Consider the following 65021-nt stretch of genomic DNA (forward strand, 5'->3'; position numbering starts at 1 on the left):
TTTTGGCTGAGATATAAAACCAAGGCCTCAGTAGCTGTGGGCATTAAAGAACCCCCCATTTATACAATCAATTCATGCTACTTTGGGGGTGGTATCATTTTCCAGCTGTGTTAGATGGCTTCTCTGAGCTGCTAATTTGGAAGCCTGGCAGAGAAAGAAGCATATGAATTCCCGCCCTCTTAAAGTACAACAAACAGAACTACAGGAACTGGGAAGAGGGATCCTATGCACTGGTCAGATTGGGCTGTTTTATAGTAGCTCATCAGGCTGGTATTTTTTCCAGGGTTTCCATCATGTGCTTTAGAATCTTCAGTTATCTGTAAAACAAAGTATCTAGCTCTTAAAATTATAAGATAACCTTCAAATTGTGAACCAGATTGCAGACAGCCTGAAAGAATAGCTGAGAGGTGTAACTGCCCCCCTGAACATCAATGGAGGCCCTAATAGTGGCAGCTCAATGATAGTAAGTCAACATTGCTGACTACGTCACTGCTAGTCAAAGCTTTCGGGGGGAAAAGAGGGACAGTTATAAAGAGCTACACAACTTAATCTGAGCAGTGTCTCATTTTGGTGTCGTAGGTGGAGCTTGGAAGAATAACACCACTATGAGTGTGAGTACACAGGGGTCATGGAAAATCATCTTTCTAGCCTTTCTCTGAGGAAATGTCCTGAAGCAGCTGGATAATTCAGGGGACTAGCTACAAGTAACAGCCTTTTGCCTCTGTGTGGCTGGTTCAAGCCCGGCCCAGGGGGGTAATGACTCAAAGTTATCACACTCGCTAATGATGGTGTGAAATCAGTCTGGGAGATTTCAGCCACTGAGTAAGAAATCTGCCAGGAGCATTGTTAATCAGCAGCCTTGACAGAGTAGCAAAAGGCATGATAAGGCAGGAAAACGGCATTCCCTTCTAAGTGCTACCTGAAGCTGATAGCTCCAGCATTGTGGAAGTGACTTCATGAGAGGATTTCCTTTACCAAAGCAAAATTCACATGAAAAGAAAATATGTTGTAAGTGTTATGGTGAAAGTTTATTTCATTTGCTGCTGTTCCAGAGCTATCAAAGGGCAATAGCATTTTAACAATGAAGCTCTGGTCCTGACATCACTCAGGCTGGACCTGCACAGGCCTAAAGAGAGAACCACACCCACACTGAGTGTAGTTGATTTAATACAGTAATATCCATTCAGTAAAGGAGAGTGTATTACAATCATCTGTATGCAGGGACATGCAGTTTTAACAAAACTCTAAACCTATGTAGATAAAAGGCTTGGATATCAGACCACAATGTTCTTTTTAAAACAGCAAGATGAGTTGGGTACTGAAAGATTAAAGAAGAAAATAATACAACAAAAGAATATAAACCTGCAAAGGAAAACACCCAGGAAACAAACTGCAAATCTGAATGTCCCGCTCACTGAAAAAGTGTATGTTGACATACAGAAAAAAAATACAGCTTTGAAGTAATTCTGCACGGATACAGGATACCAGAGGCTAAGTAGCAATAAAGTTATTTACACCAGAATTCTATAATAAAACTTCACAATATTAGCAAAATGCCAAACACTGGGGCTTATGTACAGACAAAGACATGAAATAGCACTTCCAAGCAACGATTGTCAGACACAGACATTTCACTTTAACAGCCCAACTGATATACAGAATATCGTACCTTACTTAATTTGGTTATTGTTAATATACTGACCAGGCTACCCTGTGCTACTATACATTTTAGTGTATTGTCACCCTCAGCCAATTTGCTGTGACAGGCAATGCATAAAGAGCTGGACCGATAGGTTTAAAGGATGGAAAACGCCTGCTTGTGGAGTTGAGACCGGCTCACCTGTCAATCAGCAAGAGCAATCTGATGTTATTTGGTATTTCCACTGTTTTGATTTCACCTGTTAGCCATTTCCATTGCTTTAGCAACCCTGCTACTGCCATATCCTTATTCCCCTCGCCGCCAGCACAGAGGGTCTCTCTGCAAAGTTCATCTTCACTAAGACTCACGTTGGTAGGGGGCTGAATTATTGTGATGTCTATTTCTGACGCATGAGGAGTGCCTAGCCTTTGCCTTGACTTCCCTACAAGTGTGGTTCAAATTCAGGCCAGCTTCTGGCTGAAGTCAAGGCTTGAAAGGAAACCACACGTGTACAATTTCAGGACTACAGTCCTAGATGAATGTTTCTCTGAAAGACAAGTTTCTTCCTCTCTCCCAATCTGTTTGGTGTGTGACAGCTGTCAGGCTAATGCCAAGACACTCAGTTCAGACCAACGCACGTGCGCCCGATGGAAATAATGGCTCAAGACACCAGCACATCTCAGTGGCCAAGCAGAGATGGGAGCAAAGCTCAACTTCCAGTTCAGTCAATGGGCCTTATGCTACTCTCATTGCCGGCCAAATCCAATATTTACTGAAGTCCATGGAGTCTTTCCATGGACTTCAGTGGGCATTGGACTGCGAGCTTCCTATGCTTTTACACCTCCACTGGCGTCCGCAGCATCACTCCTACTTTACACAAGTGTCAGTGAGAGGAGAATCAGGTTCAACGTTCCCAGATACCACAGTGGTGGGCACCATCTATGAACCTAAACAGAAGAGCGCCTGCTCGTTTCAGAACTGAATTTGGTCCAGGGCCTTTCTTTAAGAAAAGAAAAGAATCTAGCAAACAAATTTGAACTGGAAGCTCTAGGGCTACTTTCAAATACTTGCTTAAGGCAAAGACAGTGCCTTTTTGGTCTGGTCCACAGCGCAAGCCTCATGGCATGAGGCTGAAAGCAATAATAAAGCTCTTCTACTCTGAGTGAAGCAGTACAACCAAAAATATGCAGGATGGCCAGTCACAGCCTCCCTACAACTCGCACTGCAAGCAGCAGGTTTCTCTGGGTAGGTGCTCAAAACCCACGGTGTGTGTGATTGCAAGAAAAGAGCTTCAAGCTGAGTGTGTTATTTTAAAAGGTCTTCTCCCTCCTCTCCAAATTGTACAGCTATGACCTTGATCAAACACCTCTGTCTTAAGCTCGGGTTCAGTTATAAGCCCGGCTGCATGGAAGTGTAAGCCCCTGTATTGGATACTTGCAGCACCAGAGCCTGGACAAAGAGGTTTGCAGCTCACTTCCCCTCTGACGCAGGTGAACAGGGAGTGGGTGGGCATTGGCTCTGACCCTAACATGCCAGCCAACATAACTGAGCCAGCTATCGGGGACAGTGAGGTGTGTCAATAAAAGGGCTGGAGCAGATTATTTCCCCTGTGAAAAAAAGAGGAAGCAGGGGCCCAGTTGTGAGTCTCACTTGTCACAAATCGAGCCAGTGCACTTTCCCTGGTGCACAGCAGTTCCACGCTGCCTCTTAACGTGGCTGGACTGCCAGGTACCAGCCCAGCCCTCTGGGAATCCCAAAATACTTCCGCATGTAGCACCTTCTCCAAGCATCCGGCCAAGCACTGGGAGCATTCAGGGAGGATGGAGAAGACAGAATTAGATCCAGTACATTTTTGCCATTTCTTCATACTGAGATCTTCCTCTTCTGCCCCCCCCCCCCCTTTTGCAGGGAATAAATAACCATAAATCAGATCTGTAACTGTAGGGATTGCAGGGTTATTGAAGAATAATTACATGGTTGTTTTTGCCTGGCAGATTACACAGCACAAGTGTTACCACGAACAGATGTAAACTTATAAATGAATAACCAGTAAGTAAATATCATGTAATTACAGAGCTAGTCAATGGTCCTTGTTCCTTATTAACTCAAGTGCTTCTCTTCAGAATCGCTAAACAGCAACAAAAAGCAGCAGAAGCCCTAGAGATTCCTGAATTATGTGGATTTTGTATTTCGGAGGAAACTGTTGCTTTAGGGTTTTGCATTTCTGTGCCTTGTATGTGAAAGCGTCTCAGTCCCTCTTCATGCACCTGATCCTGATCACCCACAACTCCCACTGATTCTGCTCTCTTTTCCACTGATGAAAGGGCCTGATCCAAAGCCCTTCATAGAATCATAGAGTATTAGAGTTGGAAGGGACCTCAGGAGGTATCTAGTCCAACCCCCTGCTCAAAGCAGGACTAACCTCAGCTAAATCATCCCAGCCAGGGCTGTGTCAAGGCGCAGCTTCAAAACCTCTAAAGATGGAGATTCCACCATCTCCCTAGGTAACCCATTCCAGTGCTTCGCCACCCTCCTAGTGACAAACTTTTTCCTAATGTCCAACCTAGACCTGCCCCACTGCAGCTTGAGACCATTGCTTCTTGTTCTGTCACCTGCCACCCTGAGAACAGCCTAGCTCCATCCTCCCTGGAACCCCCTTTCCGGTAGTTAAAGGCTGCTATCAAATCCCCCCTCATTCTTCTCTTCTGCAGACTAAACAAGCCTAGTTCCCACAGCCTCTCCTCATAAGTCTTGTGCTCCAGCCCCCTAGTAATTTTTGACATGAATGGAAACACATCCAGAGATTTTAGTGGGCTTTAGATCAGGCCCCAAATAAAGGCCAATTCCACTAAAGTCAATGGTGTTATGGTCGTGTGAAACCACTGGAAATGAGGTTAGAATCAGGACTTCATTAGGTATTCATGGAAGCTCAGAGTTTGACCCTGAAAGGCTAATGAACCATTTGTTAGGAATGCGTGCACATATTCAATAACGTGAGTAATATTTACCAACATGGTTTCCGTTCCAAATTAGGGTCAAGTCCAAGGGCTATTATAGAGGAAATGATCTTAGGATGCAAAACTGGGTTCTGATCCAAGCTTCGCCAAGGTTCAATGTTTAGATGTGGGTTCAAGTCTCTTTCAGGCTATTTTATCTGAAGCTTCTAAAACACGTGTGGGCTGACTCCCAGTCACTTTGACCAGGCCTCTTTGAACAACACGTTTGCAGCTCAGGTTCTGGCATTCAGGGCTTTTTTGTTTTTACGTGCAAATGCATAAGTAACCATGGCTAGACATTCAGCCTTCAAAGGGAAATCACTGCATTTCAGAGGAATGTGGCCATAACAGCTCAGTGATCTATCTAGTCCAAGAGCCTGTTCCAATAATGCAATACTTCCCCATACAACTACAGTCAGTTTCTTTCTGATCCTAGTTGGTAAATCGCTTATTCCTTTCTACTTCCTCTACTTCAGCGATAATGCTTATAACAAATGCGGTTTTGAAAGTCTGTCTATCGGACCCCAGCCCTGCATTCTTCACACAGGCAAGAAAATAGGGAAAAAAATTCAATGGAAATGGTTGATTTTTTATCAGAATTTTTCCTTCCAACCAGTTTGCTTCTTACAGTCAGAGAGGGATCCGGATCACAAATTACGGATCTGCAATCACACCCAAATTTAAACTTCATTGGAGTTCAGCATCCCTGTTTCAAGTCCAGGCCATACAGAAAGAGGCCTGAGTTGCAGCTTCCTGACCTTATAGAATAGACATATAGGGCCTGGACAAGAACATCAGATCAGCATACAGACTACAATATCCTTCTAATTCCGTGGTTCGCAAGCCTTCCATTCTGTGGACCTGATGACAAAGATTTCTCTGTGGACCACCTCCTCTCCTAGCTTCTCAAACCCCTCTCTTGCCCCCATTGCATGGTTCTCCGAGTGCCATTCTGCTGACTAATAATAGCCCATAGTTTGAGAATGGCCACGCTAACCCTCCCAGGGTCTGATCCAGCTCCCATTTAAGCCAATGGGAAAACTCTATTTCAATGGGGCAAGATCAAGATCTCATTTGGTTAGCACCCTTCATTTCAGAGTCCTAAAACTTACAGAGGAACCTGGGATCTGTTTACGTCCTTTAGCAGTGGCATGCCAGGTTAGATATTAGCTCAGCCTTTCTATCTCTATGGATGGATAAGCACTGGAACAGATTACTGAGGGAGGTTGTGGAATCCCCATCACTGGAGGTTTTTTAAGAACAGGTTGGACAAACACCTGTCAGAGATGGTCTATGTTTATTTAACGCTATCTTAACATGATGACCTCTCGAGGTCCCTTCTAGCCCTACATTTCGATGATTCTCTGAACTGGAAATTGTAATAATCCTCTTTTGTTGGTAACTTTGTTTTATTGTAAAGAGGGATGGAGATGTGCTGGGGGGTGGGTGGGTTAAACCAGTTGGCAATAACATGTCACAGGTGTGAACTCGTGTTTCATTTGAACTCTGGAGTTGGAGGGGTGTCAGGGGGTGGGGGTGGAGAAGAGGGAATGCACTCACGCACCCCCTTCACTGCCAGTCCAGAATGGCAAATGCTGAGCCAGCGCAAGCCGAATGCCATGAAAAGAGCTAACAGGTCTCCCTCCGCCTGCTGAAAATCCACACCCGCGTCACAGCCTTGTCTATGGGTCTTTAATTAGTAGTGCAGCAAGTTGGGGGTGAAGTCACATTTTCTATAGGCTTTTCATTCTGCAGTGATTACTACAGGAGTGATATTGTCAGCGTGCGTTTATTCCGAACTAACAAAGTAGCACTTCGTGACTGAAATTTTCTTGCTCCTTAAACTGAACACAGTCAGTTCCCGGAGGCTTTTTTCCCTTCCCCACTCTTACCACTGTATTTATAGTGCGACACATCTTGTGTGTTATTGAGGGCGGAGGGATTCGTGTACCTCCCTTTCCCCTTCCCGACTGGAACCCAATAGTCATTTCCAAGAGGATTCGCTACTGCAGGAAGTGGCTCCTTAGATAACTTGGTGTCACCACAGCTGGCTAGAAAGGAAATTGAAACTAGCTTGTTGGGCCAGGTGTAAGATGGTCATCAAGGAAACAAAAGGTCACGGGTTCACAGCCTGACCCTTCCTTCAAGGAGAGCAAGCCTTCATCTTTTGGGCTTTGATAAAATTGGATCATTGCTATTTGAGGTTATACAGTGAATTGCAACAAAGTAACTAGCCAGAATTCCACTGCAGAATTGGAAAAAAGGAACCAAGCGCATGGTCAATGTTCCCTCCTGTTTCACGAGGGTCTGTTCTTGACTTAATGCACAACATTATTTCTAAAAGGTGGCCACGTGTGCTGTAAAGGAAGCAGCGTGTGGAAAAACCTCAGCCCACAGGACATAAATGGTTTGGAGCATTAGTGCCGTGATGAGGAGGAACTGATCCAGAGAACCAGTTTTACAGCTTGGGAAATTAGTAACTAGCTCCCTTGAGTGGAAAATAAGGACCACAATCATTCCTAAGCTCACCTACTTCCTGAAAAAGAGGTTTCACAGGGAATGATACATCTCGTGCCACAAGTACCCAAAAACCTCGCCTCATTTCTCCCACAGTCCAGGTGCCATCTCAGCCACACGTATTCTACAGGAGTCATTCCGGGTCCCTCGACCTCTGGTCTATCTCAGCACAAACCATTCTAGGAGAGGCAGCTATTGGCGATCAGCTCCCACTACTGCTCTGGTGACTTTGGTGGGTGGGGGAGAAAGAAGGAAGCAGCAGGAGGAGAAGGTCTTGGAGGCGAATCAAGATTCAGCCTTCTCCTTCTTTTTGCCCTTTTTCAGGAAGGATGGGGTCCGGAATTTCTTCTTCTTCTTGGAGGGAGATTTGGATGGTGAGCCCTCTGGGGATACAGGGCCACTGGTAATTGACTCGGTTTTGTCCTTAGGGGCGTCTGTGTCAGCATCTGTGGTTGTGGTCATCTGGCTCATTCCTTTGCTTAGCGCGTCTTCTGCGGTTTGGTCGTCATCTTTCCCATTCACTACCACTGCCGCCGGCAGCGCCGTCTCTCCAGCAGCAGTGGGATCGGCAAGTGCTTGGCTGGTGTCGGTCGTCTTAGCACCTTCACAAAAGAAAGACACAAGACATGAGGATTTATGGAGGGAGTGCTCCCACTTTCTCTAGGAGGGCTGTGCTTTGTGTCCCCTGGCTGTGTCACACAGGCAGAACAGGTGATTTCTTTAGGGTAGTGGAAGGTAAGGGCCAGGAGAATATTCAAGAAGTGGTTTAGATTGGGAGACTGCAGGCTAACGAGAGGCTGGCATTTTCCAGTTTGCCTAGCCCTGTGTCTTAACTATTCCACCAGTGACTTCAGTGAGGATATTCCAGATTAATACTAGTTTCATTAGAAGCAGAATCTGGCCCCCACTTTAAGGAAATCGTTGGGGCCTAATTCCCCTCTCTCTGACACCACTGTAAGTCCACTGGGCCTGGTTCTCCTACGCCATGCACCTTGTGTATTTATGCATCTCTGCAAAGTGGGCGTGATCTGAAGTTGGTAGTGTATTTCATCACAGGAGCAAACCACCACCGAAGGTGCAGGGCAGTGGGGAATCAGGTCTATGGTATTTACACAGACTAGACCTTATCATGCTCCCATTGAATGGGAATTTGGTCCTTGATTTCAACAGAAGCCGGAGCAGCCTCACAAAGTCTCGCTGTGATAGGGAGAAAATGGGACACTGATGGACTGAGACAGTACAGCCAGGAAAAATCCTCTGACCCTCCTTCATGCCCAGACTGAGTCCATGTCTCCTAGAGTGGGGGGAAAAGCTTGTACCTCACGTTTCCTCCTGGGTTTCATTTTTCCTCATTGAATCTAAGCAGAGCTAGAAGTCAGAACTAAGGATATGTCTGCACGACAGCCTCTGCATATATGTCGCTGCAGCTATGCCACCACAGCTGTGTAGCGTAGGTGCTTCCTACAGCAATGGAAGGCGTTAGCTCTCTGAGAGGCTGTAGCTAGGTCGACAGAAGAATCCTTCCACCTGCATAGCCACATCCACACCAGGGGTTATGTCGACCTGATTACAGTGTTCAGGGTGCAAAATTTTTCAGAGCCTTGGGCAAGACAGCGAGGTCCAGCTATGTTTTAAGTGTAACTTCCTCCCTGTTAAAAAGAGGTTGCAAATTCCAGCTACGGAAATCCAGAGCAGAAGGGATTATTGCTCACCTAAGACAATGTCCAGCAGGAGCAGACTGACCTACGATGGCCATGACAGCTGGAAGCCTGTCTTCGAAATGGCCTGTACATTTAAACAGCGCTAAGTGTACACAGGCACTTGAGTTTTCCATTTGCTCAGACTCGCTTTATGTCCTTCTGAGACCACAAATACAGAGAGGAGTGTGTGTTTGCATAGGGCTTCTATTGCAACTAGTGTTAACGAATGAGTCCTCTTTGGCGCTGAGTGCAGGAAGCTGTGTTCGGGGAAGAAGCAGTTAAACAATTTGCATGCATGCCTCTCTCCTCTTTTCCTCTTCCTCTCTTTTTTCCTTTTCCCCTTAGATTTCTTTACTAGATTTATCAAAGATCATTATAATTAATACACCAGACGACTTCCATAGCACCTTTCTACTGGGGATCCCAAAGGGCTTTACGAAGAGGTGTTGAGCCACACCTCACTCTTGTGGGGGATGAGGTGTGATCTTCATTTTGCAGATGGGGAAACTGAGGCACAGATCATTTAGGCAGTGACTAAGCGGCAGAGCAAGGAATCAAACCCAGGGATCCCCTGCTCCAATCACTAGACCACACTCTTGGTTGCCACTTGACACGGGTTGTGTTAAGCCTGTGCAATGTGCGTAGTGGAGCAGCTGGTCCCTTTGTCCATATTCGTCATGAATATAATGCTCCCTGCCAACAAGCTACCTTTCCCCCCTGCCCTGCAGGCAAATCTGAGAGACATTTAGAAAAGCGATACGACTGCTTTGCTATTTGCCGACCGGCTGGTTTTCCCTCTGGGACAGAGCTAGCATCAAAATATTGATCATATTTGGTACGGTGATAGCTGGATCTCCCCCGCCCCGGAGGCTGCAAAGACACATTCCAACCTCGTTAATTGACTGTGAATATGTTTGGTGCAGGCCACCCTGCCATGATTCCATGAGGGTTTAGGAGAGAGAGACACGGGCAGGGAGGAGGAAACTTTCTTTTCAGAGCCTGCCATTCAGAGAACATTTGGAATCGAGCAGTAAATCCCCAGATCTCGGCTGCCCTCATTTCTAAGGCATGGCTCTTAGCTTTCCTCTAAGCCGATGCTTCCCATAAATGGTTGATGTGAGTGAAGTTAAAGGCTAAATCCCACCAACGGGATTTGTGCAGATTTGATTTCACACAGCTTTGCCTTGCATCCCCACCCGATGCCGTTTGACTTAAAGCCTGAGCCTCATGCACACACAGAGCCGCACCTACTCAGTGCGTAGCACTGTCTTTGCTGGGATTGTTCCTATGACCGAGTGCAACTCAGTGAGAATGAAGGTTGCAGAATCGGCCCCTCAAGATGCAATACAGTTGACAAGATATTAGGGCTTGCCTGTGCAGAGACCAAGGGTACATCTGCCCTTCAAGCTGGGGGTGTGATTCCCAGCTCAGAGAGACGTACCCAGGTTAGCTCCAAGCAAGCTGGAGCGCTAAAAATAGAGTGCAGCTGCAGGAGCATGGGCCGGGTGCCCCAAGTATGTATCCATTTGTGGCGATCCAGGGATCTAAGCTACTGCCGCATACACACCGCCCGATGTCTCTAGTGGCGACTAAGGAATTTGGAGCCCCAATGTGTGACACTCCACTAAAGGCACTTCCCGTAGGGACCTGATTGGAGAAGCTCTGGAGTCCCTGATGGGGTCGGGCACGCTATTTAAGCCAGAAAGAGACTCAGGAAGCCGTGCAACAAGGTGGATCTCGGCTTGCTGCTTCTACAGACCCTGCTGTCCGCTACTTGACTCCCAGCCTCGGTTCCTGACTTTACCCTGCCCGGTTCCCAGCTCCTGCGCGCCATCTCATTCTAGTCCCTGAACCCCCCGGCTCTGGTCTCTGTCTGCTCCAGCTCCGACCCTAGGCCACGGCTCTTTGTTTCCAACCCGGTGTTTATCTTCAGCTTCAGCTCCCATTTCCTGTCTGACCCCGGCTCCAACTTTCGGCTCTGACACCGGGCTGCTGACTTTGGAGCTGCCCATTGACCTCTGGTTCCTGAACACCACGGCGATCACCAGGTAAAGTCGCAACATCTCAGTCATTGGTGCTGGTCTTCCACTGCCCCAACTCCATCCGAGACGCTATGATGCCTCTCTACTCATGCCTCTGCGGCTACACTCTATTTGTAGTGCGTTAGTTTGATGAGAGCTAGGATTAGCATGTTGTCTCGCACTGGGAATTACACTCCCAGCTTGCAGTGTAGACATACACTTACTGCATGGCAAGCCAGGCTCTGAATCTACAGTGCACTAGCCTGCCATGGACTAAATCACCACGTGGACCCTGCTATCGCACACGCCACGTTCCAGAGTGAACATTGCCGTCCTGCAAAGCCCAGCACACTCTACATTCATACCCTAGCTTGCCGTGCACCGAGCGTCTGTGTAGACAAGCCCTTCCTCCCATCTATCCCATCACAGGAGAGTGGGCAGAGCCATGAAAGATCCAAAATCTGAAGCACAGCAGAAGCCATCTGTAATTTTGACTGAGCCAAGCCCTAAGGTTGTTGCCTGTTTAAAACAATACCACCCATCACTACACAAAGGTGTGTCGGTCAGTGGCTGGAGTGAGAAGTACAGTGATGCAGCCTGAAAAATTACTAGTCAGCTCCACATTTCCATGGAAAGAAATAATGCAAAGGGACAGTAAGCTGGGTAGGACTGAAGAAAGAAAATATCTTCAGCTCTCAGACAGACTGTATATTCAGTAGAGCTGCGTGACATTTTTCAGCTGACACTTTTTTTCCCAGCAAAATGCAGATTGAGTGACCCCGAGATGTTTCACATGATAATGGCTGTTTTGCCAAATTGTTTTGGTGGGGGGGAAAAAAAAAAAAGAGTAAAAAATATTCTGAAAAAAAATCTTTGCCTCTGCAGGATGTTCTCACATTAGGCTGCATGAGGAGTGAAACACTGCATCACGCCAGAGCCTGCGTTCTGCAATATCCTTAAACAGACACGGCTTAGGAACTTGAAAGCTGCCCAGCCTCTGGTCTCCTGTGTGGCACAGAAAGAGCTGCTAGGTGAAATGATCCCTAGAAGTGTCTGTAAAATGGATTTTTTTTCCATTTACCATCCCCGACCCAAGTAATGACTTTTCACCGGAAACCTCATCAAACTTTAGCGCTTTCCTTCTGCCACGCTGTCCTGTAGGATGCTAAAGGCACAAATTGTGTATGCAACAGCAGAAAGTTATATGAACAATGGGAAGCAATGGGAAAAGACAGAAGAACTACAAGCGGAGCTGCTCTTGAGGGTGGGAGATTCCTTCTACAAAGGCCTGAGGCTACAGCTGGCTCTTTTTTACACCGTTCAGGACTGTCACTGGGTGGAAGAGACACAGGAGATAAAACCTTCGTAAAATCTGGAGCAAGGAAAAAAGTCAGAGCAACTCTTCTGAAGTAGCATATGAGAAAATAAGAAAGGACCTTTTAAAAAAAATCCCTCTGAAGTGAGAAACATCAGCACCCTAATAGAGGTCTAAGTTGCACATTTAGACGGTCAAATCAGCACACAGGCAGGTCAAGTGGGAACATTCAAGTATCAGCGCTTACAGACAAGGTGAGGGGTACTAGAGAAATGACAGATAGAATTTGATGATGATGATAATAACAATAATAATATCATCTTGCTCGCATATAATACTTTCCAACGGTAGAGCCCGAAGTGCTATAAAAGCAGGCCAGTATCATTATCCCCATTTTACAAATGGGAAAACTGATGCACAGAGGGGGGAAGTGACTTGACCGAGGTCAGCCAGCAGACAAGGGTGAGCCAGGAAGAGAACCCAGGGCATCTGGCTGGCAGGTGGTGCTCTGTCCAATAGGCCACCCTGCCTCTGAGCTAAGTGGTGATCTGAGCAGCTAAATGCAGAACTTGCCAGTTCTATGAAGGTGCCCGACGTTTGAAAACTGCTCCCTATTGGTCTCCCGTCCAACGAAGACTGATATTGGGCGAAGCGAAAGCAGGCACATCTGGATGCAATGTTGTTGCTCCATTGAGCTGCATCCCTGCTGTGAATACACTGGAAGATTTCCCCACCCACCCTCTATCTCCCCTGAGAGAAGCATCCCACCTCCCGCAAGGTGATGGTATGTGAGCTTAGAAAACAGCCTCTCTATACTTACTACAGTGACAAGTATTCAGAATCAGAGGTAAGTCCTTTGATGAAAGCAACACATGGAAAGAGAAAGGAAGAAATTGTGGAGACAGACATACACCAACACAATGAGACACAATGTGACACAATGAGAACAATCAGAGTAACACCATCGCATTGACCTTCATGGACCAGGTCATTTCTTTGCACCAGACACCTTCATTGCCTCCAGTGAGCTGTGCATATGATCCCCCCATTATGGCCAGTTACTGATTATCACAACGCTGATGTGTTTTGATTTTAGCTATCTAGTAGCCTCTGATAGTATTGTGTATTATATCGCTTCTGCTCTTACATTTGAATCCAAGGCAGAATATATATATGTTTAATGTAATTTCTGGAACCACTAGGACCAATTCACACACATTTGGCTGACCCAAAGCCCACTGGAGTCCGTAAAACGATTCCGATTGATTTTAATGGGTTTGGATCAGGTCCACAGCCAGTATTTTCTTATTACACCTACCCTCATCTTACTTTTCCTGGCTCCCCCCTATTGTTTGTTATGCTCACTTGTAGTTCCTGTTCCAAGTTAGACTGCCAGCTCTTTGGGGCAGGGGCTGTGTCTTTCTATCGATTTGTACAGCACCTAGCACAATGGAACACTTATTCTGGGTGAGGTCTTTGGGCACTACTGCAGTGCAGATAATAAATGACTAGATACAACTTCATTCCAAAGGCCTCCTGTGTGATTTGTCGGGACAAAGGTGGCTCAGAAGTTAGGGCCATAATAACCCACTCTCCTTCTAACAAAGAAAATGAGGCCTTGATTATCTTTCCACCAGTGGAAGATGCCCCTCCAAGCATACAGTGTGCCCATGCCTTGCTGCTCATGTGACAGGGGACAGGTTTATCTTAGGATGCGATTGCAGAAACACCCGCTCATTGCTGCATCTCCCCCTACGCAGTACACACAAATGCTCTGATTCCCTCCATGCAGCAGAACCTGCTAACTCCACCCAGCACAGGGGGTTCAGCTTACCATCTGAAGACTTTGCGGGGGAGACAGGTGGGCTCTTTGATGGAGACTTTGTGGGACTTTGCTCCACGGAAGCGGAGGGGGACTTCACAGGAGAAGCCTGAGATTCCTCCACGCTGGCGTCTCTCTCACCTAGGAGCACAGAAGACATCCACATGCAATGTGAAAACTGGGGAAATCCCAAAAGACATACTCCCTGCCTAACTTCTGAGTGCAGCTAGTTGGAACGTATTTTCTTGAAGGCTGAATGTTTTCAAGACATGTCGGTTTCAGCAGGAAGGGTTTTTTGAGAGAGCGCCATATGTACACACTCTGTATAAGCTGATGGGTTAGCGCACTGGCCAAGGATGTGGGAAAACCAGGTTCAAGTCCCTTTCCTGCTCAATTCAGAGTGATCTGGGATGAAAGACTCTGCTCTGAACCAGGCAGTGCACGGACACGACCCTGGCTTCGCCAGTGCCCTAGTCCCCTGCCCCCACATGCTTTTGGTCTAAAACCTGCCATTTCAACACAATTTCGTTTTCACGTGAATGTTTGGAAGGGTTTGGTTTCATTTCGATGTGGGACAAAACCAAATGTTGGAACCTCAGAAGTTGCCCTGAAACAGAACTGTGGCCCTCCAGTCAGCGCTGCTACTGAGTCCCGCACGTTACATGACCGAACAAAGCCTTCGCCGCCCCCACCCGTGACTTACCGTCTTGTCCCAGTTTCTTTCTTTCCACCTCTTTCTTGTACTCCTCCAGCTCTTGGTCGGTGAGCTGGCTGAACGGGTTGGGAGGCTCTGGCTCAGTCGGTATCTCCTCCTGGGGGACTTCTTTTGTCTCGATGTCTGCCTTGGAAGCCAGGTGACTCTCCGCAGACTGAAACCAAGCGCAGACACAACATTGCGCCATCAGCACTGGGGCTGAGGATAAGGCTTAGCGGATCCCAACCGAGAAGGACTGGGCTAAGTTTCTCTGGGCCATCTAACTTAAGTGAGAGATCCTTTTTTGTCACCAAAGAGGCTCAGTATTCCAGGAGCCCAGCCCATTGTTTAAGTGTTTGTTTTCATAGACGCCCTTCCTGACCTCTCCTCTGCAAGAAGCAGAGCCCCGTGTGGGGCAGATCCGGGTGCAATTCCACCATGCACAAGGAGAGTGGGTTGTGGGGAAAGTAGGGCGGTGCATGAACTCAGCTTCAGGATGACAGGATTACCTTATGGGGGCTGCTATGGGCAGGCGGGTCAGGCTGGTGGATCCATTACTCTGTGTTTCCACTTGATGTTGCCATCCATGGACACTCAGATAGCAGGGAGCCCCCCGCCATCACCAACACAGAGCCTCGACTCAGCCTACACACTGGTTCCCAGGATTGCTCCCTCCCTTTGCACCTGTTGTTGGTGTTGAGCGCCCGCCCTTACTACTAGAGAAAAGAGGCTGGCTCAGATCAGGATTCCCCTGAACTCTGGAGTACCCTGAACCCAGATCTGAGCTCCACACCACAGCTAGAGCCCTTAACGCACGCACGGCTGCAGCCTCGGTCTACAGAGCTGAAGGAGAGCAGGGAAGTTTGCTGCATTATAATATTCCCCGTGAATCTAGCCCCTTCGTTAATAAGAGTACCGGACTCCTGCTCTTCTCTGCTATCACACTGGCTAAGAGCTGGGACTGGGGTCCAGCCGACTTCACATCCTGGCGGTTTTGCTCCCGAATCTGTGGGTGAAAATCACCAAATAAATAAAAAGAGCTGAAATAAAAGTCTAGACGAGATGGCTTAGGGGCACAATAATAGAGAGGAAGGGCCTTGAATTGCCACTGCTTTGCCCCTTGGAGAGTCATGTTCACCTGGGCGAGGGGAGTGTAAAAAGCTCCTAGGGCAACACGGCAGCACTTTTCACCGGTATCAATGACAACACAAGGAGCAAGGAAGCAGAGAGTCAAGCCCAGAATCTCTCTCTCTCTTTTGCTGCCCGTCTGAATCCAGTTGAGCTCAGTAGCGATTGGCTGCTTTTGCCATCCGATGCCTGGTCCTTGGCCAACGTGAAATGAGCCAGCAGGTCTCAGCTCCGTTCCTAACTGGCATTATATAAAACTTCCGCTGGCAGTCTCAGCCAATAGGCCAGGGACCGAATGGGTCACAGAGTGAATTTTCCTCTGACCGAGGGTGAGATTCAGATCAGGCTGAGTTGTGTTGCCCAGGCAGCGCTGGGGAAGGGGTATATGGTGAACTATTCTTGTACCTGCTCTGACATTGAAGAGAGGACTTCAGAGCTGTGTGTCTGGGCCCTGCCACCTGCACTAAACTTGCTGACATAAAATGAAGAGAGAGTAAAATTGAAGTGGCTCATCTGCCCCCCACCAACTGCAGGAGAATCAGGCCCCTGCAGTCTCAAAGGAATTTATTGAATCTTGGCCACCTGGAAACTAAGACCCCATGTATAGGACACGAGAACGAGAGAGACATCGGAGAGCCGCCATACCTTGTTCCTCATTTCCAGCACTTCCTGCGGGTCTGTGTAGAGAGGCACAAATTGGTTGGGGTTTTCGATTCGGATCGGGGTCCCACTGCTGGCCTTTTCCACATCGTCGGCCTTCATCCACTGGCCCATACCAAGAATAGAAGCAGGGTAGGGAAAGAACAAAGAAAATGCATCAAGACCAGAATTGCAGCATCATTCAGACCCAGGAGAAACATGGGCCCAGCCTATGAGTTTCTGACCCATCACAGGATTTTGGATGCGCCAACCTTCGTCGACATTCAGAGCTGGGTAGAGTCCCTTAGAGAGAAAAGGGCCAGCTGCAAAATTCAGGAATCTGAATTTGGATTCAGATCTAAGCCACCCCCTTCCCTGATGGGCATGGTTTTGCTTCAGCCCATTCAGGTTCAATTCCATCTATCTGGATTCTGAATCCTCCCAAACATTTGATGTGCGCAGCATTAGGGTTTTGGCTTAACTTGTGTCTAGTAAGTAACTGTTAAATCTCTATACAAATGTCTATCTATTTAGGGACTTATAAGGCCCCTGCGTCCCATAACACCTCTCCACCTTTAATGTATTCATCCTCCACACCTCTGTGAGGTAGGGCAGTGCCATCATCCCATGTACAGATGGGGAACTGAGGCTAAGTGACTTGCCCAAGGTCACACAGGAGGTCAGTGGCAACGTAAGGAACTGAACACGTCTCCCTCCCCATGGGACCCCAGCTCCTGTCTATGCCCAGGTGACTCCACTCTGGCAGATGCCCCAGCTGTTTAGTACCTCTCCCAGTAGAACAGGCAGGTTAACATTTTTATACGGACCAGTCATCAATTTCACGAGCGCTCCTTGTGGTACCCGTTGCTGCTGGAAAGCAGCTTTTTGGCCTGGCACCAGAGGGGCTGTTTTCAGGGATGGGTAAACTGGTTTGAATACAACCTGCCCCTTCCCCTGGACTGAGCCACAGTTGCTCTGGGAGAGGCTGTGCTTGGAGTATACCACGTCCAACCAGGAATATCATGAGAATGTCCCATATCGGCTCCAAGCATCTCGTGGGCTTTGTGAGTCCTTACCTGCTGCACTCCACTGCCGTGGAGGAAGCTGGCCACGTTCCTCTGTGACGCTGCCTCATACCCAGCACACGGCGCTCACTCCCCCTTACCGTAGTCTTGGTCCTCTGGCTGCCGGCGCTTCTCTGATTCTCCTCAGCTACGTTAACACGTAGGTAGGTGTTGGGTGTATTTAGCCAGCGGGTCTTCTCCTTCTGCTGCTTCTGGGCGTGCTGTCGGAGGGTGAAGAGGGGAGCGACCTCCTCCTCAAAGACGAACGCCGTGACGGTGGCAGGGATCAACACATCACTTTTATGCTTGGTTTTCTCCTGGACAAAGGGGTGCCGATATGTGTACCCGGTTCGGTAACCCTGGAAGGACACAAGCAGAATGCGTCTTTACTTGGGAGACTCTAGCTATTAGGACCAGGCAAGAAACGGGGAGAAAGCAGAGAAAAACGTCACAGGGTTCAAAACAGATCTCCTCTTTGTTTTATTCACATTTTTTGCACTTTTTTTTCCCGTTGAAATTTTTATTAACATTTTTTCCTCTATCAAAATCCTGATTTTCAGGAGTGCTTTGCTAAAAAAAAAAGAAGTTTACAGTGAATCAATGTTTTCGTAGTGATTTCAACAACATTTCTGATTAAAAAAATATTTTAAAAGTGTTGCAAACAAACAAACAAACAAACAAACCCCAAAATAAAATGTAAGAACAACAGCCAAACCAATTCTGTTGTCCAGATTCTGATCTCAGCCATAGCAGTACCTGCACTGGAGTCACTGATGTGGCTGGGGATAGAACCTGGCCTGCTGGGTTCTTCTTGATAGTATTTGTCTCATTTCTCCCCTTCACCCTGCTTCTCGTTTGCGAGTGTGAAGAGACTGGCTCACAAACAGGCTGCATGATCTGGCCTGCATATATCGTGCTTAACTGGTCCACACTCAAGGAGTTTAATGCCCATGCTCTTGCCACTCCTGTTGTCGTCTCTCCACGGGAGCTTTGTCCAAATGATAGCACTTGGGCACACCAACCCACGAGATGCTGATGGGCGAATTAGTTCAGGTTTCTTGGAACCTGCAACCATCTTTCCTGGAGACAGCAAAGCTGCCCGCTGCGTACTTTGAGCAGAGATCATATCTGACACACAGAGCCTCGCATCTCCTTCCAAAGTGCTTTACACCTCTGAAGATCCAAAAGTACTTTACAAACTGTAGTGTAAGGCCTGAGGCCTTGTTTTGACTAAACTTAGGCTTTGTTCTTAGGCTGAGGCGTAGCAGCCATATCTGGAGCAGCAGCAGCCATAAGCTAAGTGGCATGTAGTCACATCTTCACATTCCTGAAACTACTTCAAAACAATGTAATATCGGGCTGCTACTGTCTTAATAGCACCTACTGCCCACCAAATAAAAAAACAGATCTTAAGATGCTTAAAGAAAACTTTGTTGTGTAGCATTCTGTCTGGAAAGAAATCACTTAAGGAGAAGTTTGTCTGCCTTATTGGGAGTGGTGAGCATTGTGCGTTTAGCGTGTGTATTCTGTTTTGGTAGTTGTTAATAAATAGAGGATAAGGAGATTACCATGTAAGGCTCCTTCACTGCTAAAAGATCCTGCAAACCCGGAACCCTACAAATTTGGGAAAGCGTGTGGGTGCTTATATTAACCAGGTTAGTTTCACCCGGACTGGGAATGGGTGACCCTGAGCCCTAAAGTGTGAATTGAATACGGGTAGGAGCCTTCTCCCCCCGAGCCCTATGGATTGGGAAAGGGTGGAGGGTGCCTTTGAGCCTTAAGATGTGAATTGGGAAAGGATGGGAGTGTCTAAATTAACTGGGTGATGCCTTGAGCCCTACGGATTGTGGTAAAGGTGGGGTGCCCTAGTGTGTGGGTAACAGTAGGTCTACATGAATCCCTCGCCACCAAAATGCAGCCACCTCTGGGGTTCAACCGGTCATAGCAACATCAAAAAACAGGTTAGGAGAGGAAGTGGAGGGGAACACTGAATCCAACTGAAAATGAAATAAGAGAGAAGTCTGGAGAGTGATTAAATACCACGGCGCCTGGTATAAACAATAGCACTCCATGCAGCTCCCGGGTTCTCCCAGGTAACAGGAAAACAGTGGTCTAACAGTCCCGTGGGGGATCAAGAGGGAAGATAGTTTAGAGAAATTGTTCGTTCCAACCACCCGTGTTCACTGTTCAGCAGGCTTAGCTACAGTACCTGGGGAGTCTCCTGCTGCTACACCCGTCTCTGGCAGGCTGCCTTCAGAAGGCATAGCCCAGAACCAGGGAGATCCAGGTGGGCGGAAGGGAACGTGCAGAACGAGTAACTGGCCACGGCCAGATCGGCTGGAGACTTACCAGGTTGTCCAGCATTCTCATGAGTGCCTCAAACTCATGCTCTCCGAGGCGGCTCTTCTGCATGGGTCCGAACGTGCTCCCGGCCCATCGGACTGAGCCGACGTCATGGGGCCGGTACTTCTCCCGCTCCAGCACGATCAGATTCTCAGCTCCTCCAGCGCTAGACAAGGCGGAGACCTGCACAAAGCACAGAGAATGCAACGGAGAAGCCGCTGGGTAAATAAAGAAAGGGCCAGATTCTTGGTCATGCTCCATCACCCTTTGACCTGCAGGAAGGGGGAAAGATTCTGGCTGGGGGGCCAGATTCTGGTGGAAGGGAGTTCCCTTTGGAATAAAGCCGCTAGGGTTGGCTCCTGCATTAGCTACCCACCAGCCCAGTATGGGGGGCGTGCCAGAGTTACACTCCACCAATCCCCCATAGATACGAAAGGCTCATACAGGAAACAATATCCCCTGCCTGGAAGAGCTTGCCATGTGAGACCCTCATCCTGCAAACGTGCAGGTTACTCATGCACACAGATGGTTTGCAGCCTCAGTCCCGGTTCATGTATTTACTGACGATCTTTTCCTCTCCTTAACTGGTGGCATTGAAATAGCCGCCCCACACTCGTCCCTGGTGTTGCTGTATATCAGAAGGCCTCGGTATGTGTAGATCCGCCTTTAACAGCACCAGGCTCCAGAGCGCTCCCTGCCTGCCAGCCACCGAGGTCGAGCGTGCCCCAGGTTTGAAACAAAGCCAAGCAGCCTTGGGAATCAGTGGGCATTCAAATGCTGGCACAGCAGCTCTTGTGCTGGGGAATTAGTGACTCGGCAGTGATGGGGGCGGAGAGGAGAGACAGGAACCAGGCAGCGTTGCCCATGGGGAGAAGTAATATTCCAAAGCCCTTTGTCAACAAGGCGGCATGTGGGAAGGCATCAGTCTACACAGCGCACGTATTCCCAGCCCTTCACCTGCAGCTGTCTCATGGGCCAGGCCTCAGCATGTGCTGACCTCATTTCCCAACTAAAGAAGTAGGTCGATGTGCAACGGGGAGGACAACAGCCTTTACAATAAATGACAGTGATTGCAAACTAGCTGCCTACCCAGCGCAATCAAACCTGCCACTTCACCACAGCTGTGCCGGCACCATGCGGCGCGGGAAAAGCAGAGCAGGAGAAAGTCAGCGTCGTCGTGTTGCATTTCCAGGCTTGGCTGACAAGCCGGTGTTTAAAAGAAACAAACCCAAGCCACAAAGGAAATCTACAATAGTTGTAGGCGGGGCTGTGTGAGGTTTGGTTCTAGGCACGGCGCCAGCACAGAGATTTGAGCCCTGATGTCAAGCTCTGAAGACAGTGGCATTATCACAAAACATGTCCATATCACCCCTTCCATGCATGGAAAACCTGAGCTGCAAACTCCTCCTAAAGACCTGTTTATTCCACTTGGCCAATAAGAAGCAATTAACAGCCCGGCCCGTGTTTATTCCTTTTTCTATTCTTCCCAGTGCATACTGCCTATGCTCTGTCTGGTTTGCTCAGATTGAGACAGATGCTGTATTTTTGGGGAAGCTATGTTTCTGGGGATTTGGGAAGGGGAAATCCCGGGGCTGGTTTGAGTTGGTGAAAGAGCAGGGTGTTGGTCTATTAATATTCTGGCTGGCTAATGTTGATTACGTGAGGGAGGATAGGTTGGTTTCTGGATGTGCTGATTTGTGTTACTATTATTCAGGATCCTGTTTGTTTTGGTCGTGTCCAAAGGACCAACCACGAGATGGGCTCCGTTGTGCATGGTGCTGCACACACACAGAGTAGCAGATAATCCCTGCCCGGAAGTGCTTACAAACTAAACACCCAAGAGAAAGCCTGGCGGGAGGGGTAAGGGCCATAACACGGAAGCAGAATGAACAACGTGGTGGCAGCCAAAGTCATGTTCCATTTTTTTGGAGTGGGTTTAGTTAGGAGGGGACCAGCTAAATGGAAAGAAGGGGGGACATTGAAGGGCAGGAGAGTGAGGGGGACAGGGCAGGGGAGAAGAGGGAAAGAGAGGCAGGTGTGGACTAAAGCACTGATGCCCTCGAACATTTTTAACATTTGCCAAAAGTCTCCATCGTGCCGGCAAAGCACTCTACTCTGATCTATGCACAGAAATGAACCCATTGCATTGGTAAAACTGATGGTGCTTGATAATAAATAGGAATAATTTTAACTGCAGTAACTGCAGCTCCAACATAGTGAGGGGTTTGTAGCTAAAGCCTGGAGCCTGCTGGGTACGACTCGAGTGGAAACTTGCAACACCATTAGTTTTAGTCTCACGGCATTTGTAAAGGTGCAGCTGCATGGTGTATTGCAGGTAAACCACCCCACTGTGCCTGAAATACCATCCTTTGCCCTGTTACACCCTCAATTTGACTGTGAACTCTTCAGGGCTGATTTGGGCCGGATTCACATCACATATTGGTTTTACACTGGGGTAACTCCATTGACATTGGTGGAGTTATTCTTGATTTACGCTGGTGTCTGTGAGATCCAAATCAGGGCCACTGTCTTTTATTCATCATTAAAGCACCATGCCCTTTTATGGCACTGAGCAAATAATGAACAATAGCAGCAAGCGATGCAGAATATCACTGCTTCTGCGTCTCCGTTTGCACTCGTGTTGAGCCATGAAGGTTTAAAGGGAGAGGTTTCCAAATTAGCATTTGCTAATCTCTGCTCTCACTGAAGTCATTGGTAAACCTCCCCCAGACTTCAGTGGGAACTCGGTTAGGCCAGTGCCAAGCACTTCTGAAAATCCCACCCCAAAACAACAGTCAATAGTGGAAGGGGAGGCAAGGGCCCCACTCAAGTTATTGAGCAAATAACAGGGCAGCAGCTGAAACACAAAACTAAGCTGGGAGTGACTGAAAACCATGCCAGTAAATAAAGCTGCAAAAAAACAGAAGTTGATTTCCCTCCTGAAGTCTGTTCCAGGAACTGCCCAGTAGAGGGAGATAAATGATCAGCGCAATCCAGACAGAATAGTTCCCGGGGGGTAGCTGTGTTAGTCTGTATACAGCAAAAACAAGGAGAGTTCTGTGGCACTTTAAAGACTAACACATTTAATATTTGTAGACATAAGCTTTCGAGAGACCTCAGCTCTCTTCTTCAGATGCAGAGGCATCTGTGTTACCTATTTTCTGTATTACTGCATCTGAAGAAGAGAGCTGAAGAATGCTACCAGGGAGGTCCTGGGCTTCAATCTCTTACCTAGCAGCTTAAATTTGGCCTCCAGGACCTCCCTCCTATACTTCTCTATGTCATTGGTACCTACACGTACCATGTCCACTGGCTCCTCCCCAGCACTACACGTAAGTCTGGCTAGATGTCTCGAGAGATCTACAGCCTTCATATCCGGCAGGCAAGTCACCATGCGGGGCTCCCGATCATCACAAATCCAGCTATCTGTGTTTCTAATGATCGAGTCCCCCATTACTATTACCTGTCTTTTCCTAATAACTCGAGTTTCCTCCCCTGGAGAGGTATCCTCAGCGCGAGAGGATACCATGACATCATCTGGAAGGAGGGTCCCAACTACGGGATTGTTTCCCTCCGCTCCAGTTCGATGTTCTCCTTCCCTGAGACTTTCATCTTCCGCAACAGCACAGAGGCTGTCATACCGGGGGTGGGACCATTCGACTGGGTCCCAGAAAGTCTCAGCTATGTACCTCTCTGTCTCCCTTAGCTCTCCCGAGTTCAGTCACCCGGATCTCCAAAGGCCGTAGGCAGTCTCTGAGGGCCAGGAGCTCCATGCACCGAATACCACCCATAGGGCAGGTAATCCTACATGTTGCATTCAGTGCAATAAACTGGATAGCCCCCACTCTGTGGCTGGACTTCTGGACTTTTTACTCCTGCAGCTCTTTCTTTTATTGTTGTTTGGTTTTAATCGCGGGGGGGTGGGGGGGAGTGTATTGTCTTTAGTTTACAGACTGTTAATGAAGTGTATCTACTCCTCTCCACACTCTCCCACTAAAATCCCTTGCAAAACTCCCTATTAGCTGCCTATTTGCTAGCTCTTCTGGTCGCTTAGGAGTGGGCTTTTTAAACCCTGACTCTCCCTGAGTAGCCCCGCATGCTGGCTAAGGGTTGATGGGTGCTAAAGGGCTTCACTGGGGATCAAAGCCTCGTTAAGAAGCTCTCAGTCTTGTCTATCAGTCAAGCAGCAAGCACACCACAAACACACACACTACAGACAACCAATTCCCCCCAAGGGTCATGTAGTCCCTCCTCCTTCACCTGGAGAATTCCCTCGCAAAATTCCCGTTAGTTGCCCCCGTTTGCTAGCTCCCTGCCCCTGTATCCATCTAGACCACACAGTGCTGTAACGAGAAGCAACCTTGGAACACTGCAGCGGCACCCACGTGCTGCCCTGTGATAACCGCTCACCTGAATCTCACAAGCAGCCTGCAGGTGAAAGGCTTTATAAAAAGCTTCCTCCACTGTGTCACCCAGAGTGATCACACCGTGATTTCGCAGCACCAGGATCTGCGGGGAAAAAGAAAAGCGAGATAGCGCGATCAGTACCAACCAATTCGTTTCTTTTTAAAGAGGCTCGGAGATGCAGTCCAATGACAAGTCTATTTTATTTTATTTTTTCCTGGCACCTGAAAGTCTCTGGAATGACTCTCCGCCTATTTCAGCCCACAGTCAGAACGGCAGGTTCTGTAGAAAGTGACCACAATTGAACACCTTTGTAACTTTCCAGATATGGAGTAGTTCTGATACTTCCTCTGGTGTATTGGCCATTTATTCCCCTCTAATCGAATCCACATGGCACTCATTCTGCTGTGCCCGGCCTCAGAAAAGCTTTACAAATGTTCATGAATCAAACCCCAAGTATGACAGGAGTCCCACCAGTACACAAAGGAGGGAACTGAGGCACAAAGCAATTGGGTGGCCCAAACTCACATAGAAGGTATAGAATCCAGATCAGGTCTACACTACCGTAAGTCGATCTAACTTACGTCGCTCCAGGATGGGAAAAAGACACCCCTCTGAGCGATGCACGTTACAGCGACCTTAGTGCTGTCCGCACTGGCATTATGTTGGCAGGAGATGTTCTCCTGCTGACACAGCTTCCGCCTCTCATGGAGGTGGAGTAATTATGCTGACGGGACCAGACGCGCCACAGCTTGCGCCAGTGTAGTGCTGCTAGTGTAGACCTGCCCTCAGGCTGGTGCGTTAGCCACACGAAGGGCCAAAATTTCAGGGTACATCAGCAGGTGAACCCTAGGCATGAGAGGGCCTAAAACCAGAACCCAAACCCCAGTCCAGGCCTGGTCTGAACGCCACCTCTTCAGCCCAACTCCAAGGAAAATGTCACCAGGCCAAACCCATTCCCGGAGCAACTCTCCTGAGGCGTATTAGCCCAACGGCTGATCAGACATAACATCTCTCAGTCCGAGGAGCGTGCGTTTTCTCCTCACCTTGCAGGTTGGTCCAAGGCACTTCTGTAGCTCAATCCTGTCTGCCTCTTCCTCCATCTCGCCGTTGAAATCGAAGTACACCAGGTCGCCCAGCAGCAGTGCGTTGTGGGATACTGGCAGGATGCCACATTTCATTGCAGACACCTGGGGAACAGAGAGAATGCAAGAAGCAAAGGGAATGATCAGTGTTGGAGGCCCAGTACAACTTGAGTTGCTTGACCACTGTTCTACAGGCTTAGCATAGCATCAGTTGCTTGCTTGGCTATTCTGACCCCTGTAGCATGACATCTTCCAGTTGGCAGAGACTGAATAACCTTCTAGAGGTCTCAGTTTCTGCATAGCACGGCACATAAGACAAAATACAGACACTGTATGTTTGCAGCTGCACATAGATAACGGTGATGGGAACAACAAGTTATCCTTAAACATCTGGGGTACACTGTTTCATTGCCAAGAGGCAGACTTTTACACCGCCCCTCTTATCACCAGATACCATGTTAAAGGCCATGTTAATTCCACTGATTTTAACGGGACGTGAATCGGCCTGAGGGAGACGTGTTTGAGAGACTCCTGGAGTGAGCAAACCATGCCAAGATCTTAACGCGAGAGAGGTGAGCAGGGTGCTATCAGCAATGAGACAGAAGTAGGCCCTGGATTCCCCACCCTCCCAACTTCACTCAGGATGTTCAGAGCGGGAGCTGCACTCCTCAGCTCTCTATCACAGCAGTGCAAATCCCAGGAAACCATGCAGCGGATGAGGAAGGAAAGTAGATCCTCTGGGGCTGGGGTGTTATTGAGTCATTAGGGAGAAGGAGCAGAGAGTTCTGGGCGGGAGGTGTTCACCCTAAGGTCCTTGGGAATAAACCACTGCACCCGTTCTCCCTGTTTGTCCAACGGAGAATGCTAATGGGGCCTTCACCGCCCCAGGTTAGTGACTGAAATCAGGGTCAGCCTGGGCAAGCCTCTTGGCTTCTCAGCCCCAATCCTACCAGACGTGAGGTCACCTCGGCCGCACAGACCCTGCCAATGAAGGGAGGGAGCAAGCAATAGTCCTGCAAGGCTAATGCTGTTCTAGAAATCAATTGCTGAGTCAGTACAAATGCCTCTGGGCGAGATGCTCCGCCTCATTTTCCATGGCCCTGGCAAACCATGATTGATGGGGCTCCTTACCGCGGCAGTGGCTGGTGTGTGCAGGTGGATAATACATCTGACGTCAGGTCTGGCTGCATAGATGGCTGCGTGCAGGCCAAATCCTCTAGCGTCCACGGAAAAACTGGTGCTGCCCTGCTCCACCACTTCACCCAGGATGTTCACTTTAGTCTGCAGCAGGAAAGAAATCGGGCAGCAGGAAAGTACAGATTTACCAGGGGTGGGAATTCACACACCCCATGGCTCACCCCAGATCTACAGAACACCAAGGTGCTGCCTCATCACTCTTGTTGGATCCACCTTCCAGGTGACTCTGAGTTCAAAGAATGTGCTTGCTTCTAAAAGATCTGCTTATTTTGGGAAGTTCTCTGGCCTGTGCTCTACCGGAGGTCAGACTAGGTGATCGCAATGGTCCCTTTTGGCCTGGGAATCTCTGAATTAAGCTGTGAGGTAGGTATGGGGTACAGAATAAGGTCCTACAATTCTACAGCTCAGCCTGTTCCTATATGGCCTGTGAGATCTGCAGGGCTCACAACCTACTATGCCATACGTGCTTTAAGACAGTGTTTCTCAACCTTTTAAGTAGCAAGTACCCCCTAACTTCTGACAATTTTAATAAGTCCCCACCACTCAGTTTTCCACTCTGAGAAACACAATCTTTTCCCCCTTTACCGCTGGACGACTATATTTCTCGTAAAGCAGAAGAGTTCTGAGTTCTGTAGCAGATCACAAAACCCCCTGCTGTTTCTCCCCTCTCTCCACATAGGAGCAAAGGACAATGCCAGCCAATCACTATGGCCTGATGGCGGGGTCATGTGGGTTCTCCTCACACAGGCTGGAACTTGTGAAGTCTGAGCAGGCACTAAGCGGCCCACCAGAGTGGATAGCAGCGCTCCCCATGGCCGTCCCTAGGAGCCTGGGGCAAATCACACTGTATGGGCCACCTGCCTCCCAGCTGGGAGCGGGGACTGGGCGGAAAGCAGGCAGCTGCCACTTGGCTTCCTCAGAAGTCGGCGGCTGCCGCTTGCCTCCCTTCACTGGGTTTTTTGCCACGTACCCCCAGCCTGTGTCTCATGTACCCCCAGAGGTACACGTACCACAGGTTGAAAAACTATGCTTTAAGAGAACATCCACCGGGAGGTTATTGAATGTTCACAGTCTATCAGGAGTCTGATCCAGCTCAATGAGCAGAAAAAATTTTGAGTTTCAAAATGGTGATGAAAAAACTGAAAACTTTGAATTTTGACCAAGAAAGGGTGGAAAAAATAGTGAGATTTCCACATATATTTCTCACCCTCTCACACTCCAGTTTTCAAACCACTCTGGAGCATTTCAAAATTTGGAGAAAAATGATGGGAGGGGAGGTGGAATTTGTAAAAAAAAAAAAAAGGCAATAATTCTTTGCCATCAGCTTCTTCTGAAGTGGTCCCAGATTTACCAGCATGAACCATCTCGAGAGAGAGAGAGAGAAAGTGAAGGGTTTAATTATGAAGTGAGAGGGTGTTATGTAGCATACTCACCAGGCTAGAAGCGGTGACTTCATTACATGAAAGACCTTTAGGGCTGATCAAGAAGTGATCCTGTTCTTTGCTGACACGCAGCTACCAAGAGAAATGCACAGGAGGAAAAAAAAAAAAAAAGATGCGAGTTAGGGTTAAGTGGACAAGCATAATTTCTTTCATCTGCATTTCTTTCAAGCCTCCAATCTCCGAGATTCCACCTTATTTCATTTTGGTTTCAGAGCTCTGGGAAAGCCAAACACGAATGACCAACCTTGATCTCAATACTGTACCACTTTGATCACAACAGGCAAGAACTTTGAAAGCTGGAAATTGGGGCTGACGATAAAAGGAAGTCAGTGACACAGAAAAATTCAAAGAGTATTGTGCTGTACGTTCCACGGTCACATGCCACGTGACGACTGTGCTGGAGCTGCAGCAGACTAGCTAGCTTCTCATCACAAAGATAAAGGAAAAGGGCATTTCCTGGTAGCGTCTGTGCAATGCAGTACATTTATCTGCTGTGGTTATTAGTCAGCTCTGGTCCAGATCCTCCACTGAGGATCTGGACCCACTTTGCTTAGTGAGCAACTGAACGGCCTGAAAGGGAATTCTTGTCTAACCAGCTGAGGAGCAGTTCCCAAGTTAGGGCTGTAAACTCAGCCTGTGGAAGTCACAGCTGGATGCTTTCTGACCATGCACACGTGCATTCATGTGAGCTAAGATCGGGACACGTGACGCAGGGCACGGCTGAGTGCTAGCAGGTGTCAGGAGATAATTCACTTTGAATACCCAACGCCAACCCATCATATGAGACTGCTGATCAGGTGCTTAGCACTAGAGGGTGGCGAGGGTTTTTCTTTCCCCTTCCTCTGAAGCATCATACAAGCATCATGCAAGATACCAGCGTGGACCGCATGTGTCAAAGGTCACATTCCTGCACTGGCTACAAGATATAGTGTTAGCCGACGCATTTAGTAAAGAAGAGCCCAGCCTCCCACTGGAACTCCTGCTCTTTATATTCCTCCACCTACAAGTCTGGTCCACTCTGGTACCTGGAGGACCAAGAACTCTATGCTTGCCTCACAGCTCCCCACAAGGATGCAGAGGGGTCATGTTCCATCCTCACTACCGAGACAGCCCACATCCACGTTACCATTGGGGCCCCCCCTCACCGTGACGTAGGTGTTCCTGAGCTGCGCCCAGCCGTACAGGTCCAGCAGTCGGTAGATGCTGCCAACCTTACAACGCATGAGCCGCTCCCCTTTCGCTAGGGACAGCGACTCCGTGCTATGGAGATCATTGATGGGCGTCACCGTGGAGAGACCTGAGGAGAAGCAGAGATCGCTTAGCCAGTTTGAGAGGATGGGCATCACTGAGAAAAAACACAAGGGGAACACTCTCCCTAGCCCCATTTTTAAATGCAACCGGTTAGGGTTTATTTTATTTTATTTTCCTAGAGATCTCCTTGGAAGACCAGAGAAATGTAGTGGGAGCTTTTCTAGCCTTTAACTGAAGAAATGAGTGAGCATCTCTTTAACGAAGTGCTATTTCCTCCCAAGAGTTTTTCAGGCATTTGAGTTGAATAAGTGATAACAAACGAGGTATTTTTAAATTTAATCCTTTTTTCCCTTTCTTGCCCCTTTACTCTAACACTATTTATTTTTACACTTTGAAAAATGGGTGCAGGAAGGGGGAGGAAAAATTGGGTAGGAAAGGGGGACATTGTGCTTTGTCAGAAATCTGGAAAATAAAAAAAACCCTAAATTTTTGCAAAACATTCCATTTTTTTTTTAAAGCAGACATTTTTCATCAAAAAGTGGCTGAACATAAAATTTCAGACAACTCTAATGTTTACTTTTTTAGGGAATATTGTTCAGGGTATTTAAAAATACCTCTTTTGTTATCACTTATTCAACTCAAACACCTGAACAACTCTTGAGAGGAAACAGCGCTTTGTTAAATAGATGCCCACCCATTTCTTTAGTTAAGGGCTAGAAATGCTACCACTACATTTCTCTGGTCTTCCAAGGAGAGCTCTAGGAAAAGCAGGGAATGATTTGATATTTCTGGAATTTTTAAGGTGAAAAACAAACAGGGAAAACCCTTTAAAGTGGAGTGGGCAAAGCACAGTCTTTAACGCCTGCTTTGTCCATCATAAAAAAGCAAAGAGGGGCACATGCCCAATGTTATTTATCCCTCTGTGGGTTGCCATTAAAGCTGACCCCTGTACGGGGTGTTTGTTAAGCGTATGTGAAACTAGATAATATTTCACTGGAAACCATGAGACTTTGAACAACCCCACACAGAGAAGGGGCAGATATAGCTGAGATTTTCTAGCCAGACTAGGAGAATTAGGCACCTCAATCCAACTGAAATGCAGTAGGAGATGGGCACCAGAGATGTCTTTGAAAATCCCAGCTTGTCTTCTTTGATTGTCCTTCCACATTCTGCAACCCTTCTTCCACCCCAGACTGGTAATCTGACAACAAGGGAGGACTCTTCCCCCCCCACTCCTGCCCCCGAGAAGCGTTATCCACCAACATACTGATGGGAGAGGTGGGGAAGACGGAAGGAGCAGTGCTGGCCATGAAATCCGCGATCTGTCGCAGGGCCCAGATGTTGGAGTTGTTCCCTTTCTTCATTTGTTCTTGGATCAGGCTCTCCAGCTCCTCTCTAAAAGACTGAAACAGCATGGCAGGCCGTGAATCGTCTGCAATTTCACAGATTAGCGCTCACGGAGCCAGCGCTGCCCTACAGCCGCGCTGTGAACGTTGCCGAGCCAGCATCTTCCTGGCAAAGCCAGCAGCCCTTCTCTCCGAGGCATGGCACTCAATGGCAAACAGGCTCCCCGGCCTCATGCATTACACACAGTTAGCACTCACGTTTCTATCCAGCCCTGATGGCACAGGGGAACACCTGGAGAAAGACTCTGGGCATCAGTTGCTCTCTCTTTGCTCCATCCCTTAAACACAGTGACCACTATGAGAGGAGAAAGCTTCATGCTTTCAAAAGGGGCTTTTAATAAAGTGTGTGTGTGGGGGGGGGAATCTCCATTTTTTGATGGCCAACTTTAGACACCTTGGCCAGACTCTAGAAGAGCTCAGGGCCACACTTTCAAGGGCCCATCACCCACAACTGGGGCCAGATTTGAGAAGAACTCAGCACCCAACGTGATTTTAAAAATCTGGCCACACATTTTGACAGCTAAGTGGATCTGATCTGCAGAGGTCTGAGCGCCTGCAGCTATTGACTTCAGCTGGTTTTTAGAGCTGGGCATTCCAAAAAATAGACAAAGGCACCTGTATGAGAGAGCCCGCTAGTGGAGAATCTAGGTCTTAAGATACAGAGACAGAACGGAGGATAAAAACCCACTCCCTCGCTTTGACCATTGGCCAGGCCCTCTCTACGCACTGGGCTCCGTAGGATCATGGTGACTCTTTTCTTCTGCTCCATCATGTTGAAGTCCTGCCGGAGATCGGCCGCCATGTTCCGGATGCGCAGATATTCCGGGTCATCTTCGGAGAACCGATCGAAATAACGCTGCCCATGGAGGGGCGGGGAGGAGACTGGGGGGGAAGAGACTGCCTCCAGGACGGCTTCGTTGCTCATCTTCACGACTGTCTAGAGTTTACTGCTTGATACCTGTGCATAGAGACGAAAGGATCAAGAGCCGCCAGCATGATTGAATGTGTGTTTATTGCACCTCTTACAGCAACAGAAAAAAAACGTTCTAGATGTTGCGTAGGCAGGGAAGTAGATGATGTTACAATTCAGTTACTACTAACAGTGTGTCACACTGATTCCCTTATGTTGATAACACACCCCGTGCTGGGTCTAATAATCTTAATCCTAGATATTCATGTAGTCTGAATTATTCAAACCAGCATGGTCTTAAATTGCATCCAGGGGTCAGTTCTGCCGGGAAGTTAAGCGTCTGAATCACGAAGACTGGTGTGAAACGTTTAATGCCAAACCTGAAATGGCACATAAATCACCTGGACTTGTGTGTCCTATTCCTAAGTGTCCTGACATTGGGGCCAGCGCAGCACCGCAAGAAGGAAGGTCGGTCCAGCGGCTGGGAGACCTGGATTCAAGTCTCTGCTCTGCTACACTTGGGCAAGTCGCTTAGCCTCTCTGTGACTCAATGCCCCCACCTCACGGGGGTGCTGAGAGGTTAAATACGTTAAAGAACGTGAAGCTCTGTGAGATCTGCTGGTGAAAAGCACTAAAGGGGAAAGAGGCGTTATTATGATCCGGTGCACTGGGTGTTTTTTTGAAGTCCAAAGGCCCCAATGACTCTGCCAGTCCTACAACGCCCCCCATGTTCCACTCCTGCTCCCCCCGCAATGCACCTCTGTCCTGCCTGCTGGCACACCCTGAGCTTTTCAGACAGAAATGGCCTCCCCCAACCTTCTGTGCAGTGGTTTTGGGGTTAAGACAAAAGTGGACAAAGATGAGATGCCACCAAACTCAACCCCCTTGTGAGCTACACCCGCGCTGAAACCCACGCCTCCAGGAGCGAAAGCTGAACACACGCCTGTGACGCAGAACTGAGCCAAGCTGGGGCCATGGCAATTCTCTGTGGGCGGCTCAGCCCCGGGAGCTGGGCAGGGCAGTGTCTTCACAGACAGCTGTGGCTCTGCCTCAGAGAGACCCTTGGCTCCCTTTCTGTGACACGTAAGTGCTTTTGCTTTTGGCGATGGTGTTAATCTGGTTTCTGCAACATTGGGGGAGAGGGGGATCTTTGTGCTGGCATGATAAACCTCATGGGGGGGGGCGCTGGTCCCATCTGGGGCTGGGCACACAGAACACCTCTCAGCTACAATCCAGAAGGAGAGAAGGGAAGACATTCATGAGCACATTAACTCTTTGGCGCTTGCAGGCCCGGAGACTTGGAAGCTTCCTCCCAAGAACCAGCGTTTTAATCTTTTCCTCGTCCTCTTTTCAGCCGGGGAAAGGGCTCACATTGCTAAGCACAGAGGGCAAAGTCAGCCCAGCACCTACACCCTTGGGCACAGATCCTTGAGACGGCACCAGTGATTAGCCCCTAGCGGGCAGAAAGAAAGCTTGAGTCTAGCTGCAGCAGCAAAGACATGACTGAGCCACTGCCAGCAGCATTCAGTTTCCAGCAGGAAAACGGAAATACCTCGGATCTGCGCCTTGGCAGCCACTAGCAAGCTGGAACCACGCAGCCTGCACGCAGCCAGGCCGCCTTTCTACCCTGGGGAGGGGCAGACTTAAAACTGCTCCTGCCCTAAAGGGAAGAGTTGTCACAGGAGCTCAGTGAGACCAACTGGCATTCACCCTGCAGGGTGGGTTCCTCCAGGACTGCACGCCTTAGCTCAGCGCTCCTGGGCGTTTAGCAATAGCGGGACAGGTTCACAGTGGAGCCTGCAGGCGTCTAGACAGTGCAATCTCAACAGAGACCGTGGGGAATGGTGGGAACGGGGAAGTCAGAGATTGCATTCTGCTCCAAAACTACAGTCTAAAGCCAGGAATAGGCATGGCACATGCTAGGGTGAAATGATATTGCTGCGTGGCCTCAGGCTTCACTAAGACACAAGCTACAGGGATAAGCAGAGTAGAAAAACAGGGTCAGAGGGCTTAGATTCAGATCCAAAATTCTCCAGAGCTGTGGGAGGCTAAGTTCTGGTTCAGACCGTGATTAAAAAGGACCAGCTGTAAAGTGGAGATGGGGATTGGAAATGTGGATTTGTGTTTTTGGTTAGGACCTTATCTCTCTCACACACACGCACGCGCACACAGAGTCTCCAAAGGGTTTTATTGCCAGGCAGAGGGGCGGGTGCTGTTTTATTCTCACTGTAAAGGTAGGTTCTCAGGACCATATTTCCCAAGCTTGTAGTGCAACGTGGAAGAACAAAGCCTAATTTCAGCCCAGAAGTGAATCCCCAAGATGCTGACTTCTCCCGAGCGGGCTGGAGATTTTCTCTGAGAAAATCCAACGTAATGAAGTGTTTTGCTGCCCCGGGACTCAGATCCTCTGGCACCGATTGCTGAGCGTGTCCTGCGGCCTGCTCGCTCCCTCGACCCAGCTGAGACTTTGCAATTAGAAGGAGAATTAGAAATGGACAGCCATAGAAAATGGGCACGTTGCATAAGAACCATCTACACCCTATTACTACTCCCTTGCTAGCAAAACTGCAAGGCTCACGCATGCCCGATGGTCCTGAACTAAGCATGAGTCTTGATGGACATTGTCAGACTCAGCTGCGTTGGGCCTGGCCCTGCAGGTGAGCTGTCAGAAACAGATCCACTGCCACCGAAACACATGCTTCTTTGTATACAACTCGCCCTGCATTCACAGGCTAGACCAAAACAACGAGGGAAGCCAGGCTACACAGGCCAGAGAGGCACACAGCACACCCGCTGCTCGGGGCAACACGCGGCCGACAGAAACTGACCCATTTGGAATGCTCATGGCATCTTACCACCGCCCTGACGAGGGGAAGGTGCAGAGCTGAGAGAGGGAGACACGAACGTCCTCCCTTCCCCGAGGACGCAGCGTGCGAGCACCCCTGGCCCTTCCAGAATGCATCTGGGGCGGGGAGGAGGGGAAGGGATCCATGCACTCAAGCAATCTGCCCCGTGGCAGAGGTGACACTCAGCTTGGGGGTGGAACGCTGGAGCCAGACTGGCACGCTGGAGCCACGACAGAAAGCCCCCATGTGCTGGCAACTAGCCTGAGTGGGCGAGGAGAGAGGCTCTTCCCCGCAGCAGCATTTCTGCCGCACTACAGCTCTCTCCGCTGCTGACATTTCTGCATCTGCCCGCGCCTGACTTTGCTGCTTGTGCATTGGTTTCCTCCAAGCATTTGCTGCATGAGCAGCTGTTCGCATTTACAGAGCACCTTTCATGCCAAAGAACAGACAGGGTCCCATGCAAATGCAGTCACTTCTGGGGTGGAATGATGCTGTGTATAGCCAGGCTACACAACAGGTTAGGGGAGGAGGCGAAGACGACGATCCCAAGCAAATGCATCTTTGTAAGGCGATCAAGGTTGGCAGAAAGTCATTACCTGGCTCCTATTATTATGATTAAAGATCTGAATTGCCGTGGTGCCCCAGAGCCCAGTCACAGAGCAATATCCCACTGCGCCAGGTGCTGTACAAACACAGAACACAAAGACAAACCCTGCCCCTCAGAGATGACAATCTCATGATAAGACAAGAGAGGGATACAGACAGATGGGGGAACTGCAAGGCAACAAGGCTCGGAGACAGCTGTGCCATACAAACAACAACTGAACACAGAGGCAGGCCTTCCTGCTCTTACGATGAATGCCGGGAGATGTTTAACGATCCCCACGGGTCATGATCTTCAGCAATGCAGTGCCCCCTTCCCAACACGCCTTAATGGGGGAGCTGAAGGGCAACCGATTCCAGACAGACTAGGGTAAGAAGTTCAGGTGTGTACTTACTTAACAGGACAGTGCAGGCAGGGTGCTCAGGGAGGCTGAGAAAACCCCTCCCTTGTGCAGTTCTCTGTGTAAACTCCCTGGAATAAAGCCCTTTGGTGTTTTCAACTCCAAGGGCTAACCCAGCTCCACCCTGCTTCGCTGACAGGAGGAATCACAGCACGCACAAAGCCGCTGCTGCTGGCATTTCAGCATCTGCTGCTGCAGTTTTAGAGACTGGTGTAAATTAGTGTCACTCCGGGGAAGTCAGTGGGGCTCTGGTGATTCACACCAGCTCAGGCGCCAGCCCAAGGGTTTAAGATATTGATACAATCAATTATTTTGATACTACAAATACAAATGTCCATTCTGCTTTCACTAAACTGATCCGCTTCCCTTCTCCTTTTTACCACCCCGGGATCACCTGTGAAAGGAAACGTCTCTTCTTTCAAGCATGTTTTTGTGGCTGTTTTGTTTCACTCTGGTTTTCGCTCCCCGGAGACGCTTGCCGTCTGTGCGTTCCCTGTCTTTTGATTCTCTCTCCAGCAGTCACAGGGAAAGCTGGTGATTACCAGGCAAAGAAGGATGCAGCAAGCTGGATTTGAACTCTGACTATTTCTTCTCCATGCTTTTCTGCTATTTTTGCTGAGGAAAAAAAAGCTCTCTGGTTCCATGGAAAAGCTGTCCCAGAAATGTATGTTGCAGGGATCAACCCTTCATCAACCCTAAGGATCTCCATCCTTAGAGGTTTTAAGGTTGGACTTGACAAAGCACTGGCTGGGATGATTTAGTTGGGGTTGGTCCTGCTTTGAGCAGGGGGTTGGACTAGATACCTCCTGAGGTCCCTCCCAACCCTCATCTTCTATGATTCTAAGTACTAAAACGGCTCGAGAAGCCTTCACTATGTCTAATTGCTATGATGAGATTTCTGCATACAAAGAGGTAGCTCAAAAAAAAAAAAAATTGATTCTTGCAAGAAAAAGAAAGGACTTGTTTTTTCCTTTCCCTGCCAATTTTTTCCTCTCACCCTGTGTAATAAAATACGCTGCAAATCTTTCTGCACATTACGGTCACAATGCAGGGTCTGGCTTTGCCAGTCAGGCACAAGTTCCAGGCTGCAGGACCTCCAATGCAAAGAGTGCACCACAGCTCAGCTGTGCAGCCTGCAAAGAGGAGTCCACGCAGCTCTGGGAGAGCCACGCACAGCCAGGGATTCGGGCCGCATGGCATTTGTGTCTACGGCGGTGGGAGCATTTCACAGTCCTACCCAGACACTTAGTGGGACCAATGAGCCGCAGCACAGGTTCTGTCACCAGCCAACCCCAGTGAGCTAGCTGGATGCTGCCAAGTCACTCAGTGTGCTCGCTCTGTGCTCTGAGCAATGGACCCACCCTGGCCGGCTTTCCTGATTATTGCCGTTTTCCCACTCGCCTGTGCACAACCACCCACCCACCCAGGCTGGTTCTTGGTTTGCGAGGCCTACAAACTCCATCAGCATCCAGCCTGCTTTGTCACCGCAGACGTCAGACTGAGGCAGCACGCGTCGATGCCATGGTGCTGCAGTATCTTAAGATCCTGGGTAACTAGGCAACGGGGCTGATGCTCCTGTCCCTGGAGCGGAGGCGAAGGGAAATGACTCTGTTCTGCAGGTGCTAGGGGAAAGATTTAGAGCAAGGAGGAGCCTGACCTCCCAATAACAGGGGCCTTGCTTGGACCTGGTGGCGTTTGCAGAGAGGGGTTGTGGGCACAGAGTCAGCTGCTCAGGACTCTGTAGGAAGTACCCAATACTTGCCCAGCCTGGCATTTCTCTTGTGGGTGAGTAGAAACTGCTTGCCAGGGTGCAAAATAAAAAGGGGACTCTGTAGCTGATCCCCCTAGCGCCTCAATATCCTAGCACCTGTGTCCTCATACTGCAGTGATAGGATGCCAGAGTGCAGTGTAGCAACCTCCTAAGCGTTAAGGAAGGATCAGCAGGCTCTGACATAGTGGACCTCACCTTTGGCCTATCAGGCTGGCTTCCCATTCCCCATGCTTCAGCAGCAGGTGAAAAACACACTGCCCCTGGCCCATTGTGCTATTCTGCATGCAGGAGAGAGTCCTTCCTGACCCCTGCTGTGATCAGGTGACACCCTGATGCATGAGGGCTGTGTCTACATTGCAAAGCAATAGGGCCTGAACCCTGGGTCTCAGCTTGACTCAGGTTTGGACCCTTCAATACCCATGTGGTCTTGGAACTGTGGATCCAAGGCCTGGGTTAGCCTGAATTGTGTGTGGATGGAAAGGGGGTTAGGCTTGAACCTGATGTTGGTGTTGTCAGTGTAGGCTGCGTGCGGTTGTCCCCGTGTAGATGCTGTCCCAGCTCTGCGCAGGTAACCGAGACGGCACTCACGATCAAATGAATCGACACGACCACGGATTAGCTGAGCAACAAAGGCACCCGGGCCAGGTTTTATTGCACTTGAGGCCCAATGAGAAGTGACCTACAGAGTATCTACGGCTCTACTTCGCATACGAGTGCGTCATTCCAATGGACGTGGCCCAACGGCTGGACTTTCCATTATCCCCTAGGCCAGACAAAGCCGTTCCCTCTGACACCCTCTTTTATACACTATCACAGACCATTTCGTTCTGCCCCCTTCGACGTAGGTAGCTGCCACCCCCCTGACGTAGTTTAATAGCACCCTTTACCGTGAATTGGATAATTTGGACAAAACAACTCCATGTATCACCTTATCGGACATTGCTATCCATCCAAGTGTCATTTCAGGGAGTCAGTTATCTCTGTGGTGTCAGGATGTCTTGGTACCGTCTGCACCTGCTGTGTATTTTTAGTAATACTTTGGAAATGTGTATGCTGTGTATCAGCGTTTTCTCTGTGCCAGTTTCAGGCAGGTCGTACGTTCGCAGGCTGCTTTCTGCTAACTTGGCTTTTTCCACTTAGGCCTTATGCCTTAGCCTGTTATGCTAGGTCGCAGGCCTTAAGATCTCACTTCTTACTACGCCTGAGTTCAAACCCTGGGCTTATACTGCAGGGTGGCCAACGCTTACATGACACAACAAATGCAGATCAAACTCTCCACCCCGACACAGAGGAGCAAAGGCACTGAAGTCAATTGGGGTGATCTAGTGTAAGTCAGAAGAGAAGGCAGCCCAAGTATTTTAGCAAGAGATGTGGTGTAGTGCAGTGCTTCACGGGTTTGGATTGCTATAGCCATGGGCCCAGCAATGTTTCTCGTGCACTGGCTTGGGGACAGATAGATTCACTGCTTGGGAGTGCAAATGGCAACCCCCTCTGCGTGCACGGGGCAGTCAGATATAATACAGGCCACACGGCCAAAGGCCCATGCAGAAGACGAGCCTTACCAAGCTCACACACAAATAACGCACACCCACCACACCGCACTGCGCCATGCAAAATCCAACCCGTCGCCCACGCGTGCCTGCAGCGGAGACGTTTCGTGGCACCCCTGGCGATGCGTCTCCGAGTGCCACACTAGGAGAGGTGGGTCCTCAGCTGCTTCAAGTGGCTGCTCCGCATGTCAGCTAGTCCACTGAGCCCTTTCGCTCCAGCGGTAGAGACTCAGGGGAGTCACCCCGCTGACAGCCCAAACAGGCGACCATGTCACACTCCTTGTACGTCAGCTCTGATCATTTCGACGCTAGCATCTTTGCACCGGCCCCCTGAGAGATCCACTGGTGTATGCCCTCCCCGACCCGCAGACCAGACTGGCCTCCGGCAAGCTCCTTTTCCATCCCGGCATTTTCCATGCACGAGTTGCGTGTGTGACGCTGCCCTTTGGGATTAGTAGCTTGCTCTGGAGCTCTGCCTGACATGCACCCTGGAGCGCGTGGGCTCAGGATGAAAAGCAGCCACCTGCTGTGCTTTCAGAACCAGAAAGAAAGGGGATTTCTTCTGAGGCGGGGTGAACTTTACCCTACCCCCCCCCCCCATTTTTATTTTCCTGCACAGGCACTGCCAATGGACTAGACTGCAGGCCCCTGCATTATCATCTCACACGCTGGGTTTGCAACATGTGCGGTCACATTAAAAGAAACAGCAGTTTCCTGGAGACGACAGAGAGGCAAATCTCAGTCCTCTGAGAAAGCCAGGGCTGGGAGGTTGGGCTACTACATAGCCTGTTGTCAGTGCACAAAGCAATTGTGCCCATACACTGGTCATTGTCTTCCAATGGACCTGCTAGTTCAAAACATGTAGGATCTACACCAGCACAGAGAGCTATTCCAGTTGAACTCTCTGGATTCTCCAGACACACCCATTGCAGTACAGCCCCCTAGTGTACAGCTGGCAGGCTGGAAGGTGTCTGTTGTGATGGTTAATAAGCTACAGTTCACATGAAAGTGGATTGTGGCGTCTTCTGACCCAAAAAAACCAATCTCAGGAATTCAATAGCCTGGTATGCCTGGGCAGCTCGCACCTAAACTGAAGAGGTGCTGAGTACGTCCCAAAGGTGCTGAACACTCTGAGCTCAATGGCATCTTTCCAGACCAGTGCAGCAGCTCAGAGGATCAGGTACCGGGGTGGCACATAGCACTACCGGCAATCTCACTCATCTGCTGCCTATTTAAAAACATGCTTTGTGTTTTGTGCTGGTCTCTAGCATTCACACAAACTAACCTCCAAAGCAAGGACACTCCTGGCTACTTCAGGCCATAAAACAACATCACAGTGGCTAATGCAACTGTTAACGTAAAGGTCTTTTCATTCTCTTCCTGACACAATGCTCTGAAACAGGGGATGGGGCAGGCAGCTCACTGGCAAGTGTTGGAAGAATCCTAACTAAGATGTTTTTGCTGAGCCTTGACAGATAGGACTGCCTTATCCAATGACTTGAATAGGGACCAAGCAGATAAACTGTGCTGAAAACACTTGGAAGAGTCGTGCCTGTAATGGGTAGTGGGGGATTTGAAGGGCTTATTCTCCCCCTTGACATCTGTGTAAAGTGAGGGCAAAACATTCCCCAGTCGGACAGACAGAGACGTGACACCGGCACAGGGGAACCAGGCCCAACCTTTCTAAGCCAGCTGGCTATAAGTCAGGGGCTCTTTACTTGTTCTGATCCAAACCCATTAACTTGTGATGCTCCATCCTAGCCTCAAGCAGGACAGGTGAGATATGGGAGGGGATTAAAAGGTTAAAGAGTCAGATGTTTGCTGAAACAGAAGTTCAAAATGCAGGGTGGTTTTTTGGTTTTAATTTAGAGGAGAGCGGGACGGAAGGGGCAGCACTCGGCTAACCTGCTGCCAAGACAACTGCATCTAAACCTCCATTCGTGAAATAGTGGTATGCGAGCCCTGAGTTCATTTAATTGCATTAATTCTTGTTATCTGCAGTGTGGGAAGGAAGCCAGTTTTATACATTGCCCCATTAGCTGCATATTAATCTATTTCCAGTGTCTCAATAGAGATGACCCCTGGATCTTAAACCTTCCCCCACCTCTTCTTTTTCCCCATCTCCCTCTGCCTCCCCAAAAGCTGAAAGGAATCAGATGTGGTCCAGATAGGCCTGAATCAGAATCCCAACGCTGAACAGATTCTGAGGTGATTTTGGATCTGAACTTCCAGGTTAAAAGTTCATTCTTGTCAGATCCAGTTCTGCAAAGCGCAGAGCACACTCAGCCTCCTCTAATTTCGACAGGAGCTAGGGTCAATCAGCCTCTCCAAGGAGGTGCCCGGTACCTCGCAGGATGAGATCCAAGAAGAGCCCGTTTGCTGTAGGAAAGGTTCCCCAAACAGCACAGGAGTAAACACAATCGCCCGATTCTATCATAAGACTTCTGAAAGATCCACGTTAAGGCTGAAAAAGAAGGAACACAGAACCCAAGACTCCAGCTGACTGACTACATGCAGTCCAGTGAAACAAGGACAGACGGACACTTTGTCCTTTCATCTCAGAGGGTCTCAGAATCCTTTACAAACACTAACTAAGCCTTCCAACAAGAGGCCGTTAACAACACACAGCAACATTCGCACTCCTGCTTGTTTTCAGCCAGGAGAAAATGTTGTGATTGGGTCTGTTAAGAGTTAGGCTGTTTGCCCTTCTGTCAGCAAAACACATCCTAGCACGAGCATAGGGTTAACAGGCCCATCAGGGAAGCGTGTTACAGCAACCTGTTGCTTACCTACCCGCCTCCCCCTGTTCTTAGGACACCAGAGCAGAAGGTTCTGCCCATGCCAGCGCTTCCAATGCTTCGGTCCCTTAGAAGGCACTTGGGTTAAGAACCACCCATGAACCGTCACACACTACAGAGCAAACCGCACCGGCTGCATAGCAGACACAAGCGATTTTTCAGCATTCACAGCCCGCCCACCCTCCCCCCCGCCACAAACTGTCATTAACCAACACCAGTGACCCAGCAAGGCAGCCGGGTGTTAAAGAGAAGTTTGCAATAAACGTGGTCTGTTTGTCCTACATACTGGGGCTTCCAAGTATGCCCTGTGGGCCACCAAAACACGAAAGAATAGAGGAATGCATTAATCCATCTATGCCTGGATTGTCCGAACGGAAGTTACAGGTGCTTTGAACATCAACGTGGGTGCTTGCCATGTTCTTCAATAGCTCAGCCGATACACCAACAGAGGCAGTCTCTGTCAGTTCTCCCCTTCCCATTACAGTCGCACCAAAAGGTCCCGGCTGAGATCAGGGCCCCATGGTGCTGGGTACTAGATAACGTACAGACAAAGTGAGAGACAATCCAAAGAGCAAAGAAAAACTGTAAACACAGCATGACTGCCAAGAACATAAAGAGGGGATGCCCAGCTACCATGCCCAGCACACACCCCACCTATATACAACTGCCAATCTCTGGACCCCACCCTGAATCCCCTCTGTGGTTCCCGCCATGGAGCCTTCTGTGTGTCCGCTCCATGGGTTTTGGGAAGAGCCACATTCAGGAAAAGAGCATCCACCCCCTGGCACATGCCTTTGTGTAGCAGGCAGACATAGTAGGGCTCGCTGTGCCCACAGCCTAGCCTCTTACCACATCATCACACAGGCCCCGGCCTCTTCTGTGGATAAAGTAATTGCTGCCTATTTGTCTCAGCCGATGTCTTTAATTATTTGGATCAATTATTCATGCCACGGAATGCATATTAAAAAAAAAGGCGCCTACTAAAAGCAGGCCAAGTACCGCTGCGTGTAGACCCAAACCTACGCAGCTCCCTGGTAATTAACGATATCCAGAAACGGGTGCTGTTCTTCCGCATCTCACCAGCCATTCAGGCACCATTCTGTGGGCAAGTCTGAGGAGCCACGTCACATTTTCAGTACCCTGGTGCATGAAGTCAGCGGTGCCAAGTCAGACCCGCAGTAACATCCACTCGAGACAGTGCAGCTGCACCTGCCAACATCCAGCTGTGTGTTTAACCCAGCGGGTGAGGTGCAAAGAATTTGACCCCAGTGGGGAGTGGCTGACAGGCCCTGCCATCAGATTCCTGCTTCGGTGGCTTGTTGGAGGTGATCTGGGTTCATTTCAGGGTGGCTGCCAGTAGAGAAGTGGTCCTGTCCCCCAGACTGCAATTGCAATTGGCATATACTTGGGCTTAAAGAAAACGGAGCAGCTGGCGGTGTGCCCATTTCCATTACAAGGAAGGCAGCTCGCTTCACACCTTGGGCTGCTCCAACCGAACCTGAATAACCAAAGATGAAACTCGACATCATCCTGAACAGCATTTTGCTCCAGTCTTTTGCCACCGCCAACAGCGAAGGCTGTTGTAAAACTGATGGGTTTTTTTTTAAAAGGACAGAGGAAAGTGAAGGCTTGATTCTATGTGTGAACAGTGGCATAACTGGGTAGCTGTCAGGGCAGAGTTCATGGTGCCCGGCTCTCCCACAACACGTCAGCCGGGCACAGTAGGGCAGGTGCTCACAACTACCACTAAGGCTGCTTGGCTTGTGGTGCGACACCGACACCCGAGGCAATGCACGGCAGTGGAGATTTCACTCCCCTCCCCTGCAGCCTGGGCGGCCCCAGCTGTCTATTGAAGCAACTTCAGTCGTTGTGGCTAAAATTGTACTCCCACTGGTCACACACACATCTTTTGTGCAAGCAGGACAGAGCAGTGTGCCCAGCACAGCGGATAGCGGGGTGCAGAACTGGACGTGCAGTGACTCTAAGCTGTGTGTTTGGAACAGCTGCGTGGGCATGGTGTCCATGCACATTTAGCTGGCCACCTTTCTAAACTGGGCCTACCTGCAGTCAGGACTCGGCCCAGATCCTGTCCTACGGTGTGGCCCCCCATGCCAACGAGACCTAAATTGGACATGGTCGGCCACAGCATCATGTCCCTTCCATAGGGGAATTCTTTGATGGCATGAAACCATCTTAGTGACTCCTACGACACAACCATCAATGCTGCTGCTGTGTGTGTGGGGAGGAAGTGTTGCATATACCCCACTAATCCCTGTTAGATGTTACAACCCACTGGGACCAATAGCACTCGGCTCTAACTAACACCCAGTCACAGGTAGTGGAGCAGGCCACGGCTACCTGGGATTGGGGGAGCACAGTCGTACACCCTTCCTGAGCTGGGCTTTGCACTCTACAGCCAAGGATCTGAACCTGTGTGTTTATTACATTAATCTTCCCTGGCATATGGGCTCAGCTAATATTTCCCACAAGCAAACAGATTCCAACCAAGAACACAATCCAGCAATTATTTTCCAATCCAATTTATATGCGGAAAAGCCTTGGGTGCAGAACTGTCCTTATGTGCTCTCATCCACACAGTCTCCCCCTGCAAGGAGTTGTGTACTTGATAAATATTGGATTTAATAAGACAAAGGGTGTATCAGAAGGTAAGGGTCGCTGCACACACACCCTCCTTGCGTTATGCTCCAGCTACGCTAACCCTGCCATTTGTCATTTAAACGGGTGCCCTTTGCAATCAATAGCATGGGAATCTTTCTGGGGAGGACCCAACCAAAGATCATTTGACAGAAGGGGCATTTAATCCCAGACTGCATGAACCACACAGGTTAGCATGTGCACATCCGTTCTGCGTGTGTCTTAGGGCTGATCAAAAAGTGGTATTTTCCATAAAATAGTTATAAAGACTGTTTTAAAAAATTTCCCCTGAAATTTGCGTGGATTCCCCTCCCCCCCTTCATTTTGATGAAAAATAAAATTCAAGGGTTTTTCGGTTTGTCTTTCCCTAGTTTCTTTACCTCAAATTCTCTGCTTCCCTCATACTGGAAAAGGAAAGAAAACCCCAACATTATTTTTTTGGTTTTGATGGAAAAAAACCAAGATACACACACACACACACACACCGCCATGTAATTTACTGCAGTAAAAGGCAGTGCTTAGGTGAATCCTGAGCTGTTTGTGCCTCGTTCACAAAAGAGGATAAGGATCTACTACCGCTACCATCTAATGGAGTTGTTCCTTTATCTCAGCTACGAGATCTTCCACAACAAAAACACAAGGCCCTGCCACTTGAACTGAAAGAGCAGCTCTTAACTCTCCACTATTAATAGCTGGCTGCTACAGTCACTGGGGCGCTCTGGGAAGACAATCACGCACCAATCCGTATTACACCTGCAAGAGTGGAACTAGGGTGTCTCGCGTTAGCACACGCAAAAACGTCACAAATGGCCTTTCGAAGGGTCCTTTGGAAATGTGCCTCTGTGCAAGGTTAGCCCGGCAGGGACGCTTGCAGGTTAAGCTTAAGGTGCGTTGTTAGAACGCTGCTGGGAAATTTGAATAGCAAGTCTGTGCAGTTCAGCTACTGACAGAGCACCCATCACAGTGGTATCTGAACATCTTAGGCTCTTTCCATGCTGCAGCTAAGTTGTCAATGCCAAATTTCTTGCTTTCACCAGCACTTCAAGTCTACCATATTCCCCCCCGCATCCTCCAAATTATCAGCAGCAGCAAAATTTTGTAGATGGGAAGCACATGCGTATTGCAGTGAGAAAATACAACGCACAATGAGGCCGTCGTCACAGTCTGTTCAGGGTCAAGTCATGCAAATCAATAGGCTGCCATGCATGCTAAATTAAAATGAATACCCAGGAGGCGTGGAAAATAATCAGTCAGATAATGAAATCGTTTGATGCTGCATGAAACTCCACGGGCACTGCATTAAAAACTGCCCATTTGGAGCAGTCTGCTTTTGCAAGGATACCTTTGTGCATGAAACCGCTATGGCATATGGTCCTTTGGAGAAGGAATAATACTGGCTGGTAGCCATCATACAGAGTGTCCTATTCGATACAGCAGAGCTGCCCAATGGGGAAGGGTCCAGCTTTTTTACAGACACACAGAGAAGAAAAGACTGTGACATAAGGATGTGGGTGGGTGGGTGGAATACAGACGGTGATGGTGTAAGAAGAGCTAGTCCTCCCATTAGAGGAGGGGAGCTCTCTTAAAGGGGCAGCACTGCTCACTCAGGTACGTCTATACAGCATAACCAGACCCGCAACAGCGAGTCTCAGAGCCGGGCTCACGTTGCAGGGGTAAAAATAGCAGTGGGCTCCAGCCCAAGCCCACACCACCCTTCCTCAACTAAACAGCCCCTTAGTCTGAGCCCCATGAGTCTGAGTCAGCTGACCTGGGCAGCCACGGCTTTTTAATTGCACCGCAGACATACCCTGAGTCTCCCTGGAAAAATGCACTTTGCAGAACTTACAGAGAAGAAATTCTTTCGTTTCAGCGTGGAGATACGAACGGAGAAGACCCTGCACGATACGCCAAACCCTTTATTATAAAGCACTGCAATACTCCTAGTTTGCTGCACTTGTGATCACTTGGGACCTCAGTGTCCTCTGCTGGGAAGCCAGTGTATGTCATGCTAAAGAAAATTCACTCACTCCTGCTAACTACGTTACTTACCTCCCTTTGTAAAGTTCTTTGAGACATACAGATGGGAAGCGTTATATAAGAGCTAAATGTTGTTATTAAAAACAGCAAAGTTTTAAATCCTTGACAATCGAGACTTTGTCATTAGTGCTCTTATGACGAGTGAAGATCAATTTATCCAAGAATGAATTAAATGGCTGTATCCCTTTGCTAGGTCTCCGTGTCACACACCCGCTAAGTGAAAAAACCCACTCAGGTAAAAGAACACTGGTTTTGCAACCAGAAACATGCAAAAGTTAGCAAATGGCCCCTTGTGCTTATGCGTTAGGGTGCAGGTTGCAATGGTTTTTTCTCCACAGTATCCCTTCCTCATTCAGTGCACAGCAGAGATCTGCTCTGGGGATGAATCAAGGATGTCTAGTGATGGATGTTTTAGTCTGTAAGACTCAAATATGGCAGGTGTCAGAAGGTTCGTGGTGAATGATGCTGTGGACTCTGGGAAGAGAAAGGAGGGTCTCATGGGGAAGGCAATTGAATGCTACCTTAGAGAATTGGATTCCATCCCTGCTTTGACTGAGTTTCCCAGGCACTGCTGCTATTAATAATATTTTTAGAGTTACTAGGAGTGCATGGTTCTTTGACAGTCCCATTTCCAGAGACTATTGTCTAGGACACAGGTCAGGGAAGAATAGTGTAAGTAAGCGAACCTGGGAGAGATGCCTCATGATATGCTCTATGGCTGGAGAAGCTCATGAAGGCTGTTCCCACAAAAGGCTGGAAGCATGAGTCACACAGCTGTCACCGCTAAACCGGGCTGATCTGCACAGTGACGGCAATCACATCCTCTAAACAGCACATCGGATCATGTGACTAGCATGTTGGTTTTGTCTTGCAAAACTGATCAGTGCCATATTTCATTTTATTGGGATGCCTTCACAGCTGGTAACTTTCTGTGTCCAATTCTCACTGAATGCAAAGGCAGATTCAGAAAACGCCCACACACCCCTCCCAAATGCATATTCAACACGATTTTTACATCAGTGATTTCTAATCATAAAACAAATCAGGAGGCACTGAGTGGCTCAGCAGACTGAAAAAGGGTGGCGTGACATTTTGCAAACACCCATAGACAGATGCCACCTTTGTTACACTCATGCAGACGCCTTTGAAGTCGCTGTAACCGGGGGCCAGAATTTGGCCCATACCGTTTGGGGGTTTTGACCTGTGTCCCATGCGCTATCAGTTCAGCAGCTGACTCCATAATTCATTTCTCTATCAACTTAACAATATCCAGCCCTCTGCTTGACCTCTCTCGGGAAATTGCTCTTTTGGCATGAACCATCAGGCACTTCTGAAGCTGCTGCTGCTAGCAATGCCAGGTTTCCAAGTGGATTAACTGCATGCCCACATCGGATAGGGGAACCAATCAATACAATTCAGCAGAACATCAATCACATGGCATTCTCAATGTCCCTCTGCTCTGAGAGTGCTGGCCTTCATCCACGGTGCTCCTCTTTCATTTGTCTCAGTTTTTCAACCTAGCTATGCAAACTCTCGTGCAATTACATGGGAATTGCATTCTACCTGCATACATTGGCCCTATTGTTTCAACTGTGTGCAGCATTATGCATCACTGCGTGTCCAGAACTGTTTGCCTTTTAACAAGCAGGCTTCCCTGTGGCAGGGGCTGTTATCCTCTCCTTTGAAAGCACCTACCAGATTTTTGGGCACAGCCACAACAAAAATAAAGTGTAATGAATAATAATAAATAACATTGCTATATGCTGTTAAATGCTGCCATGTCCCACCCCAGAGGCAGCTGCATTTCAGAGATGGGTGCAATAATTCTTCACTGCTTCACCTGTAATTCTGTCAAGCACCTAGAGCATCTCTTGTTTGCTAAGTGCCAACAAAGTTTGCTAAAGGCAGACAATCCAGACAGCCCCTTCCCTGAAGAGCTTGATGTTGCATAGATCAATAAAGAAGAGTAAACCAGAAAGCCACGTGAGTGGTTGTCTCTGATACATATTGTCAGTGCTGGGGTGCTGCAAGGAGTCAGAGCAAAACAGCTCAGACATGGTAAATGTCCTAAAGCACAAACATTTTAGCAGCAAAATTGTGCTCATGTCTAGCAACTCTGCGCAAAGGCCTGATTCTCCAATTTTACCCCATTTAACTCCATGGACTTCAGTGGAGTGCCTCTTGATTTACAACAAAGCGAAAGCAGACTCAGACCCATAGCCCACGTAACAAGGCCATTATGTTATACATAGCTGGAAAGGCTGAGCTAAAGAATTGCATTTTATTTTCCATTTTAGTGGGCCATTCACTAGCATGATTGGTCCCAGCATTTAGACAGGGTTCTGGCGCTCTGAAGCCACATTATGTGGCTAAAGTCTGGAAGATATTCATGACATCTCTTTCCCCTGCTGTATATACAAATACAACAGGCCTGATTCTCCATCGACTTGCACCTTGTGTAAGTACTTACGCCTGTGCAGAGTGGCAGTAAAACTCTTCAAAAGAGAGCTGACTGAAAAGATGGGGGGGGGGGGGGGGGGGAATTAGTGATTTTTCATCAGAATTTCCAATAAAAATAATTCAACCGGCTTGAAAAATTGTGTGTGGGTATGGTGGGAGGGGAGAAATCAAGACAATTTCCTCTCAAACCCCTATCTATCTCCCCCCCCATTGAAATTCAAAACATTTCTAACCCACCCCAACTACTGGATCCTTCTTCTTCACCCCTGGGAAAGGTGGAGATTTGTCTGCTTAAGATTTCTGGGTGTCCACAAAGTTTCCTAAAACAAACACACCACACAGCAAACTCCTCCCTAGGACTTCGGATCCCACTGAATTTTGAACACAACTTAAGAATCTAGCCAGAGCTGGCATTGCATTGACTGTGTAGTGTTTAATAAGCTATAATCAAAACCAGGCTGCCAGAAGCCATTACAAGATTTGGGGAGAAAAGTATTTAGTTCGACTTCCTTGCTTTTCATCTTAGATGGCTGATGTCTTAATGAAGTTGCTTTCACTGAAGCTGAATGGGAAAAGAAAACCCTCATTTTGCTGATGAAAAGTTATAAGGATGACAAGTTTCATAGCAGAAAATTTCATGGAGAGCAGAAAGATGGGGATGAGAAGCAATCCTGCTAAGCAGGAATGAAGACTGAAGCATGTAAAAGGTTGGAGTGAACCAAGAGTTAACATGACTCATGAAAATTAAACTAAGGTGAGGAGCGGGGGACTCTTGAGAATTCAGCACAACTCACAGTTCAGTTGCAGTAATAATGGGCCAGATCTTACTGGCATAGCTCCATTGGCTTCAGTGAAGGTACAATTTACACCAGCTGAAAAAGTGGCTCAATATATTGTTCTGATTATGGTTGCTAATTGGTACAGTACTTGGGGCTTTTAAAACCCTTGAGAAGACATGCCCAAATTCTGAAGTACAAATACCACCTTAGATTATTAATACTCAAAGAATCTTAATGTATTGGCCTGATTTGCCAGTGCCTTGTATAACCCCTTACTCAGGGCGTCTTCCTCGAGTGGCTACTCCACCATCCCATCACAAACCCAGCCTCCTCCTACAATCCATTCTCCCTCTGCCAGTGCAGAGCTGGTTTCTTGCAGAGTATTTTGATCATGCACCCAGTCTGGCTTTAAACATCCCAAGCGAAGGGATGATCCTTATAAGAAGAAATGCCAGCTCATGGAAATGCCATGTTGCACGTTCCATGGAACAGGCTGGAGTCATTTGTGGGTGCTGTTTGTTCCAGCTTCCACAGATCAGTTACCCTGATGTACACACGGACAGCAGAGCACGGGGAATAGAGAGCCAGGAAAGCACCAGGAGAGAAGTCAAGATGTGCAGTGGTTCACACCCCACAGTCCCCAAAGGGTTTGGACTGCTGCTTAAAGAGGCATACCAACATCCCTGCAAGCTAGCCCAGGCTTGTAAGCTAGGCTGCAGCCAGTGCCAGTGGAAGATGCATGCTGTTCTTGTTTGGAACGGCTGCAGTTCTCCCCCATTGCTTTGCTGGAGGAACAAGTGGCGGCAGCCAGCAGGACTCCTGCAGCAGATGTCAGTTGATCAGTATTTCAGATTAGCTTTCAGGGTTTGGCCCATAGTTTATGAAGTGTCTGAGGATCCCTTGGGGTGAACGATGCCATATCAATCTATGCATGTATAAATGTCAAGGGGCCATGTTTTAAAGGGACCACGCTGGACATAGCCCGGGCCTAGGCGTCAGGAGCCTTGAGTTCCATTTCTAGCTCAATGGCTGACCTACTGGGCAAGTCACTGCTCGGTTTCCCCTCCCGTCCGTTGTCTAGTCTATTTAGATTGTCAGCTCTTTGGGGAAGGGACAAATTTCTTACCATATGTCCCTCTGGCATCTAGAACAAAGGTGTTTTATTTTGGCCGGGGCTACAGAGAGCTACTGTGTAACCTATGAATAGTAAACGCCTAAAGATATTTCCTATCTGATATTTTATATTATGGAAGTATGAGGTGAATTTGGCCCTACCCATCTCCCAAATGCACTGATCTGGGAACTAGCCTTCCTCCTCAACATATGGAAGAGTCTCTCATCCTACGCCAAGGACACTTAAGATGGCAAGATGTAATAGAGGGCAGAATTAGCTAATTGAGAGCCACATCTGTGAAGGTCTTTTTAATTAGCTCACCTTCCTTGGCTAGTTTGCGACAGCCATCCTTAGAGGAAGCATAAAATATTGGGTTAGCCTGTGGATAACAGATTTCAATTTTAAATAAGGCTCCAGCCAGGGGTCAGGGGAGGTCAGAAACGCTGAATAAAGATTCTCTCTATTTATAAGATGCCCTGTACGTAGTATATTTGCCTTCGAACACATTTTGCTTGGCATGTCATCTGACACAAAGAGGATCAATATGTAACACAAATTTGCCTCTATTTCCCCTCTTACTTAATGGGATAAGGTCAGAATTCCATCGACTTTTCTAGGAGGAGGTTAGGACCCATTTACAAACCACTCTGGATATAACCCCGTTTAATTGAATTGTATTAAGCCTGATCGAAGAGATTGCTTGAAGAAGACCAACAGAACATGTGATCCAAGAGGTATCTGATTTCATCTCCATGTGGCATGGACTAAGAAAAGGCACCCTATTGGGGCAAAGCCTGAGACTAGATGAAACTAAGATGATTTATGCTCAGAAACCACTAAAGATGTAAGACGACACTTTCAAACATGGATGTGTAAAGATAGGTTCCGTATTTATACCCTTCAGTAGAAGGGGCAGGATTTCCAAAGGCGTTGAGCAACTGTAACTTCAATGGGCATTCAATGGGTATAATGGCATTTTTAGAAAAACCCTTCTATTTAGGGGCATAGATATGGATTTAGGAGCCGGGTTTGAAAATTTTGGCTTCACGTTTTAGGTAGATAGGTTCATTCACATTAGCAGCAGATCTTAGCATTCTGTGTAGTCTTTAGTTCAGTGCATTGCTGGAGAACACTAGCGCTTTGCTAAATTAAATAACGGGGAGATGATGTGATGCCTTAATCCAAGGGCCTTTTCACCTAATGGAAACAGCAGCCCAATACAAGTTTTATTACGTTTCACAGTGAACTCATCATTTCTGCACAACTGGGTTCTCCATCTCCAGGCAGGTGTCAGTGATGACTGTCTCTCTTCCCCTGCCCCTTCTCACTCCCTCTGCTGTTATGTAACTCCGGGCCTGGTCCTGAAATCAGACTGATGTAATGGAGCTAGATCAGGGCAGAGTTAGTCCAGGCGAGATTACAGTCAGGCCTGCAAAGTTGCTATACAAAATAAGGACCCAGTCCTGCCCCTATTTAAGTCAGTAAATGGCAAAACTCACCAAGTCCATGAAGCATGGAAATTGGCACCATTTACATCAGCTGAGAACTTGGCCATATATTTCCAAAGCTTGTCTACCGAGCCAAACAGAAAAGCTCCTCTCCTTTTCCATCACGCTATCACCTGACAGCTTCTACTGCCTGTCACCCGCTACTCCATCTTGGCTCTTCCTACATGAGTCACACAGACGACAGCTCAACTGTAGTGCACTGAGGGATTATTTTTCAGATGCTAGAATAAAAGGTCTCCAAAGGGAGATTTCTGTTTGAGTCATTAACGCACGAGCAGAAAAAAACCCGTAAAAAACTTTTAACTCCTTCAGCCACCTTCTGCTCACAATTTACTTCACCAGGGCCTCCCCGTTCTGCCACCACTTACTGATGAGCACAGTACTTGCTACCATGAACACAAATGTTACCTGTCACACAGCATCAGGTAATGCTGCAGCGCTAAACAAGTGATTGACAGATGGGAGACAGAAGGGGACCTACTTGCCCATCTCTCTCCATCTAAACCCCAATTAAACACAGTGGGCCATATTCTGCATTGACCTACCATCTTCCCCAAGCAACCCTGCCAACTTAACTGGAGTTGCGTGGGATGCAAGCCAGCTTGTGTGTCATGGTCTTGAAGTTAAAGCACTGGACTGGGACTCAGGAGATTTGGTTTCAGCTCTTGGCTCTACCCCAGACACCGTATGTAACTTTGGGCAAGTCACTTTCCCTCTGTGCCTCAGTTTTCCTAACCCCCACCTTTGGTTTATCTGCATAGAACTGTCTCTTACTAAGTATATGTCCTGCACCTAGCAGCATGGAGCTATGATCTTAACTGGGAGTCCGTAGGCTGTAATACATATCAGTAATAACAGCAACAAAGTTTATGGCATGTGTTTTATTCACAGATTCTAAGGCGACACTACGATCATCTAGTCAGACCTCCTGCATAGCACAGGCTATAGAATTTCACCAAAATAATTCCTAGAGCGGATCTTTTAGAAAAATATCCCATCTTGATTTAAATATTATAAGTGATGGAGAATCCACCACAACCCCTGGTAAATTCTTGCAATAGTTAATTACTCTCACCAGTAAAAATGTATGCCTTATTTCCCCTCTGAATTTGTCTAGTTTAATCTTTAATGGCTCTGTAGCCATTGGATCATATTAGACCTTTCTCTGCTAGACCGAAGAGCCCATTAATAAATACTTGTTCCCTATGTAGGTGATTATAGGTTGTAATTTAGTCACCCCTTCACCTTTTCTTTCTTAAGCTAAATAGACTGATCTCCTTGAGTCTATCACTATAAAGCATTTTTTCTAATCATTCTCATGGCTATTTTCTGAACCATCTCCATTTTATCAACATCCTTCTTGAATTGTGGGCACCAGAACTGGACACAGTATTTCAGCAGCGGTCACACCAGTGCCAAATACAGAGGAAAAAATAACGTCTCTGCTTCTACGTGAAATGCGAGCAGCATTTTTCTTCTGCAGACTAGAGTTTCAAAGCTGTATTAAGTCATTGTTCAGTTGTGAACTTTTAAAACAACCACCATAACATTTTGTTCAGAGTTAAAAACAACCTCCATTCCCAAGATGTTTGTAATTCTGAGGTTCTACTGTATTACCTTATCAACCACATTTGTAATCTCATCAAAAAAGAGATCAAGTTAGTTTGACAGGATCTATTTTCCATAAACCCAGGTTTGATAGTTTGTGCCTGGTGTTCTGAGAGGCAATCTGAAAATAGATTGGAATATTTACTATTCTAGTAAAAGATGTATTTGGAGTGTACTTTAAACAAAGGATGTAGGATGGGACAATTTGGGGGGGACACTGTGTGTTCTAAAGAGCCCAATCCTCGGCTCACTTACACCAGTCCTACCCCATTGTATCTCCCTTGAAGCTAATGGAGTTACACTAGCAATAAAGTTTGTGAAAGTGAGGAGAATCAAACCCAAAGCATCTCTGATTCTTGCAGTTTTACAGAAAAGCCACTGGTAAAAGCCACTAAAGAGAAGCCCCTCACTGATTTTCTTTGACAAAATTAAATGCTGGAGAAGCCCCAGCTGCCTCACTGCTTGGAACTTAAAGCAGAGGGGCTCCCGACTCAGTAAAGCAGGGTTAAATTCCATGTAAATATGCCATGTACTTTCAGTGCATAGAGCTTCCCCTCATTTCACAGCAGCTGATTCTTTAGAGCTGTGTTGCAAGTCATCATTTTAACCAGCACCCAATAACCACAAGAAAAATATTCACAGGAGAGAGTAAATTTGTGGCACTACAAATACCAGTCATGTTTAAAGTGCTCACTTATTGTTTGTTATGAATGTGAAGTATGCACACAAACAAGGATGGATTTCCTACCCTATAGATCTTATGCTCTAAGGTTCTAAGCATCCCTTTATGCTTCATGCAGATTCCCAGCAAAGTCAATGTGGGTACAATCACAGAATTAGAGTCCAAGGGCATGGTCTTGCAAAAGGATCCACAGATCAATGGGTTTTCAACAAGGAGATTCTTGGGGGCAAATGAGTTCATGTCTGTGGCTGTCCTGGCAAACTCAGGGCCTAAATACAAACAAGAGCAAACATAAGGCAACAGGGCAGGAAACCAGAAGGGTGAGGGAGCATGTGATATGATGGGAAGCCTTGCAGAGTGTTAAAGATGCTGTAGTTTACAAGCCTCCTGGAAGAAGTTTCTAAAAAGGAATTTGAACGAGGTGTGAAGGCAGATGGGGTCTGGAAAAAATAGCTTCTCTAGTGCAGTATGAGACATGAGCGGCAAGAGTGGATACATACAGGCATGCAGCCAAACTTACGGTGAGCCTAGCCTGTGTTTCAGGTTTGTAAGAGAACAACAACAAAAATCCAGTTTGTTTCCTGACATTGATTGAAATACAAATCCAAAACACTGGACCCTGTGCAGATCCCTAAAGTAAATGGGCCAGGTGAAATTTCTGGCATAAGAATCAATTTGTATAAATAAGCGATTTGCTGAGATGTGAAAGTGACAGATAAAATTTTCAAGCCTCTAAAAGACTTAGGAATCTAAATTCTGACTTGGATATAGGTATTCTGGGGCCAGGTCTGGACTAAGCTCCTAGGTAAGCTTTGAAAATGGAACTTGGGCTCCCCCAAGCACTTTTGAAAATTTTACCCATGATCTCAGACAGAAACAAAAACAAAACAAAAAAAAAAAAAAAAAAAGGAAAATCACATCTTGCAATCATCACCTTGGATGCACCAGACTCAGATATAAAATGTCACCAAACTGTCAGAAAGAATCTGCGTTGGATTGTATTTTGCTAATCTCTATGTGGGATTGCAACCCTCACCCCCTTTTGTGTTTTTGCCAAACAGAAATGTTTAGAGAGTATGCAGTTTATCACAATTCACCCTTCTCCCTCTCCGAGGAGGGAAATGTCACATCCCCTGATCTCTCAGCGTTGCCACCCCAGAGAAGGTATAACTAGCATTGCAAATGAACAAAACAAAGAAATTATGTGGGTCACATGATCCCAGAGCTACCTATGCCACTGAAACGGAGATTTCTAGCACAAAAGAATTGTAGTAACTGAGACCTCCGTCTAATATATGATCACATTGGTAACTACTCTCAGAAAGTCAGAATAACCCCCCCAGTCTAGCAGGGAAAAATGGAAATGGTGTGAAATGCTGATTTAGAAAGAATGCCTCTTTATAACAGTGTCCACGTGTGTTACAGAAAAATGATACTGAACAGCTTCTTAGGATCAGCACCTTGAAGCTTACAGAACTAAGAAACAAGGTCACTGACAGATAAGCTCTCTGCCACAGTAGGTCACTGCACTCCATCTGTACTCCAGTAAGTACAACACAGCTGGAAAAAGCCAACCAGCTACCCAGAGATAGCAATGCTAACAGACATATTAAATTAATTCCTCAGATTCTGTATCTTTTAAACATATCCTTATAGCAATTAGGACAAAACATGTCAGAGAGTCCATACATTGCTTTTCTGTGCCGTCTTTACATCCAGTAGCATTTCCCCCAAGCATATCACCAGATCCATAGGTATCTGGTGTTTCATCGTAAGGGAGTGAGCATGGCCTCCTGGCTAGAGGAAGGAACTGGGTGTGAGGACTCCTGAGTGGAGCTAAATGAAAAAAAGGTACATTTTGGTTTGAAAAAATCATTTCAATTGACCCAAAATGAAATGTGCTTGAGGGGAGGGGTAATTTTTTGTTTTTAAGAGCCCTGCTGTAAAATTTTAAAAGAAATGGCATTTCAAATAGAAACAAGCAAAACTCTGTTTAGAAAACATCAAAACAAAAATACAGATTTTTATTTTTTTTTGCGACCAAAATAATTTGACCTAAATCCACAAAATGTTTCAGTCAACCTGAACCTACATATTTTTTGTGTGAAAATAGTTTAATTTGAAAAGTTTTGGCCAGCCCTAGTCCTGAGTTTCTGTCTCTGCTCCACTTGTCCTTGTCTGCAGAATGGTGTTACATCACCAGGGTCTTATAAAGCTTAAACTCCGGCACAAAACCTGAATTCTCACGCTCCCTCCCCATTCCACCAACAGGCCACTTCTGTCATAGGCCGGAACCGTGGGGTGTGCTAATCTGCAGCCCCTCCAAGATCCACAGGGTACAGTGACAGACATTGCAACCCCAGGCAATATCTTTGGGGACCCTATTGTATTAAATCTAAGAATGGTTTCTGTATGATTGTCTTCTACTCCAGGGGGGAGGGTTACCACAGCCCTCCAACAACTAAAAGAACTGGGAGGTTATTACGGTGAATTACTGAGATTAAACAATTCTAGACAGGTACCGCCCTTGCAGTGGTTGGCATATTCTGCTTTAAGATAGGTTTTGCCAATACAAGGAAAGGCTTTTGGTAAAAAAAGGATGATCTCAAATTGACTCAGGGCCTTCTTTCTGAACTAGCAACAGAACATGGAGGTCTGTCCGAAGGTCCTAAACCTTGTAGAAGCGTTGGAAAGATTTTGTCCTACTAGGCCCCTAAGACTGACAGGTGACCTCTGGTAAGCTTCTAACAGATAAGACCTTTTATTCTTTTTAACAAGTTTTCTCTGCAGTGCTTTTACCTTGGGAATAAAGGTGTTTGCTGAGAAAGAGCTGGGCGGTAACATGTAACTGCTGGCAAGAGAACGTTCATCGTCCTCAGCGAAAGCAAAGTGCAGGTGCTGGCCTTTAGGCAGTCTGGCTTGTTGTGGATATCACAGGGCAAGGCTTTAACGCTCCCAGTCAGAAGCGTGTGGGACCCTTCAGGTGACAACTGGAGACCTGAGATCTGCCTGGGCACTCGTAGAGTGGACCACGGAGGAGTGAATACAAGTGCAGTTACCCTGAACCTGCGACAGGTATATCTACATTTGAGCCGACTCATGTAGACATACCTGCGCTAGTGCCAAAAAATAGCAGTCTATCTGTGATCCAGGCAGCTGCACGGGTTAGCTACCTGCAAATGTACCCAAGGGGTTGGATGGGATTGTACTCAGGGCAGCCCCCAGACTGGTCACCTGTGTCACCCTGCTATTTTTAAGTGCTAGCCCGAGCACAGCTTGCACAGGTACACCTACACGTGCAAGGAATCATTCCTTCCAGCTCAAATGTAGGTGTACCCGCAGTCTAAATAGGTTGAATTCTTTTGTTGATTTCTTAGGCTGTGCCAAAATTAGCTTTATAACTTCTTTTCCCTCCCACACTGGATCACTGCCACCACTGCAGCTTGAGATACAGTAGTAACTTCAGGATTGCTCGCAGAGACCAATCCTTGGCACTGTCACCACAAATCTCTAATCCAATACAACATGGTGGTTAAAATACCCATGCTGTCCTGTGCTCATTCTTCTCTAGGGCTCTTACTACCGGTGGAGCTGCATCAGTGACAGAAGAGTGGCTAGATACTCTTAGAAAAATCCCCAGGTACTTGGATTGTAAACTCTCTGGGGCAGGAACCATCTTTTTGTTCTGTGTTTGTACAGCACCTAGCACCATGGGGTGCTGGTCCATAACCGGGGCTCCTGGGCACAAGTGCAATACAATTAATTAATAGACAAGGCCTGTAACAACATCTGAGCCATTTGTCTTCCACTGGAGGCTGAATGCTGCTGACAAGGCCTGCCTGCAACATTGCTGCTCACCAATGCTGGGTGCAGCTGTCAATAGATCGCGTTATCTTTGCAGCGCGTTTACAGAATCCGCCGATCCTTCCCCTTAGTCCCATTCTTTGTCTCTCAGGGAGCTCCTGACTCCCGGGCTGGCTGACAAGCCACGAGGCTGAAGCACAGAATCTGTCACTGTCCTGGACTGCAGCGATGATCAGTGTTCGTCTTCAGCATAAGAAACAAGGGGAAAATCACAAGGCAGAAGATTCAAGATTCATGGCTACAAGCACCTACTCCTGTCAAGCTCCACGTTCATCAGCCAGGGCTGAGTCAGAACAGCCACAGTCTTGTCCAATAAGAGGGGACAAGAGGCTTTAGGATGATTCAAGGGATTATGGGAAGGTCTTAGAGTTGCAGCTGTTCACTGAGACTCAGACAGGTGCTAACCAGCTGTGGACAGTGACAGATAGCTACCGGTTTCACACAAGCGAAGAGACTGAGGTATTCCAGGGGCAGAGAAAGTGATTTGAAAGCTCCCACTGACAGGGGATGAATTTCTCCTGCACAGCAGTAGCTGGAAGCAGAGTGTTTCTTTCTGGTGTGCAAAACACCTGGGAAATTAAGAACTGATGTGGGATTTTCAATCCGTTAGGAGTCTGCTCTTCCTCCGCGCCCAGAGTGGAAAGTAAGAGAAAGACAGCAACAAACAAGAAGAATGAGCGGTAAAAGCAATTTGTCTTCTCTTCTCCTAATCTACAAGCAGCTGATGGGTCCCTCAATGCCAGTTGTCGCTCTGGTACGTATTATAAAATATACTTAGCTACCAGTCCCACTCGCAAACTTCTACTGAACTCAGATCTATGGACCAAGACTGGTGTCTGATGGGAGGGTTGTGATGCTGGGGTGGCCAAATCACACAACAGGTACGTGCTGAAAAGGAGTGGGTGGGTCTGCGTGCGCACACACGCACACACACACAGCAGAACCCACATGCTGTCCACTAGGGAAGAGATTAGCTCCATCTGACTCACTGCACATGGGCCATCCGCCGATGGTCTGCAGCTTAGCTGGGTGTTCTACTTCGGTCATTGGTAGAGCATTTCAAGGACCTCCTCCCCTCTTTGGCTCTCAAAGGGTTTAATTCAGCAGGCCAAGAGGAAGGACTTGGAGCATTACTGTTGACTAGTTTGAGTACTGCCATCCTAAGCCATGTGTGAGCTCAGGTCTGGGGAGATGTAAGGTTGGCATGCATTGATCCCTTGTACAAGTGAACCGGTTCTCCCACCCCCACCCCCGCCGGCAAGTCCTGACCCCATTAAAATGAGAGTCACAAACACGGTAAATCCTGAGCTCTTTCTTTAGTTTGCCATGTAGCAAACATGATGCAACTTCTGATGTTTGCTTGAGAGAGAGGTGTATAAGGCGACTGATGTAATCTCTTCACCAAAGCAGGGTCACCCCTGCAGAACAACAGCTGGGGGGGCACTTTCTACGTGGGTCGTGATCGTTTCTGCCCAGCACAAGCAGCGACACCAGTAACAATGGGGCAGTGTGGGGGGATGAGATTAATACAAGAGATAAACATAGGGACGAGGTGTATTGAAGCACAAAGGAGAGTCCTTGGTTCTGCTCCTCTGGAAACATGATGATCTTTTGATAACACAGCCTGCTCTAATTGCTTTCCCTGTGCCGTTTGATCTGAACATTTAACAAAGCGATCTGGATCGGCGAAAGCCAGCAAGTGCACTCAGAATGGCACACGTGCCAAGGAGGACAATAGCCGAGCTTCAGATTTATTATTCCCTTAAGAACACTGCAGAGAGGACTAGATTTGTCTTGCCCTCTGTACTTCCGTGGGCCGGATCCTCAGCTCCATCAGAGTCAACAGAGCCACACGCATTTACACAAACCGAGGAACTCACCCCCAATGTTCAGTGCAGGCAGCTAAGATTTACTTTCTGCTCCTTTCTGCTGGCTCAATGCCCGAGTAATTCCGCTGGATGTACTCCATCTTAACAGGCTCAACCTGTTCCTTCACTTTTCCTGTTTGTTTTTCAGGATGGAGGAATAACTGAAAAAGGTTACAGCTAAACACGATATCACCTCTGCCCCTTACATCTTCCCAGATTCTGGCCCTCAGTCATTCGTTTAGCCTGATTCCTTGACAATTCCAGAGCAGGCAATCAGAGGTGAGACTGCAACATGTGTAGACAGACCTAGGCTAGCTTTGATCTAGCTGGCTGCAGTAATAATAGCACTGAAGCTAGGGCCGGATGGACTGTGAAAGTCCGCAGCAGCTCCATCTCGGATTGCAGTGCAGACACGCCTTAGGGTGCAAGTGCAGAAATGAGCCTTTAGAAATCTGCAACTTGAAAGTGGCGCAAAGCAAAACACCAGAAAATCCATTTTCACATGGGAATCATGGATATGCACTTGATGGTTTCCCCACCACTGCACCAGGGAAATTAAGGGGAAAACCCAGATGCTGAAAAATCTAACAATGGCCCCACCCCAGCAACATATTTAAGCATGTGGTTGATTTTAAGCACACATGCGGTCCTGTCGTATTCAATATGAAAGTGTTTGGCTGGATTGGATCCAATATTTATTAGTAGAAACATCCAAATACATGGAACTAATGGAAGAAACTGACACCAACTGATGGGAACGGTTTGCAGAGCCGGAAACAGGATTTGGAGCACAGCAGATTCACAGAAAGGGAACTCCACTTATAGCGTAGAAGTATGAAAGCCTTTGATTGTTTCATCGCTTTGCAATGTGCTCAGTGCAACTCAGGTTATAGTAAAAGCTCCATTTTAAGAGTACCTTGATTGGGACAAATTCTGCTCTGGTGTAAACACGAGTCAATTTTACACCCGCCTGGTGTAAAATCCATTTCAGCGAGTGCCAATATTAGAGAAGGCAGGACAAGGGCAGCTGCAATCTGCTCCATTTCATGCAAGTCAGGAGAGAGCTGCAGGCTCCTGGCAAGCTGCCAATCAAGTCCTTAACTGGGCAGCACTGGGGTTTGAACCAGATGCAGTAACAGCACCCTGCAGCATGCATCATTTATGGTTCATGGTTTTTGTTCCATTTCTTGCTGGATCCAACAGAAACCTACTAAAAGAAACTCAACCGTAAGCACCGTAAGCACCATTGACCAGTAAATCTAACGAAGGCAGCAGGGAGCAATGTGCTTTATGCCGGTGTTTGATATTAAAGATTACCGAGCACAGGTTACTAGTCTGTGCTTTCATGGAGTGTTATGTTTATTTATGTACTCCTAGATTTACATACTGCATCTCATTTCCCTCTCCCACTTCTCCCCTGGGCAATCATAAACCCACCCTCAGCTCACCCCCCACACACCCCACGCCATCTCTTAGTGCACATCTGAAAATACAGTAGGCTACCGCTCTTTCCAGTACAAAAAGATGGTAAGGGTCATGGAGATTCTGATCAGCCTAAGGAGAAAGCCTCGATTAAGTAACTGCAACCCTAGCACCACTGGGCTGAATTCAGAAAATAACCAGAAAATAACCCCCAGCTACCGGAAACCCTAAATATGTTCATATCATACCAAGAACTTAACCTGCAGGCCGAGAATTCAGCCATCATATTCTCCTTCCACCAAAGCGGGTCACCTTTGGGTTGAAAGCCCAGCCTAGGTGAAGAACAAAGAAGCTCCGATCGAAAGAAGTGTTGATATCAAATTTTTAAATAGTCTAACCTGAATTTTGATATTGTTGCAAAACACATTGCTTCAGTAACTAGGTTTGAGAGTGCTACACAAGCAGCATTACCAAAGCCAAGCAAAATGAAATCTGTTAGCATGATGATCCCAGTCTTTAATGATGTCAGCTAGACAACAGTCTCTGAGCTTATTCTCAAGAGGTTATATCCCATGAATAATGAAGCTGTCAGATCTATGTTGGGACTGGCTCTGACTATTCACTGTTGTATACTTACAAACACCTCGTACAAGGCAACCAAAATATACACTACTGCACTTCACTTTAGCTAGCATTATCGCATTGTCTAAAATTTGCATTAGCTACTCAAGAGAGAGCTAAGTGTATTCCTGTTTTTGCCAAAACTTATTGGGGAAAAAAATGGTAAACAAAAAAAGGAAACTGAGGTACTGTGCTGCAATTTAGGTAGTAATAGAGGTTGGTATTTTCAAATCTAGCTAAGGAATTTAGGCATACAATTCCACTTATTTGTAATTGCCCCTAGCCAGCTTTGAAAAATCTCAAATATCTAGCAGCCTGTTTATATAAATAAACAGGTATTTCCCCTAGATAATTAACATCTTCATTTTATCTAAGTGCAAGATGAATGAAACAAATGTTATCCCAGATTTATCTGAGAACAATCACAAGGTAAAGTACTGAAGGAGGACTTCATAAATAAAATACGTATTTGGAGAGCAAGGGTACCGTATCAATAGAACATAATATAATTGTGTCTTTTGTTTTACTTTTTATAAATTGACAAAATTTAGGAAGCACGTTGTACAGAGAAGATAGCATGAAAACGAAGGGTAAATTCAACACCACTTTTAAAAGGGAAGAGACGAGCAGAATATAGTCATTAGTATCCACACTGCTGTAAATGCAGAGCAGTAGCCAATGAAATCACATTTCCATTGATGTAAACCGAGTGCAGAATCTGTTCCCAGAAGTCTTGCGACATACTCCATTTTTCATCACATTGATCGCGTATTTTCCTCAGACAGGTCAAGCCTCTCACCCTCTTAGCAAGTAGCAAGGTGTGTCAGGAACACAGGGTCCAGTCCTACAGGGTGCTGACATCTTAAGTGGTGCCCAGCACCCAGAACTCCTACAGAATTCAATGGGACTTGAAAGCATTTAGCAGCTCATGGGGCTTGTCTACATAGTGCATTACCGTGTAGCAAGTCAAGGTGTGAATCTACAATGCACCCGCTAGCCTCACTGTCCCGTGTAGATGCTGCTACAATGCAGTGAAGTGTAGTCTGGAGTGCAGTCTGGCTTACTGCTGCTTGAAAGCCAAGTAGCCACTCCTAGTATGCCAAGATACACGACCGCACTTTCAGTGCGCTGCAGCAGTGTCCGCACAGGGCGTTGCTGTACCCTGCCTTGCAGCACAATAACTTGCTGTGTAGACGATTCCTTAGAAAGACATTGCAGAATCAAGGCCATGACGCAGCCCCGTTATTTAGTGCTGAGAAACTTCTGAGGCATGGAGCATCTACAATGCCCCATGAAGTCAACGGGAGCTGAGGACCTCGCAATTATTATTCAAGACACTCAGCAGCTTGAGACACTCGGGCCTCAGTAACTTGTTACATATATTCCTCACCTCCCCCAGCTGAGTAAATTTCCTTTCCTTAAGACATCCTTGAAAGGTTTGTTCACAACAGGAGGAGACTAGAGCTGACTGAAAGATGCCAATTATTTCTCACAGGAAGTTTTGTACTGTTTACATTTCCAAAAAGTACGTTTTTCATTAATAAACAGAGGCCAAAAACATGCATCATTTCCAGTAAAATTTTTCAGTTTTTCATAAAACCCCAGAAAATTTCAACTCCAGTGAAGATTTTCATTTTGGTCAAAAAAACATTTTTCCTAAAAAAAAAGCTGTTTTGACAAAATTCAGCCAGCTGTAGATATGATTCACGTCTTTTTATTTCTGCCTCTCTCCCTCGTGGGCAGGAGCCCCAGACTAACATCTAAAGGGCAAATTACACCTTTCAGCACAGCTCTGAGCAAGGAGCGGGGCGCACCCTGCACCAGTCCTTTAACCACCCTAGAAGGGAGTGTGACTCAGACACTGAGATATAATTTCCTCTTTCTTTCCCCATGGCTCTGGTGAGTAATAGTTTTCTGGTAGCCTATGCCAGGAGAAAGTTACATTCTTCCTGCACCAGTTTAGTTGCATTGGCCAGTGCATTAGAGACGTGGAGATTCTGGTCAATCTCCTCCTTTAATCCTGCACGCCTGACCCAATATCCAGGTACCCCATGCAGAGACATAAGGAGTGGTCCTTATTCCCATGTACAACCATGTAGTCCAAGTCACAATCTAGCTGTAAGTGTCTAACCTTCGTCCCTCCTTTCCCTACCCCTTCCTTTGTGATTCCTCATTCCTTGTATGTTTCATGTAGACTGGAAGCTCTTTGAAACAGGGCCTTTCTGTAAAATCTCTGCAAAAGGCCACTCAGTCTCATGGTGCTACAGATAAGAATAAATAAGGTTTCAGCTGAAGGGCTTTGAGCAGAATCAACCCTGCTGGGAACTGAAACACAGCCCAAACTGTCAATTTATTGACAACCACGAATAAAAACTCCCTAAGGAATCAATTGCTAACAAAAGAAAAATTGACTTTCAGTCTCTTTGTTGGTGCTGATGTGACCGAAGGCACAGATGGACTCAACAAGAACATTTCAAAACAAGCTTGCATGGGAATCCACGGGGTAGCCCAGCACAGTAAAAAAGTATCTAAATAATATATAACCCAGGATGGAGGCAATTTGATAATGGGCTACTGAGCACAGCCCTCCTTATGAAGCTATTCTTACAAGTACCAAAGCTCAGCAGCGTTATATTATAAATAAAAGATAGCCACGGTGTCTGAAGAGATTAAGCACGGTGCTTTGCAAACCCTGTGCTATACTACTAAAAATATAGATTTTTCTCACCAGAAAGGATCATTCTGATCACAGACTCTGACCATGACACTGGCCATAGAATTTCACCCAAGATTCTCAGTGTGTTTTCTGAGATGCAAAACATAAGTCCTCTGAGCAAAGTAGAGCTCAATACATTTCCTCG

The 65021-nt window shown here is 47.5% G+C and overlaps 1 protein-coding gene across 3 annotated transcripts; it reads right to left on the minus strand.

Annotated features, from left to right (window-relative positions):
• Positions 1 to 6954: 6954 nt before the first annotated feature.
• Positions 6955 to 31588, minus strand: ADD2 (adducin 2). 3 transcript variants are annotated; one of them, XM_067532367.1, is made up of 15 exons: positions 31391 to 31588; positions 30525 to 30660; positions 29152 to 29303; positions 27998 to 28078; positions 26499 to 26648; positions 25329 to 25472; positions 24289 to 24387; positions 19885 to 20061; positions 17637 to 17894; positions 16478 to 16597; positions 15621 to 15710; positions 14710 to 14879; positions 14023 to 14144; positions 9838 to 9840; positions 6955 to 7754 (listed from the first exon to the last, which is right to left on the minus strand). In XM_067532367.1, exons 1-15 carry the CDS (start codon positions 31586 to 31588, stop codon positions 7438 to 7440), a joined length of 2217 nt encoding a protein of 738 aa, XP_067388468.1. In that variant the 3' UTR covers positions 6955 to 7437. The 3 variants fall into 3 exon arrangements, with proteins under 3 accessions (XP_067388468.1, XP_067388466.1, XP_067388467.1); XM_067532365.1 differs by lacking the exon at positions 9838 to 9840 and having other exon boundaries at positions 14023 to 14151; positions 14714 to 14879; XM_067532366.1 differs by lacking the exon at positions 9838 to 9840 and having other exon boundaries at positions 14023 to 14146; positions 14703 to 14879.
• Positions 31589 to 65021: the final 33433 nt, after the last annotated feature.

The sequence above is a fragment of the Emydura macquarii genome, unplaced genomic scaffold (genome assembly GCF_026122565.2).
Source record: "Emydura macquarii macquarii isolate MOO-44397 ecotype Brisbane River unplaced genomic scaffold, CSIRO-AGI_Emac_v2 contig_3278, whole genome shotgun sequence".
NCBI lineage: Eukaryota > Metazoa > Chordata > Testudines > Chelidae > Emydura > Emydura macquarii.

Excerpts from the sequence above, each read along its gene's own strand:
- ADD2 (XM_067532366.1), bottom strand. The coding sequence starts at position 31,588 with ATGAGCAACGAAGCCGTCCTGGAGGCAGTCTCTTCCCCCCCAGTCTCC. Across the intron at positions 20,062-24,288 it reads AGGCTGCTTGTGAGATTCAG|GTCTCCGCCTTGTCTAGCGC; the intron begins GTGAGCGGTTAT and ends TGCTTTGTGCAG. Across the intron at positions 15,711-16,477 it reads TGCTGGAAATGAGGAACAAG|ATTCGGGAGCAAAACCGCCA; the intron begins GTATGGCGGCTC and ends TTTCACCCACAG.